This window comes from Panicum virgatum, chromosome 1K (genome assembly GCF_016808335.1).
Source record: "Panicum virgatum strain AP13 chromosome 1K, P.virgatum_v5, whole genome shotgun sequence".
NCBI lineage: Eukaryota > Viridiplantae > Streptophyta > Magnoliopsida > Poales > Poaceae > Panicum > Panicum virgatum.
Genome location: NC_053136.1, coordinates 15724022 through 15795087, shown reverse-complemented (window position 1 = coordinate 15795087; position 71066 = coordinate 15724022). Strand labels below are relative to the sequence as shown.

General features: G+C 43.0%; 5 protein-coding genes, 2 long non-coding RNA genes and 1 pseudogene across 11 annotated transcripts; 2 read left to right on the top strand and 6 right to left on the bottom strand.

Moving 5' to 3' along the window:
* Positions 1-12770: 12770 nt before the first annotated feature.
* LOC120697159 lies at positions 12771-15218 on the top strand. Of its 5 annotated transcripts, none has more exons than XR_005684378.1 (5): positions 12771-13278; positions 13343-13615; positions 13740-14122; positions 14536-14655; positions 14847-15218. It is a non-coding gene; the product is annotated as an uncharacterized LOC120697159 (long non-coding RNA). The 5 variants fall into 5 exon arrangements; XR_005684379.1 differs by having other exon boundaries at positions 12772-13278; positions 13377-13615; XR_005684380.1 differs by having other exon boundaries at positions 12773-13278; positions 13407-13615.
* Positions 15219-17744: 2526 nt separating this feature from the next.
* LOC120651561 (GDSL esterase/lipase At3g09930-like) lies at positions 17745-19555 on the bottom strand. Its single transcript, XM_039929085.1, has 4 exons — positions 19417-19555; positions 19084-19302; positions 18351-18914; positions 17745-18221 (listed from the first exon to the last, which is right to left on the bottom strand). The coding sequence occupies exons 1-4, from the start codon at positions 19487-19489 to the stop codon at positions 17986-17988; spliced, it is 1092 nt and encodes a 363-aa protein (XP_039785019.1). The 5' UTR covers positions 19490-19555; the 3' UTR covers positions 17745-17985.
* A 9156-nt stretch (positions 19556-28711) lies between these two features.
* LOC120697150 (zinc finger AN1 domain-containing stress-associated protein 17-like) lies at positions 28712-29588 on the bottom strand. The gene has a single exon (XM_039980281.1). It carries the CDS (start codon positions 29392-29394, stop codon positions 28822-28824), a length of 573 nt encoding a protein of 190 aa, XP_039836215.1. The 5' UTR covers positions 29395-29588; the 3' UTR covers positions 28712-28821.
* Positions 29589-34666: 5078 nt separating this feature from the next.
* On the bottom strand, positions 34667-36545 carry LOC120697140 (cytochrome P450 89A2-like). Its single transcript, XM_039980270.1, has one exon. The coding sequence runs from the start codon at positions 36492-36494 to the stop codon at positions 34935-34937; it is 1560 nt and encodes a 519-aa protein (XP_039836204.1). The 5' UTR covers positions 36495-36545; the 3' UTR covers positions 34667-34934.
* Positions 36546-45092: 8547 nt separating this feature from the next.
* Positions 45093-46491, top strand: LOC120697129 (expansin-A23-like). Its single transcript, XM_039980260.1, has 2 exons — positions 45093-45654; positions 45742-46491. Exons 1-2 carry the CDS (start codon positions 45471-45473, stop codon positions 46371-46373), a joined length of 816 nt encoding a protein of 271 aa, XP_039836194.1. The 5' UTR covers positions 45093-45470; the 3' UTR covers positions 46374-46491.
* A 1178-nt stretch (positions 46492-47669) lies between these two features.
* LOC120697117 lies at positions 47670-54101 on the bottom strand. Its single transcript, XM_039980252.1, has 13 exons — positions 53953-54101; positions 53796-53867; positions 53639-53716; positions 52821-52922; positions 52007-52093; positions 51212-51922; positions 50658-51125; positions 50149-50237; positions 49978-50068; positions 49465-49544; positions 49074-49364; positions 48542-48778; positions 47670-48443 (listed from the first exon to the last, which is right to left on the bottom strand). The coding sequence occupies exons 1-12, from the start codon at positions 54028-54030 to the stop codon at positions 48742-48744; spliced, it is 2184 nt and encodes a 727-aa protein (XP_039836186.1). The 5' UTR covers positions 54031-54101; the 3' UTR covers positions 47670-48443; positions 48542-48741.
* A 6573-nt stretch (positions 54102-60674) lies between these two features.
* On the bottom strand, positions 60675-62083 carry LOC120697111. Its single transcript, XR_005684369.1, has 3 exons — positions 61952-62083; positions 61253-61742; positions 60675-60848 (listed from the first exon to the last, which is right to left on the bottom strand). It is a non-coding gene; the product is annotated as an uncharacterized LOC120697111 (long non-coding RNA).
* A 1763-nt stretch (positions 62084-63846) lies between these two features.
* Positions 63847-64721, bottom strand: LOC120653094 (annotated as a pseudogene).
* Between the last annotated feature and the right edge of the window lie 6345 nt (positions 64722-71066).

Sequence of the window (71066 nt, the reverse complement as noted above, 5' to 3'; positions counted from 1 at the left end):
GTGCATTGTGGAACGATCTCAAGCAGCGCTATTAATAGCAGAAAGTTGTAGTTCTACCTGAGGCATCTCATGAGTGGAACTATCTGCGCCTACAGGACTTCAAGACTGTAGATGAATACAACCATGCTGTTCATAGAGTCAGCCAAAAACTCCGGTTTTGTGGAAAGGAGCCTACTGAGGCAGAAAAAATTGAGAAGACATTGTCAATAATGCTTCCATCTAAAAGAATCCTTACACTCTCATACCGTGAGAAGAACTTCACAGATTATGCCTTACTGATTCAGACATTGCGTCAGGCAGAAAAGAACCATGAGATAACCATCTAGAACTCTTAGCAACGCCCTATGGGAACTGTGCCTCTGTCTGAGGTACATGCGAACATTAAGCAATCTGGTCAGAATGGGAAAACCCAGTCTGGAGGTTCATCTAGCAAAGGCAAGTGCAAGAGAACCCGCAAGCCACGTGGCAAATTCCAGACAGGAAAAGGCATCTCTAAGCCAAAATATGATAAAAAACAACAAAACCTCTTGCTGCCAGTGTAGTTGTTACAATCATGTGGCAAAGAAGTGTCGGACCCCGAAACATCTGGTGGATCTCTACATGAAGTCCGCGGATCGTGCACAAGATGATCAAAAGTTTGAAGCACACTTCACCTCCCTCGAGATGGAGACGGGCACTTCGGACCAAGTTCCACATGGAACTGGACCAAGCAACGCCACGACTTCACCAACCACTGAGGATAAACCTCTGAACGTCGATGACATGATCATGGATAACTCCACGGATGTGTTTGGAGATCTCATTTAGACTCCTCACAACTTAGTCATTTCTCACTTAAGTACTCGTTTGCATGCAATATTGTAATTTGAACATAATTTTGCTATTTGCTTTGCTGAATTGTACTTAAGTACTCGTTTGATTAATATCATCAATATGTTCTATATTTTTCATGAGTTGTTATTTAAATTCTGAATTATATAGACTTTTACGGGAGTCAATCTAATGGACGAAGAGATGTGCCTAGTGGATAGCTAAACCACTAACACTATACTTAGGGAAGTGAGATCTTTCCAAACTCTTGCAAAGAGGGAAGGAATAGTATGTTCTAATCATCGCTTTACGCGATGCTATGTGAGTAGGACCTAAAAAGGCCACTATCACACTTCCAATGGGTACACAAATAAATATTGTGGAGGCATTATCGTATCCCGATTCAACACGTACCCTACTAAGCTATAGTGATATCCGGGAAAATGAAATTCATGTGGAAACATATGAAGAAAATAAAGAAGAGTTTCTTCTTTTACAACTTTCCTCTCTCCCATCTGGATTGTACTAAACTTACATTTAACCTGTAATACTTGTTGCATACAAAATAATTCTCTCTTGATTACATCAAGATTTGGCATGACTGCCTGGTCATTCTATCCAGATGACAAGAATTATAATCAATTTCGTTGGCCACATCATCAATCCCTCAAAATCATCAGATTTGTTGTGCATCATGTGCATAATAAGGGAATTAACTTAAGGACCTCTTATATTAAATTCAAAAATGAGCATCACAATTTCTTGATCACATTCAAGAACATTCGTGTGGCTCTATTTAATCATCATGTGGATCAACTAGGTACCTTAAAGAGCATGTTAATGCAACCCATTTGTGTCCCTTAGGGTGATACAATTTGAGCCAAACTCATTGCTCAAATCATTCATTTTGAGCATGTGATCCTGGACACGGGGTCACATCCATGTACATGGAACTATTTGGTCTTTGGGAATAATATTAAGTACCTAACATCCATGATGATCTAGTTGAATCTCCGATTAAGAGAATGGAACTATTTTATGTGATCAAAGACGAATTGAAAATTGCCAACATCTATTGGTAGATGTGGTAGTACACACATACATTTCAAATTTATAAAACTGCAATCATACGGCTCCCTCCGTTTGCAGTGAGTACATGGATATTTGATAATCAAATATTTCCCATGAACATGTCATTTATGTCTTGCACATACTGATATCACTATCTCAGCATACACCTATGGGCAAGGGAATCTCGGAGGTATAAGTATCCGTCACCCATAACATACCTCGGATTATCCCAATGGGATTTTATAGCCCGTATGTTGATCCTATTGAGGAGTATTCTAGGCATTAGGGGGAGAGTACCACACAAAGAATGCTAGGAATCAGGAGTGAATGTCACATCTTGATATTCTCCCTCAATTTGTACAAGAAAAATCTGGACTACTAGTTCAGAACCATTTGCAATCTTTTGCAAATAATCTTCCAAATATATTTACCAATAGTGTTATCTATTTCTCAGTCTTATTGTGCCAAAAAGAGTCAAGATACCATTTTCAAAACCACTCAACTCCCAATAAGAGGGGGAGAAGTATGGCCACAAGAAAGAATGAGGATTGACACCTTATGGATATTCACTATTTAAAGCCTACGGATGTTTACCATCCAAAAAGATCAGCACTGTGTACACATATTTCAAGCGTTGAGTCATTGGAACGCCCTAACTCTGTCATTATGGGAAGTGACATGGAGTTGAAGGGTTAATATTTTCACAAGCAATATTGGTTATACCAAACCAATCATACAAAGTCTACAATGTCGACATTTCTCCATCTTAAATTGCATTGGTTATACCAAACCAATCATACAAAGTCTACAATGTTGACATTTCTACATGTCTTACTCTCATAATTCTTTCTTTATAGAAGCATGGTGGTGAAATAGCAAGAGCTTGTAGCATATGGTTTCACATAGAAGCTTAGCTAACATACCCTCGGTATGTGTGAAAATTGTGTTCCTACAATCAATTACTGGCAGATATTTAAAATTTGATGGATTCATATGTAGGGATATGGGGACGCAAAACAAAATTTTTTTACCCCATAACCAGAAACTACTGCTGTTATAGATCACGAGATTACCACTAGACGCGCGGATGCGGAAGTTCTGTCGCGCGTCGATGTAGTCGAACATATAGAAGCCAGCAGTGCAGTTGCGAGAACCTCCTCACGTGCGGCTCGTCCTTGTGCAGCAGATGCGGCACCTCCAAGGTATCCACACGTACGGGAAGAAGTGTCGCGATCCGGACTGCTAGGTCCGCGAGGGCGACCTAGGGCTTGGCGCATAGGAAGGGCGGCTACTGGTCACGCGCGGTACTTTTCACGTGTGATTACTGTTTATATAGTGAAACAGCTAGGTTTTTTAGGCGCCCCTCCTCTGTTTATATAGCCCCTTAGGTGGGCTGCCTTGGGCCCCACCTTGGGTGCCCTCTTTTGGGCCTAAATGGCCCATTAGTGCATCTAAGCCCAGTCTAATTCGGATCTCATCCTTATCATGCTTCTTTCCCTTAAGTGTGTGACCCTATGGGCTCACATGCGAATAGACATGGCCCGGGTACTCTTACTCGTCCCAATAGTAGACAGCGGCCTCTAGCAAGACATGTCAACTCCTATACGCACGCAAAGATCATATCAGACGAGCCGTCACAATGTCATATACATGTTGTTCCTTTTGCCTCACGATATTTGGTCTAGCTCCAAGCCAACCGCTCTTTCTCGATCCTGTGATTCGGAATCCTTGGTTAACTCATAACCCCAGCATGACCATGCATTTCCTGATCCGAATCACTCAAGGGGCCCAGAGATATCTCTCTCTTGTAGAGAGGGGCAAATATCATCTTGACCAACTATGTCTCACAACATGCTTCTTGACAGACCCGAAAGCCACCTTTATGACTACCCTGTTACGGTGTAGCGTTTGATGGCTCCTAAGTAAGTCGGTTCACATCTTGAGTACATACGACGATCTCTGGTCTTTGGACACAGCGTACATATTGTGTAATGAGAAATCATCATCTCTCGTGTTGGGTCAGTTCAGACTCATGTCCCACATGAGCCCACATTATTAGTTTGACATTTACGTGTCCATGACTTGTGAAACATAGTCATCAACTAATACATGTGCTAGTCTAATATCCATGTGTGTCCTCACATGAACTCCAACTAGGAACAGCTTTAGAATAACCATACAAGTAAAGAGTCTCATAGACAATTCACATAATTGTCAATCAATACAAGTTGCCTTTCATGGATATTCAAGGAACACTTCATTAATCATGAATAAAAGGAAATATGATCATCTCTATGATTGCCTCTAGGGCATATTTCCAACAGTCTCCCACTTGCACTAGAGTCAATCTAGAATGTATCTTAGACCCATTGCTCTTGTGTGCGCCTCATGCTTGGACTGCGGGAGTGGCTTTGTCAACGGATCTGAGACATTTAAATCTGTATGTATTTTGCATATCTTAATTTGACCACGTTCGATGAACTCTCGAATGAGATGAAATCGCCGCATAACGTGTTTGCTCTTCTGGTGATTCCGAGACTCCTTTGCTTGCGCAATAGCCCCACTGTTGTCACAGTAAAGGTCCAGCAGACTAGACGCATTTGGAAACACACCAAGCTCAATAAGGAACTTTCTTATCCAAACACCTTCCTTCGCAGCTTCCGAAGCTGCGATGTACTTGGCTTCCGTTGTAGAATCGGCCACGGTCTCCTACTTGGAACTCTTCCAGCTTACAGCACCACCATTCATTGTGAACACATAACCTGATTGAGACTTTGAATCGTCTTTGTCGGTTTGGAAACTAGCATCAGTGTAACCCGTTACAACGAGCTCCTCCTCACCTCCATAGACAAGAAACACATCCTTAGTTCTTCTCAAGTACTTAAGAATGTTTTTCACAGCTGTCTAGTGACCTTCACCTGGATCAGACTGGTATCTGCTCGTAACACTTAGAGCATAAGAAACATCTGGGTGTGTACTTATCATTGCATACATAATATATCCAATTGCTGAGGCATATGCAACTTTGCTCATGCGCTCTCGCTCATCAGTCGTCGTAGGACACTGAGTCTTGCTAAGATGTATGCCATGTGACATAGGCAAGAACCCTTTCTTTGCCTCTTCCATGTTGAACCGCTTCAACACTTTGTCAATGTAAGTATCTTGGCTTAATCCTATAAGCCTCTTTGATCTATCTCTATAGATCTTGATGCCCAGTATGTATGCTACTTCTCCTAAATCCCTCATCGAAAAACTATTTTTCAGTGAAGTCTTTACAGACTCAAGCATAGGAATATTATTTCCAATCAGCAGTATGTCATCTACATACAAGATTAGAAATGCAACAGAGCTCCCACTTTTCTTCTTGTAAACACAAGCTTCTTCTTCATTTTTAATGAAGCCAAACCCTTGGACTACTTCATCAAAATGAATATTCCAACTCCAAGATGCTTGCTTTAATCCATAAATGGATTTTTGAAGCTTGCATATCTTTCTAGCATTGGTCGGATCGACAAAACCCTCGGGCTGCATCATATACACGTCATCGGTTAGATTTCCATTGAGGAAAGCTGTTTTAACATTCATCTGCCATATTTCATAATGGAAATATGCAGCAATAGCTAGAATAATCCGAACAGATTTAAGCATCGCTACGGGCGAGAAAGTCTCGTCGTAGTCAACTCCTTGAACTTGTCGAAAATCTTTTGCGACAAGTCGAGCTTTATAGATGTGAATATTTCCATCCATATCTTTCTTCTTCTTATAGACCCATTTGCACTCTATGGTTCTCACACCATCAGGCGGGTCTATCAAGTTCCAAACTTGATTTTCCTTCATGGATTCTATTTCGGATTTCATGGCATCTTGCCATCTCTCGGAGTCAAGGTCTGTCATCACCTCTGCATATGTCGCAGGCTCATCATTGTATAACAATAATAATTCCCGTGTTGCGCGGAGCCTTGCTGACCTTCGTGGTTGCGGAGGTGCTTCTGTTTCCATAGGCATCTCAACTTGTTCAGCTACATTAGCGTCACTTGTAGAGTCTTATCCTATTGGCTCATCTCGAACTTCTTCGAGTTGCACCGTTCTTCCACTTTTCTCTCCTTTGAGAAACTCTTTCTCTAGGAAAACTCCGTTCCGAGCGACAAACACTTTGCCCTCAGATCGATTGTAGAAGTAATACCCTAAGGTCTCCTTTGGGTATCCCACGAATATGCACTTATCCAATTTGGGTGCAAGCTTGTCAGACTGGAGTCATTTGACAAATGCTTCACAGCCCCAAATTTTAGAAAAGACAAACTGGGAGACTTGCCAGTCCATATTTCATATGGTGTCTTGTCTACGGATTTTGACGGCACCCTGTTCAGTGTGAAAGCTACTATTTCTAGAGCGTAACCCCAAAACGATAACGGTAGGTCTGACTGGCTCATCATTGATCGAACCATGTCCAACATAGTTCGATTACGTCGCTCAGACACACCGTTTCTCTAAGGTGTTCTAGGCGGCATAAGTTGTGGAACAATTCCGCAACTCTTTAGATGATTGCTAAACTCGTGGCTCAGATATTCGCCTCCACGATCAGATCGTAAAGCTTTAATTTTCTTGCCACACTGATTTTCAACTTCACTCTGAAATTCTTTGAACTTTTCAAAAGTTTCAGACTTATGCTTCATCAAGTAGACATAGCCATATCTACTCAAGTCATCAGTGAAAGTTATGAAGTATTGGAATCCACCTCTAGCAATCGAGCTCATTGGTCCACATACATCAGTATGTATGAGTTCCAGCAAGTCCGATGCTTTCTCTGAAAACCTGTGAATGGCGTCTTGGTCATCTTGCCCAGCAAACAAGCTTCGCATGTCTCGTATGATTCAAAATCAAACGAAGTTAGAAGTCCATCCGCATGGAGCTTCTTCATGCATTTCTCGCTTATATGACTGAGACGACAATGCCACATGTAGGTAGGATTCAAATCAGTAAGCCGAGGCCTTTTAGCAATTATATTACAGATAGGTGAATCATCAAGATTTAGAATAAATAGCCCATTCTTAATGGACGCCAGAGCCACAAACATGTTATTCTTAGAGATCACACAACCATTGTTTTCACTCGCAAAAGAATAACCATCCTTCATCAGACATGAAGGAGACACAATGTTTCGACTCAAACTAGGAACAAAATAACAATTACTAAGCTCCAAGACAAATCCTGATGGTAGGTGAAGTTGCATCATCCCGACGGCCACAGCAGCAACTCTTGCATTATTACCGACGCGGAAGTCAACTTCTCCTCTTTCAACTCTTCTACTCTTTGTCATTCCCTGCATCGAATTGCATATATGAGCAACCGATCCGGTATCAAATACCAAGGAATTAACATAAGAGTCAGCGAGAAATATTTCTGTAATATGAACAACAAGCGTACCCGAGGTGGAAGAACGGTTCTTCAACGAGGTGAGGTACAGCTTGCAATTCCTCTTCCAGTATCCTTTCTCGTGACAATGAAAGCACTCATTATCTGCAGCTGGTCCAGGTTTAGCCTTGAGTGCAGGGTTTGGCTTAGGGTTCGCAACCTTAGCCTTGCCCTTCTTCTTCCAAGAAGACCCTTTCTTCTTGAAGGTAGGCTTATTCTGGACAGCCATCATCACATGGCCGCTGCTTGTGCTCTTCTTTATGTCACACTCTGCTGTCTTGAGCATGCCACACAGTTCATTCAAGCCCTTTTCAGCCCCGTGCATATGGTAGTTCGAGATGAAGTTCCCATAGCTCAGCGGTAAAGAAGCGAGAATGAAATCAGTGGCCAACTCTTGGCCAAGTTGGAAGCCCAGCTTCTCCAACCTCTGTGTGTAACCAACCATCTTGATTACATGCGGACCCACTGCAGCGCCTTCTGCCAGCTTGCTCTCGACAAAGGCCTTGGACACATTGAACCTTTCAGTCCTGGCCTGAGTTTGAAACATGTCCTGAAGCGCCACGTTCATATCGTGTGCCTCATGGTTTGTCTCGAACTGCATCTGTATGTCAGGTTCCAAGCAAGCAAGCATAAGGCAGCTTATTTCAAGGTTGTTATCACAAGCCTTTCTGTAAGCTATCTTTTCCTCAGCAGGTGCATCATCAGCAGGCTCTTCTGGTAATGGGGTATCTAGAACATCTTCCTTTTTCTCTGCCTTGAGAACAATTCTCAGGTTGCGGATACAATCCGTATAGTTAGTCCCATTCAGTTTGTCCTTCTCAAGGACCGAACGCAATGAAAAGGATTGGGTGTTATTGCGGACCATGATCTACAACAAAATAATAATGCAAAATACTAAGACAAACATATTCATGATGGAGTAAATCATATTAAACAATTTAATAGAATCTACTCCCACTAAAATCAATATCCCTCCATTGATTCTTAGTGATTCAAGACCCACAACTATCAAGTCGACTAGTGAGCTTTAGCATCACCGCTAGAGGACAAGGTAAATCGGTAAGCAACTCTTTGCTAATCATATCTCATATGACTCTTGTTGTTGGGTGACATCTCATGTCTCGGCGCCCAACCTTTATGCCCCAAGGTCCTTAACTGTTAAGCTAACCTTGTCAAGCTAACCAAACCTTATGCGTGTAAGTATCCGATACGAACCTGTCTAGCCAAGGAAAACTGGTGGCACCCTAATTTCATAGACCCACCACCAATCATACAAGGCATGTGACAGTGCAAGGTTTAGTTGGTAGGGCATGATAGCTCAAAATTTGTGAGGGATCGTTCTACTTCTACTCTGACGCACGTAGTAGTAAAACCTCAAGAACGGCAAGCACATAATTGTGAATCAGTATGACCCTTGTTCTTTTGGTAATCTCCATCTCCATGTACATGTGCACCATCCTTCATGTGATGAAAACTCCAAGAACTAGAACTTGCTATTACACCTAATAGCTAGTAAATAAAATTACATTCACAACTTGGATCATCACAGGTTGGCACGCAGGCCATTACATCAAATGCAATAATTCATATGCCTCCAGCCGAATTGTCATAATCACGACACGTAGGTCATGGAACAATTACACACATGCATCACATACACATAGGGGTCATACCGATCACAAAACCTGCAAAATAGAGTTATGCGATTCCGACGTCTGAACTTAAAATGCCAAAACTCTAACTTCTGGGCCGAATTTCGCAAATCTAAATTTCGCGAAAACAGAATTTCTGTTCTGAACCAAGCCTAACTTTTTCTGTAGATACAAATTGATATAAAATTCGCCTAAATCCGAGTTCGTATGCAAAAGTTATGACTGTTTTACTGTAAAATACGCTTTTGCAACAAAACGGAATTCGCAGTAGATCCAATCTACTGCCCTATGCATCTGGCTTATGCCCTAAGTTTCGATTCAACCAATCATATTGATCTCCAACCGCAGCGACCGGGTTTATGTGCATCACTTAACTCCGATGGCGGAAAACCGACCGGTAGGAGTATGTCGTTGCACAACCTTCGCAGCTAGTTTAAGAAACTGGGTCATATATCGATCTGAAACTACGCATATCTCTATATGCACATATCAGAATCTATAACGAGGCAGCACTGGCTCTGATACCACTGTAGGGATATGGGGACGGAAAACAAAATTTTTTACCCCATAACCAGAAACTACTGCTGTTATAGATCACGAGATTACCACTAGACGCGCGGATGCGGAACTTCTGTCGCGCGTCGATGTAGTCGAACAGATGGAAGCCGGCAGTGCAGTTGCGAGAATCTCCTCACGTGCGGCTCGTCCTTGCGCAGCAGATGCGGCACCTCCAAGGTATCCACACGTACAGGAAGAAGCATCGCGATCTGGACTGCTAGGTCCGCGAGGGCGACATAGGGCTTGGCGCACAGGAAGGGCGGCTACTGTTCACGCGTGGTACTGTTCATGCGCGGCTACTGTAGCGGGGCTACTATTCACATGAATAGTGAACCGCTAGGGTTTTTAGGCGCCCCCTTCTCTGTTTATGTAGCCCCTTAGGTGTGCTGCCTTGGGCCCCACCTTGGGTGCCCCCTTTTGGGCATAAATGGCCCATTAGTTCACCTAAGCCCAGTCTAATTCGGATCTCATCCTTATCAGGCTTCTTTTCCTTAAGTGTGTGACCCTATGGGTTCACATGCGAATAGACATGGTCTGAGTACTCTTACTCGTCCCAATAGTAGACAGCGGCCTCTAGTAAAACGTGTCAACTCCTATACGCACGCAAAGATCATATCAGACGAGCCGTCACAATGTCATATACATATTGTTCCTTTTGCCTCACGATATTTGGTCTAGCTCCAAGCCAACCGCTCTTTCTCAATCCTGTGATTCGGAATCCTTGGTTAACTCTTAACCCCAGCATGGTCATGCATTTCCTGATCCGAATCACTCGAGGGGCCCAGAGATATCTCTCTCTTGTAGAGAGGGGCAAATACCATCTTGACCAACTATGTCTCACAGCATGCTTCTTGACAGACCCGAAAGCCACCTTTATGACTACCCTATTACGGTGCAGCGTTTGATGGCTCCTAAGTAAGTCGGTTCAAATCTTGAGTACATACGACGATCTCTGGTCTTAGGACACAGTGTACATATTGTGTAATGAGAAATCATCATCTCTCGTGTTGGGTCAGTTCAGACTCATGTCCCACATGAGCCCACATTATTAGTTTGACATCTACATGTCCATGACTTGTGAAACATAGTCATCAACTAATACATGTGCTAGTCTAATATCCATGTGTGTCCTCACATGAACTCCAACTAGGAACAGCTTTAGAATAACCATACAAGTAAAGAGTCTCATAGACAATTCACATAATTGTCAATCAATACAAGTTGCCTTTCATGGATATTCAAGGAACACTTCATTAATCATGAATACAAGAAAATATGATCATCTCTATGATTGCCTCTAGGGCATATTTCCAACATCATATACACAATTCAATTAGTTTTGTGTTAGGAATAAAAAATCGCAACATACATCGTGTACAAGCCAAGTCAATGTATGACTTGATATAGTCGGTGTTTATGGTACACTGATTGGTTGAGTTCTTTCCTCAGAAAGTTTTACTCTCAACAACTATCGTTGCTTAGGTGTGATCGCATTAAAAATCCTAAATGGATTTTGTATCATCTCGGATCACACTGCTAATCATGCAATCATTTTATGATGGATCATGAGATGAAGATTTGGGCAACACCAAGTCAGGCTTAAGTCTACAACTTAAGCATTCACAATAGTCTACCAATATCAAATGATATTGGATGATCGTATCCATCAACTCTTATGGTTGTTTATTCCCAAAACATGTATTCTGACCCCAAGATTAAACCCTAGTACCGATAAAGAGCTCATGTATTATGCAAGTTGCAACAGGCCTGATATTGCATTTGCAGATACTTGCAAGCCCAAATAGCACTACTCCAGTAATGTCTTATCAACGGGAGTCAGGGATATCAATGGATATCTATATGGTACTAAAGGCTTTTAACTTGTCATTGGATGAGTTAAACATGATCATAGAGGGATATGAAGATACTGCTCAACTAATCCCCATTAATGCATATCATAGACTGATATTTTTGTGGTACAATTCTCATAGGAGTTGTCATAGACTCTAATGAATATTCCACGTACCATTCTGAAATCGAACATGTGCATGTAAGATTCCATCGAGTGGTTAATTGTGATTTTATCACATCACTAACCTTATCTATCAAGATAAGATCACTTGTATTGCTTGGATGTAAACAGGCTATATGATAGTAATATTACACTATTACTCATAAAGTGGTTTATCCTCATGTATTGTGATACATTCGAGGAACAAACCTCTTGCAAATTAAATATGTGATTACTTCACAAAGTCTCTACCATATTTCACACTTGCAAAGTGTTCATCGAATCGGTATATGTTGACTTTGTAGTTTGCAAGATTCAGGGGAGTCTCTTCGTGATTATAACCTGTTAAGTACCATATTGCACTCTTTTCTTTTTGTGAGTTTTTCCCTCAGGGTTTCTCATATAAAATTTTTAATGAGACAATATCAATACAAGAACATACATGTGGTGTCTCCTATTTTTCCCCACAAGGGTTTTTTAAGGAAGATATCCAAGGTGTATAATGTCATATCCTCTCCTCCACAAGGGGTCGTTTAGAGGGTATCAAAGACATACATTGCTCTCTAAAATCTTATGGATTTGTGATCGAGCAATAGCAATATATGCCATATCATTTTCTCCTAATTTTTTCCAATGGGTTTTGAAGGAGTTTTAGTGGCATATACACATATACATTTCCTCATTTTTCCCACAGAGTTTTGGAGGAACTAGTCTTTTTATTGATCTCGAGATCGGATTCGATCAAAGGGGAGTGTTGGAAATAAAAAGGGTGATCTCACCGGTGATTCAAATAAGATGAAGACTAACTGCTCCCGCGCTCTGCTCATGGTCAAACACTATGTTCATGTCCAGAACGTGGACATCATGCATGGCACGATCCCATGATCGTATAGTGGGGGAGTTTGAGCGGGAAAACGGAAACATATTTGATTGTCATTTGTAGTCTATGAATACCCCCAATGATTAATGGAAAGGCTGCCCATTTACTCTACATACTTGTGTTCTTTGTGTTCATCACATTGCAAATTACACTCACAACAAAAAGAATGAATACTTGTGTTCTTTGTGTTCATCACATTGCAAATTACACTCACAACAAAAAGAATGAAGTGAGTCTACCTCTTCCATGGGTCTGCCTCCCGTGGGTCTGCCTCCACTCCGTGCCCTCTCCGTGCGTCGCTTCCCCACTCGCAAGCTCCGCCCCCTCCCCCCTCCCGCCCACCCCCCACCACCCCCACCCCACGTCTCTCGACGGTTACTCCTCACACGCGCGCCCCTCCTCCGCCGACCCCAGCCCCCGCGCCCCTCCTCCGTCGCCCCGCGCTCGGCGCCGCCGCTCTCGCCCTGGACCCGCGCTCCTCCGGCCCGCCGACCCGCGCGCCCCTCCTTCTCCGGTCCGGCCCGCGCTCTTCTCTCTGCCGGCCAGCGCTCCGCCAGCTCGGCGCCGCGCCCTGGTCCGCGCTCCTCCAGCCCCTGCGCCACCGAGCCGCGCGCCCCTCCTTCTCCGTCGCCACCGCTTCGCCGCTGCTTCATCGCCGCAACGACACGACCGGAGCAGAAAGCGGCAACGGTGGACGATGCTCTTGCACACCCGCCTACGTAGGCGTCACCGCGTCAGGCCGTCAGCGCGGTGCCCCAAGGAGCGGCTCCCGCGGAGGCGACATCCAGGCGGCCAGGCCCCAAGGTAGCGGCCGGGGGCGCTTCCCCAAGAAACAGAGCTGGCATATGCGCGGCACAGGCGGCGGCGGCGGCGGCGTTCGCTAGGTATGGTGTTGTCGCTCATGTGCTCCTTCTTGGATTGAGGATTCAATGTGTTTTCTGTTTCCAGTCTCAATTAGGTGGATTCTCGAGGAGAATCCCAGTGTGCATTACTTCCATTTTTTGGACAGCAGCTTGGAAGGGCGCTGGCAGCACATGTGGATGGTCCACGCCATTGGCTGCCGGCAACAAGGCCAAGCAAGGTGGCCAACTCGACACACTCTAGCTTTACCTACAAGGAATTGCAAGAACGACTGTCTTGCGAGCAATGAAAAGTCATCACACAACCACGTTTCCTGCATTGCTTGCAATGTGTTTGGTAAAATCTGTATACTCTAACTCGGTAAGCCCCCACAGTCATGTCCCATGCAATCTTTTATTTTAATGCTGGAAGGACAAAAAATTCCATCTTTTCCTGATTGCTTGGTTGTAGTAACAAAAATTCCTGTGCTTTTTTGCTGTTGCAGTCACCCAGTGCATCGTTACGGTTTGGAGCTTTGTAACTTTTCTAAAGGTTACATAATTCCTTTTATTTTAGTACGCTAAAATCAATCTATCCATCATATTTGTTTGCCAAACCTAAATATTCTGCCATCAGAACAGGTGTGAGTACGGGCATGTGCTTGTCCATTTGAAGGTGATATTACCTCTTATCTGTCAGCTCTGTTGTGGTGTCAGAAAGCAAAGATTCAACATACTAAGTGATGTGTTCTTGATTCTGAAATTACAGTCTTACATGCAAGTAGCTCTACACATTTTGTTGATCACTGAAGAATCATTCTACACATTTCGTTACAGCAATCTGTAGCTGCAGATGAAGACAAGCGATGATGCTTGTGTGCTGACGCAGGTATTCCTACTTATATGCTTCTCCATTGCAACTAATATTTGAGTGGCATGCTTTATGGTAATATCACAGTTTGACCATTGTACTGCATTGAGAGGTCCTATTTAAATTTTCAGATTACCAGTTCTATCGATTGGTTATATCATCTAAGTAGCACGGGTACTATACTTGAGATACCAATCTGAGACTATAATTCTTATTTCTTTATCAATTATAGATGAATGCAAATTTAGTTGTTTCAATTTGTTGTGATGTTTTCATTCTTTTTAAATGTCTCGTTCTATTGATGGCATATCTTGGCATATGGAGAATGGATCACAATATGTTTCCACATATTATATGCATTGCATGAGTTGAAAACCAACAACCAGCTACTGAAATTGTATCGATCTGAATAAATTTATTTCAAGTCGCAGGCTGCACTTTCCTTTTTGTGGACAAATTGGAGATATAATCTTCAGAGATGAAAAGTAGATCAAGGCATCAAGACCATGAAGAAAGGAAAAATAAGAAAAGGAAAAAAAAGGGGGGCAAAGGTATATGAAAGGATTACAATTTGTCATTTACATTTTTTAAAAGCATTCTATCCTTGTTCTGGAAGGCACGTAGTTCATTTTTGCTGAATAGCTATTAGAACAGCTACAGTATTTGCCATATGCATGCTTCGTAGAACTAGGTTTCACAATAACAAATGAAGTTCTTGTAAAGTTATATGTGAATCTACTAGCTTACAATGTCAATCCCGAAAGAGAGATGTTCAGAGTCATGCGGTGCTTACCCAACAGGAGGCTCTGGAAGCATACTTGGTGGCTCTGTTCAAGGAAACAAAACTGTGCGTCATCCACACCAACTGCCCAAGGGCATTCAGATGTCTAGGTGGATCAACGTGAGAGGGCTTAGGTTCTCAGCTATCCTATCCTAGGATATTAAGGATCCAAATGATGCTATGAAATTAATCTGTATAAATGATGTACTCTCTTGGTCAAATCTTTATTCTCTGGACTGTTTAGACTTTCACGTCCATGGATTCAGTAATATGACATGATTTGCTCTTGTACCGTACCCAAAACAAATCCACTTTGTCAATACCCTTTCAGAAGTTATAAATTTTCCTTTTCATTGCCTAGGAATCTAGGCTTGTTTTTTTGTAACAAATTATCTGCTCTTGTATACCCATATAAAATGTACCAGTTCGAAGAATACCCATATAAAATGTGTTGATCCGTGTATTGTTCTTGGTCAGGAAAAATAGTGTGTTCTGTGAATCGGAAAAACACTTGTACTGAAATAATACTATGGCACTTTAGCTATCAATAGGACCAATGTATATTTTATTTTTCTGCTGTACGATACAATATAAGTGCTATGATGCAATAACATTAATTGAATTTTAGTTTGAAATCTGCATTTATTAACAGTTATTATGGTTGGCATCATATTCATGATTTCTGATTGACCAAATAAATTAGAAAAAAGTTCATTTTTAACCATCCAACTCCTATCTCGGTTTGGTTATGGCCATTGAACTCCAAAACCGGGTATCTTTGGCCACTAAACTATGAAAACCGTTCATTTTTTACCATCCGGCTGTTTTGGTAGTCGGTTTTGCTGACGTGGCTGACACGTGGCAGTGGGGCCCACATGTCAGGCCATTTTCCTCTCTTCCCTCTCTTCGAGCCCCTGCTCGTGGCTCCCGGAGGCGCGGCGTGGCGACCGGAGCCCGGCTCCTCCTGGCGGTGGCCCACTCTCCTCCTCCTATCTCTCGCGGCCATGCGGTGAGCCCGGCGAGGTTGGCGTGTGCGGTAGGAGCGGCGTGGCCGCTGCCGGCCCAAGCTCCTCCACTGGCGTGTTGTGGAGGCGCCTGCTGTCGGCCGCTGCCTGCTGCCCGCGGCAGCGCCCTGCTCCGGAGGTGGGGGAGCAAGCCTCGTCGCCTAACCCCGTCCAGCACACGCGCACATGCGAGCGCCACCGCCGCAACAGTCGCACCCTGCCGCCATTCGTCCAAATTCTCCCAAACCACCTCGCCCTCTTTCAATTACTCGCGCGTGGAGCTTCCTTGTGGCCTCCCTGACCCATCCCGGTTGGCCATGCGCTGAGCCTCTGCCCACCGGCCATCCACCCACCGCGGCCGCCATGGATGAGCCGCCGAGATCGTTGCCGACCACCTGCAGCCCGTGTGCCTGGACGCCAACGGGCGCACATGATGCACCCGGCCTCGCTGAAGCGCCCTAGCCGGCCCTTAGCTTCCCAGCCACCGCCCTCGCCGTCGCCGGTGAGCCCAAGCTCCATGGCCGCCGCACGGCATGTCGTGCGTGGAGGAAGCAAGGAGGAGGCGGTAAAGCCAGCACCAGCGGGAGGGAGCAGGGGAGGGGGCGGCGTGGCCCCATGGCTCGCCGGCGGGAGCGAGCAGGGGAGGGTGCAGCTCGCCAGCGGGAGAGAGCAAGGGGGTCCGGTGGTTGCCGGCGGCGGAGGTAGGAGAAAAGAAAGAGGGAGGAGAAAAGAAAGAGAAGTAGGAGAGAGGATGGTTGACAAGTGGGGCCACTACCATGTGGCGTCCACGTCAGTGAAACCGGCCACCAAAACAGCCCGATGGTAAAAAAAAATGAATGGTTTTCATAGTTGATTGGTTGAAGATACCTGGTTTTAGAGTTTAATGGCCAAAACCAAATCGAGGCAATAGTTGGATGGTCAAAAATTGACTTTTTCCAATAAATTAATAATTGGATATTCGCCCATACTGTCCACGTCTTTTATGTCCTCACAGTCCAGGTAGGGGCATTGGTGAATATTGATGGAAAAAAAATTGGTTGAGTATGGTGGCTATTGTAACACATCTCCAATGATAAGCATGGTGAGTAAGCTATCGCCTGTTGATATTGGTTAACTGATTATGTGTCTATGTCAATAGCAATCTCTATGTTGCATTTTGGTTGAATACTTAATATGGATACCCGCTTGGTTGTTTGATTTGCATCACGATTTGTCTCCATATACTTGTTTTGTTCGCGTTAAAAAGAATTTGACTCCCGTAGCAACGCACGGGTATTTAACTAGTAACAAGGAGAAAAAGGATGTTGAAAGAATCAACAGATAAACGAGTGGACCCTAAAATTTCTGTAGAGGAGGTGAAGAAAATGAAAAGACAGTTTGTGAAGGAGGAGCTGAGTGCAGAAAAGTCAGGCGCTTACGCGTGGGGGCAGTTTATCAGCGACAAAAACAGAGACAGAGGCTCAGGCAGGGCAGCCACCAGATCAAAACAGCACAAAAGTTAGGAGCTGTGTGACCAAACGGATAAAAAATCGAATGCTGAACACCCAGGTGTCAAAGCTTTCCTCACAGAGAGTTCTCAAAATACATGCTAACCGACTAGCTAGCACTAGAAAACCTAAAACCACCTTTTTCCCCCCTAAAAATCCTCTCAATACTTATTTTTTATCAAATTAATTTTAATTACTGATATCTAAGCAACTAACCACTAGGAGTTGTTTCCACTCCCACGAGATTGCTGATATGATTTGAACTAACCCCGCGGAACCCTTCTTGTTGCGGCAAAGGCTAGCTGTTGAGGGAACTAACCCCTACATGCACGGAAGCAAACCGAGATCTCTAGGCTATGCATCATATTGAGAACTCAATAATAACCAATGATTCGATGAACAAGATGTCTATTAATTCATTGCAACCTGATCGATCCATGGATAATCCAACAGATGACGACTCGCCATTGACGGAAGAAACTACCTTGCTAACACATGACAACTAATTGATAATATGCATGGCACGAGCCAGCTATAGTGCCAAACCTTAACCTAGAACAGACGACTCAAAGAGCACCGGAAGAGGCCAACCCATGCCTGCTAGCATAACTAGTAGGTAATGTGGAGGAAATCCTTGATGTCCTTTTCCAGCTGCCCCATGACGGCCTCCCATCCAGCCTGAGTGGGGTGCACGTCGTCCCAGAAGAAGTACTTCTCAGGGTGGGAGCAGACGCTGTACAGGGCGCCTCCGTCCTCGTCCACCTGCCCGCAGTAGCCATTTGGGTCGAAGCTGTAGCAACATGGCTTCAGTTTGTTCTTGATGAACTGCTTTGCCACCTGCGGGACTGCATACACACAAAACATATATGATGTATATCTATGATGCTTGCTCTGTTTACATACAGTTAAGTAATAAGGATAATATATATTTTCATAGATAGATAATGATGCTTAATTGTGATTGCAGCACGTACTATCCTGGGGATCAGATGGATCGACGATGTTGGTGAAAGCCCGGTGGAGGTTGAGAAGGTAGACATTTTCGCTGCTCAAAGCATTCAGCTTCTCCGCGAGGTCGCTGTTGTGGAACAATGCGGCCAGGTTGCCGCGGCCCATGCATTCGGTGTAGTTGGACGGCCTGGTTTGCCATGGCGTGCAGGCCATCGGGTGCAGGGTGTTGACGAGGACCCTAGTCACACCTAGCTTCCGCAGCCGCTCCACGCCCCTGGCGATCTCACCTGTCACGTTCCCGATGAAGTCGAGGATCTCGCTCTCGCCGCTCATGTTGGCGACGCGCGCGTAGTCGTTGCCGGAGATGGCCACCAGCGCGACGGACTCCTTGAGCTGCCATTTCCCGATGTCCCCACCGTCGAGCATCTTTTTGAAGGAGTCGATCTGCTGGGCTAGGGTCGGCGCCTTGCGCGGCACCTCGAACACGCCGGCACCGCCCACGGCGAAGTTCACGCCGAACTTGTCCCCGTTGTTCTCTTTCGTATCCCTGTAGGTCTCGGGGGCCACGGTGCGCCCCAGAATCTTTGCTGCAACACCATGCATGACGAATTCAGTCATAAATACATTCACTAGTTATTAGGAATTACGAATGACCGCCGACGGTCCAAATGCAAGTGATCGGGATAGATCTTACTATCAACAATATCATAACAATATAATTAATTAATGTAGTTTGAACTTATATATTATAATTACCGATGAAATCCGATTGAACAAAGCCGTTGGAGAAGCGCCCGGTTGGATCCTGGAGAAGCCCATGGGAGCTGCCGTAGGGTTTGTACCACTGACGGGTAACTTGGCTCAAATTTGCCTTGGGGAAGTTCCCGGTGTCGGCGAAGGAGTCGCCAAACACGAACAGCCCATTGTACCAGTGGAAGCTGCCCGAGGTCCGAGCAGACTCAACGTGCGAGGCAGCTGATAAGGACCCGTGCGCCCATGCGTGCGTGCAAAAGCAAATGACGTTAGGAACCAGATGATAAACGATGAACAAATACTACATAGATGAAAAACGCGGCAGGCATGCATCACCATTTAGGATGACGATGAGGCAGATCGTAGATGAAAGGAGCTGGATGGCAGCAGGGAGCCTGATGATGGCCATCGTACGACTAAGCTAGTGGCGACGACGGCGTGGGCAGAGATGTGGCAGAGAGGGAGGGCGACGGCGGCGTGGAGCTCGGGAGAAGGCGGCTGCGGGGCTGCGGGGATATATAGGTGGCCGGCTCTGCCTTGTTAGTTTGGATAAGCTTGGGCTGCCTGCGTGTGTTTCTGTTTCTGTTTTGTTTTTTTGAGAGCTAGCATTTCTGTTTTGATTTTGATCAGAGCCTGACGCGCGCGTAGAGTTCGCGATCAACTCCGTGATCGTCTCCTGAAAAATAGCACATATCCTGGCCTGCTCACGCGAGGCTGGGTGACGGACTCACGCCGCCGCTGCGCAGGTCTGCCAAGGTGCTGGGTGGCAAGCCGTCGACCTAAGAGATTGCTCACATGTTTAGATGTGATCGGCCGTCGATATTAATTAATTTCTTATTGAAATAGGTCACGTATATGATGAATGATGTTGGAACGTATCGTACTTAGGGGTGGTAATGGGCCATGGCCCTAATGGCCTCTTCACAGCCCAATAAAGCCCTTAAAATTTTTAGTTCAAAAATACATATGTTTAGAGCCCGGTCTTTTTAGGACCCGATCCTTAGATTTTCTAGTTCAAAATGTTGGGCCCTTTACCACCCCTAATCGTACTATCTTTTGCTCTTAAGAAATAAGAGATCGGCTTTTTGTTGTTGAGTGGATTGTGCATTATGTTGCTGCGAAAAGGTTGCCCCCTTTTGTAATTGATTTTTGTTACAATGAGAATCGTTTCACACTCTATAATTCAACTATATATATATATATATATATATATATATATATATATATATATCAAACGGATTGGTCTTGCAAGTTGCAACAAGCGACATGTATTGGGCATTGTAAAATCAAAATTTCGTATACAACAAGTAGTACAACAGCTCTATGTTCGGAGGACATTTAATAAATAAGTAATCATATTATTCTCTCTACACAAGTGATAAGCATGTCAAATTATTATATTATTAGAGAAAAAGTCATGTCGTAACAGAAACCTTCTGATTATTGAACTAGTTAGTATTCATTTAGCTATGGCACTTCCTATGTTTGGTTCGAGCATCTCCAAAAGGCTAGCTAAATCCCACTCTTCATATTGTCATTTATCTATCCATTTTGGCAGTCTTCAATCTCCATATGTCCCAACATCCTTTCCTGTCACCGCTGCCCATCCCCGCTACCTGTCCCCGCCATCCCTTGCCCGTCCGCCGCCCCTTCCCGCTATCCTTTCCCGCCATCACTCCTTGCTGCCCTCCGGTGGAGGCGGCCCCCGGCAGTGCGGCGAGCGAGCTGGCGCGTGCAGCAATGGAGCAGCTCAGGTTGGGCTGCACGCGGGCCTGCTCGGAGCTTCCAGCTGTGGTAAAGAACGGCCCTCCATTTACGGGAAGTTGGCGATCTTGGGGAGGATCGGATTGTTGGGTTGATCATGTCGGTGATGATGTCGGCATTAAGATAATGACAGCTAAGTGATAATTATGTCGGCGATGATGTCGGCATTAAGATAATGACAGCTAAGTGATAAGCTGTCAGTAAGTAAGTCCAAATTAGACTTTTGCCTTTGATTGGAAGGCTCTAGGCAACCCCACAAGGTGCTGTCCCCCTGTGGTGCTGTGCTTATAAATATGAGGGATGAGATGCCTCTAAAGGGGCTAACCCAAGAGAGCTAATGAACTTCTCCCCAAAATCCTAGCTGCCCAATTCCAGCACAACACAGAAACCACAGGAAGGGCACTCCACCCTTTTCTCTGTACCCTAAACATGAGCAGAAAAAGCACAGAGGAAGAACAAAGGTGATGGATGAGCAGAAGACCAAGGTATAAGCCTAATTCTATATCTATGTGTGGTTCTAGTCTTGAGCTAGATGATCCTGCACATCTAACAATGGCACCAGAGCCACCTAGCCTCAAGATTGAACCCACTCAAGTGTTAATTTCATGAAAAATAATCAGTTCGTGTTAAAATAAGGTGTTCTTGCCCTTAGTTTATGTTCTGTGCAAGTTATTCATGTCCAATATTATGAGTTATTCATGTTGTTCATCACAATTAAGCTAAGATTATGTCTCTGTTAGCCCTAAATCCCTAAGTTCTTTGGTCTAATCATTCCCAAATGGCTCTAGGGTTTCGGATTGAACAAGAACAAGTGGGAAATTAGATGAATTAAGTAAACCCTAAGCCCATTTGCCAAAAATCCCCAAATTCTGAAACCCTAGCTACAGCAAAATCTAAGAAAATCCCCAAGTCTCTTGAATCCTAAGCCTAACCCTAAGCTAAAGAAGGGCGGCAGACATACCTTAGGGCCGCCATGGCTGTCGTCGACTACAGCAACACCATGGTTGCCACCTCTGAGCGGGTACACGCTTTGGGGCTTGGTCCACGAGCAGTCCCCTCGTCCGCCACCGCAACGGTTTGACGCCGGCTCCCCTCCTGCACGCTGCCGTTAGGGGCTCCGCCGGGCATGGCGGCCGCCGCCGCCGTGGGCCTTCACGCGTGCGCGCAGCGCCATAGGGCACAGTCGAGCGGCGCTCGACAGGGCTGCGCGCCTGCAAAGGCGGCACGCAGCTCCGGCAAGTGGACCTCGGCGGCGCCATGGCCTCCCTCTACCACGGCTGGCACTCCGCGTCGCCATCGCCCGCTCGTTCGCCAGCCGCCCTGGTCGGGAGAGGAAAGAGAAAGGGGAAAAGAAATGAAGCTAGGGTTTCGTAGGGGCCGGCCGACCGGCGGTTTTGATCCCTGATGCACGTGTCCCACGCCGTTCGATCGTGATCCAGTGGCTCATGGGTGTTGGCTGCCGCCACAGGCCTAGCAGGCCGGTACGGGAGCGCCACTTCCTCAGCCCAGGCCCAGGTTTTTGGGCCTGGAGCCCAAGTGGGCAGGCGGTGCGGCCAAATGGGACAGGCCGGAATCGGCCCAGGTCGGAAAAGAGCCTTTGGGCCTAATTTCTTTGATGTTTTTCCTGAAAAATTATAAAATAAGTATCGGGCTGCATAGTGATGGGCCAAATGAATTGATGAGCTAAGATAATGCTATTTTTAGATTATAAATAGTATGTCACTTTTAAGTATTATGATTATGATTGTTATTTTATGTTTAAATATCTTTTATCATGCCTTAGCAAATGATGATAAGAATAATGAATGCATTTATTATGTAATGAAATTTCCTTTTTTTCCCACTTTATGGAATTGATTATTATGCCCAACATTAATGTGATAATATTATGCAAAATTAAGTTTTGTTTTCATTAAGTATTATTTTATGAAATTATTTTAATGAAGTTATGAGTTCTTTGCCCACTAAGAATATTAGGGTCATAAACTAATATAATTCATAGTTTGAGATCAAATATTATTATTTTGGGCAATAAAATTAAGTCTTGAGCTATTCGTGCTTATTCTCCATAATGAGAAATTATGTCCCTTTTATTTATAATAAATATAGCCCAAAAATAAACCAATTAATATTAGTTGCCCAAAATAAAAGTATTATTTAAATAATGCCTTTTATGATAAATGTTTCTTCCATAAGTTAATATTGATGATTGATTCATTCCTAAGAAAATAAGTGTGGCCTCTTATGATTTAGCTAGTTTCAAATTATGTTTTGGATTATAATAAAGTATTGGGCATTAACCTAATGTTGACTTTTTCAATCAAGGATTGTCCTTAATAAAGAATTTTCATCCATAAGCCATGAATATTAAAAGATTATTTCATTAAGCATGTCTCAAAATGAATAAGTGTGGCATGTATTTGTCATTTCTGGCCAAAGCTGATTGATAAATACTTGTCCACAAAATTTTATTGTTCTTGTCCATTTCTGGCCAAAGCTGATGTGGACTAGTTCAATAAAAGAAGCACATAGAGACATGTTATTTCAATGAAGTGTGGCTTATATTTGTCATTCTGGTCAAAGATGATTGATGAATATTTGACCACAAAAAATTTGCTGCTCTTGTCCATTTCTGGCCAAAGCTGATATGAGCTAGATCAGTAAAAGAAGACGAAAGTCAAATAAAGTGTGACTTGTATTTGTTATTCTGGCCAAAGGTGATTAATGAATACTTGTTCACAAAATTTTATTGTTCCTATCTACTTCTGGCCAAAGCTGATGTGGATTGGATCAATAAAAGAAGTTAATGTTCTGGGAAAATCTTAATGCATGAATGGCTTATGGATCCTTTCTTATATAAGGCCACAAGAATAATTGATGTATTATAATTTACAAAAAATAATTGATGTATTATTGGGGAATTATGCTAAAAGCAAAAGGTTTGAGTAACCATAAGAGAATATTAACAACTAATGTTTACGCTTCCGCAAATAAATGCCTCTGATTAAAGTGTTCTTGAGATTTGATAAATATTATGATTATATATGTGACTTATGGCTATATTATGACCAAAGTTTTTTTATAGCCATGTGCCATTATTTAATTCCCAGATCAATTAAATATTCAAGTCTCAAGCATGATCAAAATTGATTATATTGATATAACATTCCCTGAATATTAATATTTGCATAAGAAATTTTATGCCTATAATAATAAGATGAAGAATAATTAATATTTATTTTTATGTTAAGCTCTACTTTGTTTCTGCCCAAAGGTGATGCAAGGTAGTAGAATGATTAAATATTGTCAAAATTTTCAATTAAAGTATCCTATTGATGATATTTTGAATTTAGCCATAATTTTCTTGGCTGTTTTAAGTACCCTCAATAAGAAATAGACTAAATACATAAGAATACATTGTTCATGAGGTCATTAATTATGATTGCATGGATAAACGCAATAAGCTCCTATTAGAGAAGCCTTGAGCAATCTAAAGAAATCTATCTTATGATCAATGTCAGTAAAGATCTGGGGAGCAAATCCATTGATACAATTATGTTGTAATTTCTCTGGCAATAATGAAAAAGTAATTCTCAAAGCCTAAAGATCATAAGAATAAAGCTAAGAAATAAAGGGTCATTGGAACCTTTTGAGTTCATTTTATCATATTGCCAATCATAAAGCATTATGATTGAGGCTCAAATAAATTTATGCTCATAAACAATTATGAGTACGATGATATTTTGGCCACATGAATATGAAAGTTTTAAGATAAAGCCCTCAAGTGTTAAAAGTGGATAGGAGGTTAATGTTAAGCTATTGGAAATCTTCTCCATTAGTATAAAGTTTTCGCATCCTTCATCCCAATAATGAGAAATATTTGTTATGAAAGTTCATCAAAATACGACTCTATCGTTTAGTCCATATTTCGAGGGGGAGAGTTGAACTTCCCACTAAGAATAAAAGAAGGAAATACTTTATCAGGTATGTCTATATTTCATTTCTTTAAGTAATTCCTTTACATAATTAGATTATGAAAGATATTAAAATTTAAGACACTTATGTATATGTGGGGATTTTGTATTTAGTATCTTGATTTTGTTAATTAGCTTCCATTATGTTTTAGAAGGAATATAGTTACTAATATTGTTTAGAATATTTCATTGAATCTAAAGTTTTAGTTGATGCAATTAAGGGTTATTAAGAATGAGTGTTTGTTTTAAGACAAAAGTATAATTAGATTTATTTTTAATGCTAATGGCCTACGTTAGCCATCTTTTTATGATATGCCTTACATAATTGTCTCCCAACTAAAAGATAAGTTTTTTTAGAATCCTTTCCATCTAATGGAATGAAAATTTGTAAGTTCCTAATATTTATATTGAGCTTCCTCTAAAAAGACAATGCCTAAATATGACTATGGAAGGCACAATCTTATGCTCATTGGAAGATGTTCATGTAAAATAAGAAATTAATTATTATGATAAGGTATATTAAAGAAAATAAATTCTTATTATTGTACATTACATTGAGGGTATAAGCATTTAGAATAATGAAATAAAGTTCAATAAGAAATTTGGATTAGTCAACGTCTTGTTGACAATAAGCAATAGGAATATTGTATATTATAAGGAATGAGTTTTATCCTCAGGGAATTAAGTTTATTCTTGGTGATGTTCCTTATGTTCTTTGAGTATTAAGATTCACCAAGATTGGTCCAGAAAATTGGAGTATTAAATATTACCCCCAAAATTATGATTGCTCCCATTAAGGGCAATAAGTTTTCTTATGTTGTGGCAGACATAAGTGATGTATATACCTAAAGTTATGATATGCCTTTAAAATTTTGAAGACCGGGATATCTGGCAAACATAAGTCTAGGACTGGACCCCTGGAAAATTGTTCAAAACATATTGCTTTGTCGGCATAAGCGTTAAAGTAATTTGTGTGCCATAAATATGGCACTAAGGGATTACATGCTCACTTTTAAGAAAGTCTGGTAACCATCAAGTTATGAGAGGTTCAGACAATAATATTTCTTAGCAAAGGTGCATTAATGTCCACAAAAGTTGCACCTTTGTGGGAGAGCCATATTGTGGAATGGTTTCACCCAACTCCAGACATCATTAAAGATGAATATTAAGTTGTGGCATGTTTAATCCTAGAAGTTTAGATATGGATTTATGTCTCTAATCCATATTATTTTAAGAGAATAAAGAATTTCTTAAGAAATTTATCCCAAAACTTATTATGCAAAGAGTGCAGTTCTATTCGAGTAATGTGTCAAAAGGTATTGTCAGGCCCAAGACATTGTGAAAGATTGATTCCAGAATCAAACATTGTATGTTTCAAGGTCTTAATGATGTATTAAGATTTTAAGTTTTAGTGCTCAACAAATAAGTATTAAGGACATAAGTGTTGAGAATTATGTATTTAATTTTGGTGCTTAGTATATAAGTGTTAAGATATAAGCATTAAGATGTAAGTGCTAAGCATCATATCATAGTTTAAGAGGTCTGCCTCTACAATTTTGCCGGCATAAAGATTAAATGGCAGCCTATTATTCAGGGACAAAATTATGATTCTGGAAATATATTTGATTTTCAATTTTGAAGTGCGCACATAAAGTTCATAAGAATATATATATATGTATATGAAAAACAAACTGCACTATGGTACAATAAAGATACCATCTCTCCATAAGCCTAAGAGGATTCATTTTGATTTTGAACGGGAACCATGGTCATTTAGTCCTGTTATACTTAATTGACTGCAGTGATTGATTGGTCTGGTGTACCGTCTTTTGAGAAATGAATCCATAAGTTTTGTATAACGATAAAGAGTAAGTTTTGGAGCTCCTAAGTTAAAAAAGTTCATTCGATATGAGGTGGCAGACTATAGTAACTGGGTTCAATGGTATGTATAATTGACCGTTGTAATCTTTTTGTCTTGGTATGTCATTTTGTTAAGAAATGAACTTATAAGTTTAGCCTTATGATCAAGGGGGAGAATGTTGGGTTGATCATGTCGACGATGATGTCGGCATTAAGATAATGACAGCTAAGTGATAATCATGTCGGCGATGATGTCGGCATTAAGATGATGACAGCCAAGTGATAAGCTGTCAGTAAGCAAGTTCAAATTGGACTTTTGTCTTTGATTGGAAGGCTCTAGGCAACCCCACAAGGTGTTGTCCCCCTGTGGTGCTGTGCTTATAAATATGAGGGAGGAGATGCCTCTAAAGGGGCTAACCTAAGAGAGCTAATGAACTTCTCCCCAAAATTCTAGCTGCCCAATTCCAGCACAACACAGAAACCATAGGAAGGGCACTCCACCCTTTTTTCTGTACCCTAAACATGAGCAGAAAAAGCACAGAGGAAGAACAAAGGTGATGGATGAGCAGAAGACCAAGGTATAAGCCTAATTCTATATCTATGTGTGGTTCTAATCTTGAGCTAGATGATCCTGCACATCTAACACGGATTGCTGGCATCCATGCTCCTCATCTGCCGTCGTGCTACCGCATCATCGTGCCGCGCCAGCGAGCGTGGATGGGGAAGGCTGGCAGTGCAATGGTTGATTTCGCGCAGGGATGGACAGGCAACTTGGCGAGGACTACATGGACAACACGGGATGGGCATGGACGCCAAGGTTCGACGCTGGGGCCGGGCAGCCTACGCGAGGGCTCGGGGCGGCGGCTACAGGGCACCGGAGCGGTGGCTTGAGGGCTCAGGGCCAGTATCGGCGTGGGAACGGGAGGGCGGGTGGGAGAGATACCGAGCGGAGCGGAGCCAAGCGAGGGGCACGGGATGGCGAGGTGGGTATTGAGCATAGCAATATGAGAGTTTGTTGGATGGTGATTTCTCCTCTTTTTCCTTTTTTTACCTGTCCAACCAAGTTTAGCTAGTCTCTTGAAGATGCTCTAAGTTTTTTTCTTTGCCTAACTGCAATTTTTGTAACCATTAGTTTCTCATATACGTATTTGTTGTCATTAACATGTAGTTTGCCGTGTGCTAGATGCACGCGGCAAAGGCCAATATACACACGGCAAAGCCTTTACCGTGTGTAGGCCCCTTTTTGGGCCCGTGCGGGCCGTGTGACCGCACAGGGCCCCAAAATACTGTGTATACATTAAGTATAATTACGTAGATATTTTGATTTAATTTATTATTGATCTAATTTGTGACAAAACGTGACCCAAATTGCTCCTAGAAGATGAATCGTTGTAGGTGCATTGCTTACCGCTTCCTTTCGCACGACATATCACACTTGTTGGCTCCCATCGCTTGGTATTCGCGATCTTGCACTAAGCCACTAAAACCCCAGTCTATTATTTTGCACAGGGTCTCTGAATTTGCTGGTACGGGTCTGGCCGTGTGTTGTACACGGCAAAGGAAACACGACAAACAGGCATCAAGTTACCCACACTTGCACACGGGTAGAAAAATACTTTCATACCCGTACGGTTCTATCTCATACTTATTGCAACATCTCATAAAAATTCGTATGCTGCCAAAATTTGAGTTCTCATCTAGTGATTTTGAAAATTGTATGGCATATCAGCAATTTTGCTTACTTGGCGAGGTCATTATGAAGATAGATAATATAAAGTTTTATCATATACGAGAGAAGTTTTATCACGTAAAACCCACCCGCAGTCGTCGGCGCAGCGAAAGAAGCTGGACGGGCTGTACGAGTGCATCCTGTACGACGTCGACCCGAAGAAAGAGTTTACTCTGTTCAATTCCGTCCCCAGAGCCCATCCAGATGTGAACAATGCTACTTTGTCGTTTGCTCTCTTTGTTGGAACACAAAATTGAGCGATTTTTGAACTCAGAGTTTGAGTTAATACACAAGGAGACATTTACACAACATCACACACGAAGCTCACAATTACATGGAAGACTTTACATCCAGCGAACAGTTACATGAAAAACTTCACTTGGAAATTTGCAATGAAGGAACCCTGGCTTTGTACTAAGTTGTAAGTTGTAACACGCCACAGCTACACCAAAGCCGTTGCCAACAGATCTTGAAGCTCCGGACGGACACCGCCAGCGGCCGCCGGCCGCCTTCCTTCTCCCGCAGCGCGTCGCGGCCGCCGCACCGCCCCACGGCGAGGGCCCCCTTTGCGCAGGCATGGTCCCGCGGGAACCGGTGCCTCAGGCACACCTCCAGGCCGCACCCCTTGCAGCGGATCCTGTTGGAGAAGGTGAGCGCCTCCCTGCACCGGCGCACGGGGCACGCCGGCTTGCGCTTCCTCGCCGGGTCGCAGCGGCCCGACCGCGCGTGCTCGTCCAGGATCTCCCGCTCGGCCTGCCCCGGCGCCGCCCGCTCGATGGAGTCGCCGCAGTCCGGGCAGACGACGACGGTGCGGCCCTGGTCGTCGGCGGCCTTGGCGCAGCCGTGGCCCCGGTACGTGCGGTGCGCCGCGCAGAAGAACCCGCCGCACCCGTCGCACTCGAAGGGGAGGAAGTCCAGCTGGTTGCAGTCGGCCTCGTCGCAGTGCGCGCCCAGCTCCGGGAACAACTCCGTGCCCCGCCGCGCCATCGCCGTCGTCCTCTCTTGTCCCTCTCTCTCTCGCGCTGATGGGTAATGTGTTGCGTCGGAGGGGATCGGGTGCTGGATTTATAGGTTGCCGTGGACGTTTGTTTCGGACTCGAAGTGGATTCGCTTGCGAGTTGCCAGTGCCACAAAGAGGAATCGGACGTTTGTGTCGGACTTGGAGTGGATCCGTCTTCCGTGAGGCGCTGGTTACGCATGGTAGAAGGGACTATTGTTTTTCGTAATTCCTAACCATGATCGAGTAATAATTCCTCAAAAAGAAAATGACAATTGAGTAATTTCTATTTCCCTGGCCAGTCGCTTTTTGTCACTCCCCGTGTGTTGGGTTCTGCTTCGGATGCTGGTAGTTGATGTTGGTCCTGGTCGACGATGATTTTGGATCCGCTAAAGGGGCTACACATTTTTTTTCGCTAAAGGAGCTATGCAATCCCCCCCCCCCCGAAATACAGTACAAACGCATGCACACTCACCTTTATGAATACACGCACGCAACTCTACCCCGATGACTCGAACAATTTTTTATATGGTCCTTGAATCCTTATAAACTATTGATTAGCTAGTTAATTAATAATAGTCTTCCCATGAAAGGAAGGCGTCTCCCTTATTATCTAGCTAAAGATTAGCTAACAAGCGGTTGGGTGTGTTTGGATCCACCAACTAATTGCTAATTATTAACATTAATAGACCCATGTGTTGGGAAATTTAATAGAAATGATTGGGGGTAAAATGATATTTTGACTTTTTTAGCTGTGATTAGTTGGGTTCAACCAGCTAATGAGATGATACTATTTCAATTAACTGAAATAGGATTAGCATATTCCAAACAGACCTATTAAATGCGAAATTCTTAGTTGGCACTCATGCGTTGGGACCCGTAGCAACGATCACCTCATATTAGTCTAGCTTCTTTACTCCACTTTCCCTTTTTGTTGTCTGTGCGTTGCTGTCCACGCGCCATCCCTTCCGTGCCGCTTTTACTTTCCCCATGCTGGTTACCGATTCTAATTCTCCCCTCCCCCATCCACCCACTGCCTTCATTTTCCCGAAATTTCTGCCAGCCCCAAAATCTGCCACGCCGCTGCACCGCCATCTCCATCAATGATTCTTTCTCGCCGAGTGAGAGCGACGCCAGGAGCCAGGAGGGGATCTACGCACGTCGATCTCGTCGCCCGGCGTCAGTGCTTCGTTCTCGCCGAGGGAAGGCATGGCGGGAGCAGCCCCAAATCTGCTAGAGCGAGGTCGCGCAGCGATTCGTTCTCGCCAAGGGGAAGGTGCGCCCGGAGCAAAGGAGGGATCCACATGCGCGTCGATCTCGCCGGCGATTCGGGGTCATCCTCGCCGGAGGGATAGGAGCACCGTGAGCAACGGCGGGATCCACTAGAGAAGGGACGGGCAGGGAGATCCCGCGCCCGGCGGTTACCGCGCCGGCGGTTCCCTCGCCGTCCAGGAGGTCAATTATCTTAGTTGGCAAGGGTGCATTTTTTTATAAGTTTGGGATGCCCCCGTTGAGCTACGGTTTGCACACATATTTCAGATTTTCAATAAACCAAGCTCTTTTTGTGTATTGAGTCAAAATGCTCTAAATATATGTTTTCCAAGTGTATGGACTTATAGTTTATATATTTATGATTTTAAAGTTAGATATGTAAATAGGTATCTAACCAATATGTATGAAGTTTCTTATTTAGCCTCATATAAAATTTAGTTAAAAGTTTCTAACATGTCCTTATAAAGTTTTGACCACGGAGCACAAATTTTGAAATGTGCTACTACAAATTTCCTACAATTGTGAATTTAAAGTTTGAAACTACAATGTTTTGGATCCGGATGTATAAAGTTTATAATGTGATAGTAGAAATTTACAATAAGTTAGTAGAAAGTTCGGAATTTCAGACTCAACTACAAAGTTTTTTTGGATCCTTTTTTTAGATATTTGAAACATGTTAATAGAAACTCTTGAAAATTATTAAACTGCAACTTTTGGAGTTAGTTTTGTAAAATATTTTTAACCACTGTTCTTCAAAGTTTAAGAATTCAAAGTGCAAAGTTACCAAATTTTAAATGTAAAGTTTTCAAATGATGTGAAAAGTTGGATTTGTCAAAAGTTTTTAAATATATCATTTGAAACTTTTTTATATCGAATCTCAAATATTTTTAAAAAGTTTTTCAATATATAGAGTACAAAGTTTGTAACATGCTAGCACAAAATTCTTTGATGTAGAATTCTAAAGCTTTTGGATTGCAAAGTTTTGAATCTAGGTGTACAAAGTTTATAATCCTCCTGTAGAAAGTTCATTAAATTTAGATTCAAGGTGTGGATATACGAAGTGTTTTGGATCTTTTCTGTATCATAATGCTTGAAGATTTTTCATTCGGGGCTTTTTTTTGGCCCAAATTTAGTGTGCTAAGTTCTTGAATTTAGTGTGGAAAGGTTTGGAATTACAAAGTTGTGGACTCTAGCGTATAAAGTTTGAAAACTTGTTAGCACAGAGTTTTTGAAAACATGATGACAGGGGGGATTCTAGTCCCCCCATGAATTCATAAATTCACTTAAGTTCTTTATTTCAGTGTATTGAGTCAAAATGCTATGAATATTTGTTTTTCGAAGTCTATGGTCTTATAGTATATATATTCATGATTTTAAAGTTACATATGTAAATGGGTATGAGGATATCCAATCAATATATATATGGAGTTTCTTATTTGAGAACGTATCAGGTGCAAACCAACCTCTCCGTGCAAACTATGGAAACTTCAATCTGAATCATTGGATCAACATCCAAGGGGTATGAGAGATTGAATAATTTTACAATCTGGACCCGCCCTTGGATTGGGTAACCACACTTTTGCAAATCCCCCCTTCCACCTCTCTGCGCCCCTCCCATTGGATGTTGATCTGATGGTCCAGATTGAAGTTTTCATAGTTTGCACGGAGAGGTTAGTTTGCACCTGATATGTTCCCTTCTTATTTACCCCTCAGATAAAATTTAGTAAAAAGTTTCTAACATGTCCTTCTAAAGTTTTGACCATGGAGCACAAAGTTTGAAATGTGCTACTGCAAATTTCCTACAGCTGTGACTGTAAAGTTTGGAACTACAAAGTTTTGGTTCCTGGGTGTATAAATTTTATAATGTGATAATAGAAATTTACAATATGATAGTTAGGGGTGGTAATGGGCCATGACCCTAGTGGCCTCTTCACAGCTCAACAAGGCTCTTAAATTATTTAGTTCAAAATTGTATAAGATTAGAGCCCGACCATTTTAGGGCCCGGCCCTTAGATTTTATAGTTCAAAATCTTGGGCCTTTTACCACCCCTAATGATAGTAGAAAGTTTATTATTTTGAACTCAAAGTTATGAATTACAAAGTTTTTAGACTTTTTTCAAAATATTTTGAAACAATGTAATAGAAACTCTTGAAAATTATTAAACTGCAATATTTGGAGTTAGTTTTGTAAAATATTTTTAAGTAGTGTTTTCAAAGTTCCATAATTCAAAGTGCAAGTTACCAAATTTTGAATGTAAAGTTTTCAGATGATCTTGAAAGTTGGACTTGTCCAAAGATTTTAAATATACCATTTGAAACTTTTTTATATCAAATCTCAAATATTTTTATAAAGTTTTTCAATATACAAAGTACAAAGTTTGTAACATGTTAGCACAAATTTTTTGGATGCAAGAGTCTAAAGTTTTTGGATTAGAAAGTTTTGAAGGTGTACAAAGTTTATAATTTACCTGTAGAAAGTTCATTAAATTTAGATCCAAGGGTGGATATACGAAGCTTTTGGATCTTTTCCTAGCATAATATTTGAACCTTTTTTCATTCTAGGCTTTTTATTCCCCTATTTTAGTGTGCAAAGTTCTTGAATTTAGTGTGAAAAGTTCTGGAACTAAAAAGTTCAAGACTCCAGCGTATAAAGTTTGACAACATGTTAGCACAAAGTTTTTGAATTTTTATAGTGCAAGAGTTTGAACTAAAGTTTTGTATTTGGGAGTACAAATTTCTATGTCTACGAATACAAAGTTTGTTATATGCTGCTAGTAAGTTTCAGATATAGTACAATAGGCGTTGGAATTTTTTCTGCCTTTTTTTTTCCTGCACACAGCTGCGATAGTGGTATATTTGTTACGAAACTCATGTAAAGCACCGATGGTGGCAAGCAACACCTCTTCAAACCAGTGAGTATACTTTTCTCTTACCCATCTCTATTTTTTTTCATGGTTCATGAGTAGTCAAAATATATTTATTTATTCAAATATCATAGTTTCATATTCTAAAATTTTGGTACAATAACAATTTATTAGTGTGCTAGTATAGTGTTTATAGTTTCAGATTTTAAAGTTTTTGGGGGTAAACAAAAAATTATTATGTCCTAGTACAAATATCATAGTGTGCTAGTACAAAGTTCATAGTTTTTGGCTTTCAAAGTTTTTATTACTATGGTACTACAAAGTTTATAGTTTCATATTTGAAAGTTTTTCTTGGAGCTGCAAACTTTTTATTGCTGTGGTACTACATATTTCAAAGTTTTTGGGAAGCTAATAAAATTTATTCATATGATAGTAATAAGTTTATGGCTTCAGGTTCAAAAGTTTTCAAACTAATAAGAAACTATTACTGTAGTACAAAGTTTATAGCTTCATACTTCAAAGTTCTTTTTTAGAATTACAAACCAAGTTGCATTTTCTTTTTCCTTTATATTCCTACTGACCAAGTACGACACATTTGTGGAGATAAAAAAATATACTAAACATGCATGTAAGTTTATATGTGGATATTTTTAGCTCACTTTTTAAAACATATTTTAACTGTTGAACGGTTATAAGAAAAGACGTTGGATGAATAATATAAACGCGATGTTTATTCTATGTTGGAGAACAACGTCCCATAAATTTTCTTTTTTATTATTTTTTATCTTTTTGTACGCCTAAACATGAGATGTTGGAGTTTTGTTATATATTTTTTATCAAATATTTCATTTTTTTGTATCTATTTTCTCAATCTTCTTTTCGCTTAGTTTTACATGCATATGGATGTGAAACCCCCCGCCCATTCACTCACCCACACACCCGTTGTCCCGAAAAAAAAAAGAAGAATGAGTAGAAGGCAGAGTATAGCACGAACTAACAAGTCAAATGCTTATTCGCTACTACTACTACTTTGTTGTCCTGGCGCACGATCGCCAAATATACTGATACTTGGCCTTATAGTCTAGCTAACATGAATGTTGGGCGATGCAAACAAACCATAGCAATGTAAAGTCCCCGAGACACGCTGTGACCATAAATTCAACTCCGTAGCAGTGTATACTAAATAGTTACTAATTGATGCCTTATTGTACACACATACACACTAGTTGAGCTAGCTTCAGGTTGCTACGACCACTAGTACACACCCAAAAGAACAAGAGAAAGTTAATTCGTCACCCTAATCGTTGGGTATACATAACATAATGGCACGACATGATAGGCAAAGAATCCCAATATTCCACTACCATGCTAGAGAGAAGAGTGAACTCGATCGATCAAGCAGCTGCAACGCCGGGCGGCACGGCCCTGGCCCTGAGCGGCCGCTTCATGACCACGGTGAACTCAAGCTTCTCGGTGAGGTCCACCTCCTCGCCGTCGTCGGCCTCGCGCCACTCGAACTCCCTCACGAGGTTGGCCACGAAGTACTCGAGGTGCAGCAGCGCGAGCGCCATGCCGGGGCAGACCCTCCGCCCCGCGCCGAAGGGCATCATCTTGATCTCCTTGCTCCCCGTCAGGTCCACATCCTCCCCTTCCCCGCCGGGCAGGAACCGCTCCGGCCGGAACTCCGACGGCGCGTCCCACACCTCCTCGTCGAGGCCCATGTCCCCCACCGCGAAGTTCACCGGCGCGCCGGCGGGCACGCGGTACCCGTCCAGCGTCGTGTCCTCGTGCGCGGCGTGCGGGAGCACGTAGTGCCCCGGCGGGTGGCGCCGGAGCCCCTCCAGCACCACCGCCTTGAGGTACGGCATCGCCTGCAGGTCGTCCTCCCGCACCTCGCCGTCGGCGCCGACGACGCCGTTCACCTCGTCCCGCAGCCTGTCCTGCATCGCTCGGTTCTTGACCAAGTTCGCCAGGATCCACTGCAGCGTGGTGGCCGTGGTGTCGGTGCCGGCGCTGAGGAACTCAGAGCAGAGGCTCACGATCTCGCCGTCGGTGAGCGCCCTGCTCCCGCCGTCCTCGGGGATGGTCAGCTTCACCATGGAGTCGACGTAGCAGTCGTCCCCGCCGGCGCCGGCGTCCCTCCTCGCCTGGATCAGCGGGACGAAGAGCTCCTCCTGCCGCCGCCGCAGCGAGACGAGCTTCTCCCACCGCCGCCGGAATACGACCTTGGTGACCGTCGGGAGGAAGGAGAAGACCTGGAAGCTGAGGAAGCTGCCGAGGAGCTCCCGCTGCGTGGCCTCGATGTCCCTCACGCGGGCGTCCCCGAGGCGGTCGCCGAAGCACATGTACACGAGGAGGCAGAACATGGCGTACTGGAAGGGCTCCATCACGGCGACGGGGCGCTCCCCGCCGCGGCCGCCTTCGACGCGGACGCGGGAGACGAGGACGTCGAGCACCCACCGCCGCGCCGGGGAGAAGGCCCGCAGCCGCGCCGGGTTGAGCACGCCGGCGGCGAGGTTCCGCCGCAGCGCGCGCCACGTGGCGCCGTAGGGGGAGGAGCTCACGTTGCGGCCGCCGCTGGTGAGCACGGCGCCGGAGGTCGTCGGCGGCGGGCGGGAGGCGAACACCGCGCCGCGCTGCACGAGCGCGCGGTGCGCCGCGCCGCGCGCCGCCACGAAGATGGTGGGGCGCGCCTTGCCGAGCGGCGCGAAGGTGAAGACCGGGCCGTGCTCCCGCGCGATGCGGCGGAGCACGGGCTCCAGGTCGAAGTCGCGGCGGGCGAGGAAGCGCAGCGGGCCGACCACCGGCGGCGACGCGGGGCCGGGAGGGAGAGGAGGGACGGATGCATCGGCTGCCGAGTGGACGGCCTTGCCTGGGCTGCGGGTTCGCCGCAGCAGGAGCGAGCAGAGGAGGCAGAAGAGCGTGGTGAGGGAGTAGAAGAGCCAGTCCTCCATGGCCGGCGGTGGTGACGATGTGGTCGTGGCCGTGGCCGTGCTCGCCGGGGATTATTCTGGCGGGATTGTTGCTAATTTATATGGCCGTTATCTGGGAATGTTTAATTAGGTGCCGGTGGGAAGTGGGTGGCCGGGAATGGAAGCTACCAATCTGATGATTTTTTTTTCCTGGCAGCCGGTGGTGAGTGTTGAAATCATGGGGTCATTCTGATTGCCGTTTACGTCTTGAGTAGAACTGAGTGGAAAGTGTGGAGTTTTGCTCCATGCTAATACTGTAAGGGGTAACCTCCTGGAAGAGAGCTACCTGTTTTTTTGTTAGGTACTTCACGAAAACCACCTGAATCTTACCTGCTGGTCCATATTGGAGACCTCGAATCACATGTTTCCTGTTAATGCTCATGCAACAAGCTGCACCACGCCACCACCCTGAAGATTGGTACTGTCTCAAGTCACCGCAGATATATCAGTGGACAACCTTAGGTTCAACAATCTGCATCCCTAGCACTACTTAACTGCTTTTGATTTTAGGGCTAATTAGTGTTTTTTAGGATACTTTATATAACTAGTTAGGTTGGCGCGCTACGTGCGCCTATCTAAAAAAATATTGACCTAAAATATTAATAGAAAGATATTATTCGCTACTATGTTTGAAACAACATCGTATTGAGTTAAATCTAAAAATTACAGTAAAACGGCATAGTAGTTTAGAGTCTGAGAGCGTGCCAATCTCAAGCATTTTAGTATAGAGGTACAGACAATTTTTCCTTAGGAATTTTTTTTTGTGTCAGTAGGTATAGTTTGATTACTTTAGTAGGAAAAAAAGATTAGAAATGAATGAACAGTTCAAGTATATTTTGTGAGTTTACGGAGGGAAACCCAAAACCAAAAAGCAGTAGAACTACCACGTGTGAATGTAGTATACAAAGTTTAGTTATTATTTATTATATGTAAGAAGTAGTTAAATATATTTTGTATTGTCAAATAATGGAAGGAAAATAATTTTTTTAAGATAAAAATGCTCGCTTAATAGAATCGTGGGCCCCACGTGGGTCCCGCCTGAATAGCGCGTGGGCCCCACGTGGGTCCCGCCTGAATAGCGCGTGGGCCCCACGTGGGTCCCGCCTAAATAGTATGTGGGACCCGCATAAACAGTGCGTGGGTCCCACGTGGGGCCACGATTCACGGAAACGCTCCGATTCTTGGAGCTTTAGTATAGTACTAGGCAGGTTGGCGCGCTTTGCGCGCCTGTAGCAAAAGATTTGATGTAAAATAATAATAAAAATATATTATCGTATATTACAGTTAAAGCAATATCGTGCTGATATATTTTGGCAACGTGTTGATGTATTGAATGAAGTGTGATAGGTATAGTTGATAGATTGTCATATAATTATATTTTGCGAGTTTATGAAGTGGAATTAAAATCCAATAAGTAGTAGGGGCTAGCACGTGTAGACGTAGTGTATGAAATATGGTTATTGTTTTCATGTAAATAAATAATTAAATATATTTTGTGGGTGGATTCCAATTGAATATTATGTGGGTAACACCTAAATAACACACAGGGCCCATCCCTGTATAAATAGTACATAGAAGAATTTATTTTGTGTATATTAGTAGATATAATTGATGGATTAGCTTACACTAATTATTAATTTTGGTAGAAAAAATGATAGGGTTAGAAATGAATGTATGATTCAATTATATTTTGCGAGTTCACAAAGTGAAAATGAAATCCAATATATTATAGAGGTAAATGTAGTATATAATTTTTTTTCATAAAAAACTAAACATTTAAACACATGGGGCCACTTTTTAATTTTTTTATTTTTAATTTCGAATTATATTTTTTTATCACGAACAGTACCTGTTGGGGCCCACATGAATAGTACATTTTTATTATGAACAGTACCCCGGCCCCACATGAACAGTACTTTTTATTATTTTTTAAATGATGAACAGTACCCCCGGGCCCACGTGGGGCCGCGACGCATGAGCGCGCGCCAATTCCTGGGGCGTTAGTATAGTACTCAACTAGTCAGGTTGGCGCGCGTAGCGCGCCTGTACCAAAAACGTGGATCTAAAATATTAATAGAAAGATATTATCCGTTACTATGTTCGAAGCAATATCGTATCGATGTATTGAGTTAGATATAAAAATTACAGTAAAGCGGGCATAGTAGTTTTGTGTCTGAGAGCGCGCAAATCTTAAGCATTGTAGTATAGAGGTACAAGTAATTTTTCCTTAGGAATATTTTTTTTTGGTGTCAGTAGGTATAGTTTAATTACTTTAGTAGGAAAAAAAGTTAGATTAGAAATGAATGAACAGTTTAATTATATTTTGTGGGTTTTCGGAGGGAAATCGAAGCCCAATAAGTAGTACAACTACCACATGTAAATGTAGTATACAAAATTTAGTTATTATTTTTTGTATGTAGGAAGTAGTTAAATATATTTTGTATTGTCAAATAATGGAAGGAAAATATTTTTTAAGATAAAAAAACTAACTTAATAGAATCGTGGGCCCCACGTGGGTCCCGCCTGAATAGTACATGGGTCCCGCGCGGGTCCCGCCTGAATAGTACGTGGGTCCCACATGGGTCCCGCCTGAATAGTACGCGGGCCCACGTGAATAGTGTGGGACCCGCGTGAACAGTGCACGTGCCCCCCGTGGGCCCGCAAACAGTAGCAGGGCCCCTGAGAGCGCGCCAATTCTTGGCACTTTAGTATAGGTACTCAACTAGTTTGGTAGGCGCGCTATGCGCGCCCATATAGGAAATTGCTAACTCGAAGTAATATTTTTTTTACTGTTCTCGAAAGAGGATCATATGGTGTTTTAAATTACATAAAAAATATATTACGGTGAAATACGAAATTAATTTTTTTATAAAAATGTATATTTTTTATTTTACAATAGACTTGTAGTGTGTAACGATAGGTATTATTGTCTTTTATGGATATCATGGACTTATGAGATCGTATAGTACAGATAAGATACTATGATATAATTTTTTTAAGTTTGGTTTAGTACAATCAGTTAGTTAGATGGTAAATATTTTTAACGATCTAAAATTCTCAATTGATGTAAAATTAACACATAGGCTACCCCTTTATATGCTGGATCGTTCATATAAATAAATGTTGTTAGAACTTTAGTCTCAAGTGTATATTAGATAACTGGTGCTATAAATATTAGGAAGTCTCAAGTGTATATTAGATAACAGGTGTTTTAAATATTAGAAAGCAAATATTGGGAAGTTTTTTCTTTAAAAAAACAGAAGGTAGATTTATACTGGAAAGGGTAAAAAAACCCTCACGAACAGTACTGAACAGTGACGTGTGTGGCCCACTTGTGAACCATCTAAAATAGTGCATGTGGGGCCACTTGTGAACAGTACATATGCCCGCTGTGAATAGTGCTGTGTGGGCCCCCGTGGGGCCAGAACTCACGGCGTTGCGCCGATTCTTGGCCCCTTAGTATATGTACTCAAAGTATAGTATATATTAATTGGTTGAGTATGTATGAGAGCACCTCAAGGCTCAAAGACTTAATGTACACTAAGAAACATACCAACAAACATGAATCAGAAAGAGATAAGAGACAGTTAGCAGTACCTATAATGGTTCGTCTTCCTAGCATGGTAGTGAAAATAAGGTCCCGTTAGAGATGGGGGTTCCATTGTTTCACTACATGTGTGATGAATCGACCTGTAAAATGTGGTGAATGGAGATTTATCCTAGGTTCAGGTGATAAGAAAACAAGTGAAACGATACCGAACTCATGACCTCTTTAGGTCCCCAAAAATTTCCTTCGGTGCCCATCGTATCGAATCTTTGGACACATGCATAGAGCATTAAATACAGTTGAAAAAATAACTAATTATACAGTATAATCGTTTCATATGAGATGAATCTTTTAAGTTTAATTAGTCCATAATTGGACATTAATTGTTAAATAATAACGAAATGTGCTACAGTATCAAAGCCCAAACTTTTTCGCGAACTAAACACAGCCTCACTAGGAAAATCGATGATCTTTGCAAACGAAAGTACTTTTAAGCATGGTTTATAGTAGCTCATTAATTTCTAAGGATGAAATGTTTCAATGACTTTTTATGAGATTGAACTTTTGCTGCGATTCTAGGTGTCAGAATTGTTTAGGCTTGCTGTTCATGCATTTGTTCCTTTCACTACACGACAACACCAAATTAGCGACGGATATCACTCGGTAAAGATGCAGCATTGCTGATGAACCATCTATTGGTAAATCTTGCTGACTTCCAGTCAGTCGGTGATTCTTGTTTTGCAGATGAGCCATCAGTCGGTAAAGATATCTGTGTTTACCGTTTAACGGTTATTCGGTGATTATATTTGCTACGTTGAACCATCAGTCGGTAAATGTGACCTAGACTTTCTTAGTTACTTTATTGTTTCTTAAATTTTTAAAAATCCTAATTTAATTATTAATTATAATTTTCCCCACATCATTTTGCATGAAAAATTAATATTATCTTGACTTAGTACGCCTGTTCATAAAAATAATTTACTTATGATTTTTATGCAATAATAAACCTTTTTTATAATCTAAATGTATTTCTACCTATTTATCGGAATTACCTCAAAAATAATATGCATGTATTGTAAAAAAAATTCTTTCAATTACAAATAAACATATATTTTGCACTTTAGTTTTCTAAATCACTTTATTCTTTTTGAAAATAAAATATCCAAATTTTCTTGAATACCACAAAAATTTGATTGGGGACCAAAATACATTCTTATAAAATTCCTAGAAAAGTTTCACTAAGAAAATCAAATTGAGGAATTGGTTTGCCTTACTTAGCGAGAACAAGTTTATAGTCAATTATTATCTTCTATTTAACAGTCAATCGTTATTCTAGGGTTGTGTAGTGTGTACAATAGAACATCTTCTAATATCGATTCTTCTAATATCGATGTTAGTTCTGTAGCGTGGGAGAGATAACTGAAGAACGCAAAACTAAATCACAAGATCATAGAAAACGAGAACGACATCAAGGCACGATATTTTTTAATGACATTCTCGGGGCCTGACTATGGGCCGGCACTCCTGCCCATAAACAGCAGTTACACTTGTCCAAGGGATTTTTTAAGGATTTGTATGGATATTTTATCGAGTTCTAAAAGTCAAATCAAGATATACCCGGTTCTCACTGGGAGCTGGTCATCAACAGCAAGCGGATTGAGATCCGCCGACCCAGACGATTAGAATGCAAGTGTGGCTTGTGCGTGTCTGCGCGCGCGGGTGCATTTCTACTATCTTGCGTACTGCACGTACCGTAATATATCCATGCATGGCACGGCCGCCGTGCGCATGCGCACGCCAGCGCCTGCGCCGGCCGGCCTTCTGCCCTCCCCGGCCGCGCGCCTAAGCTTCTCCGTTATTCCACGGCTTCGACCTGTTTATTTATTTTATTTTATTCAATCCTCAAGTTACCAATGCAAAGCGGTCGTGATTACGGCGAAGCGAAGGCTACATATATATACATGCATCCATCCAACAGCCATCGGCAGCTCTTAGTTCATCAGCACATCCAAGTACACATACATCCACACACACAAACGGCCGGGCATCCGTTGTGCCCGCCCCCGGGCCCAGAGTCACATGCGATGTGCTGCGCCATGGAGGACGGAACTGTGCTTCGTCCATCCGAACTCTCTGGATAAACTGAGGAAGAAGATAACGATTTGTTTTTTGGGCCTTTGAGTAGTTGGGCCGGCCTCATCCCGTCACACCGTCTGAAGACTGAAGTTTGACGGACCCACATGCTTGCTTGAATATCGGATTATACAAGATGGATTTGGATTAAGTGGAGTTGGGTTGAGTTGGATTGGATGTTGGAGATTAATTATTAGGATTGAGTTGGATGGATACTTATTTTAGTTGAATTTCGATTGGATTCCTCTATTTCGATGTTGGATGTCAGTCCAATCCCAGGAGTACCATCACCCGATGCCCAAACTCTCAAGTTCACAAACGTGGTGCCGGCCGGATGGACCTTCGGCTTGACATTCGCAAGCAATTTATTTGCAGTTCAAGCCCTGAATGATCAGCACTGCGATCGCTGGACGCCCTCTCTCCCTCTCCCTAGAATTCAATTCATCGCATTTGCGGCAACAACAACCTGCAGAGTCATCCGTTGTTGAATTGGTCTACAGCTCATCGTGCTAGCTGAGTATAATATATATGATCCGACTGACGCACTACATGTATATAGACAAGATTGAACGCCGGTTCTATTTTAATTCATTCTGAAAGTCTGAATGTAAATATCTGTGTTCATGAATTCATTACCTTTGTGCCAATGAATGTTACCGTTTTTCAAGATGTACGGGTTTTTTTTTTTTGGGAGGGCCATATGTACCGTTGGAAACTTGTCAAGTTTTATCAGGCGCTTCCAGTTTAACTCTTCGCTACATTGCCGTCCATGGGCCGGCCAGGCCCACCACGAAGCGCTGGCTGTTAGCCCATCCTCCATGTCAGCATGAAGTCTGGCAGCATTTCCTTTCACAAGTTGAGAGGAAGGATTTCTCAAAAAAAAAGTTGAGAGGAAGGAGATCAGCAGGAGGCATTTTTCTTTTCTTTTTTTATTAAAAAAGGCTATATGGCTTATTGTTGGTTTTGAGTTTGACAGCCCGCGTTGGACCTGCCCCAAGAGAGCTGTGAACTGAGAGAAAAATGATATTCCAATACGTATAGGAAAATCCCCAGCCATATTCAGCGTATCTATCCCTACAATCAATTAGATTGTCCCAAGAGTCTCATATTCTACGAGCCCAAGTTATGCTAGTGAAAAGTTTCTTACACTAGCAGTTCCGATTTGACCTTTCCGATCAGTTCCTTTTCAAACTACGTCACTTGTTTTCATACAACAATTCCTTCTCAAAGAGAGAGTAATATCCATTTTAAAATATTCCTAACAGATTCCTTAGTTCGGATATTCCTAACAGATTCCTTAGTTCGGACTACTGAAATGACACTCATATTATTATCAACCCGAGTGCAATCTTTTTCTGTCGGTGAGGATTGCACTAGAGCACCTTCTACTTCTAATAGAGAAGAATAATTCTGATTGTCTAAAATAAAAAATTGAAACAACTGAAACCCTTTTCTCACCAAGATAAGCCCACCGTACCTCTCACGGATGCCCCCAACGAAAAGGAGGAGATTGGTTTCGTCAATATTTTCCATCAAAATCCTAATATTTTTTACACTAGCAATTTCTTATACCCACTTTTTGTACCTGCGTATTACTTTTCTTTAGCACGCACTTTACTTTCCTTTGCACGCACATTCACTCATAATTCATATCATTATTTGTTTTGGAAGGATAATAATTAATATCATTATTTGTGGAAGAATAATTGATATCATTATTTATGGAGGAAAAGAAAGACGTGTATCATTTTTTGAACGAAAATAAATGACATCGTTGCTTGATATATAAAAGAAAAATTATAAAAGTGCCAGGCATGTACATCTCCACTAATGCCTAAAACAAGCAAAGCCTATTAGGAGAACCTGTGCAACATGGCGGACCTAGGGCCCGACGATCCTGGGCATGCGCAGGCGCCCTGGCTAGACCTGTTGCCGCTGTTACAATGGCAGCTAGGCGTTCAAACTTGACCCGCTGTGGTTGAAGGGCACTCGTGCCACTACCTGAAAACAGGGCATTCCTCGGTGGACATTAGTACCGGTCACATTTAAAACTAGTAATAATGAAGCTCAGGAGCTATTTTAGTATTGGGTCCAAATTTAAAAGTCTCGTGAGCTATTTTAATACCAGACCAAGACACCGACTAGTACTAAATGTCACAATTTAGTACCAGTTAGTGTTTTGGTTTGGTACTAAAGTGGTGCGGCCATTTAGTACTGACCAAGAGGTACCGGGCACCCAACCGGTACTAACCAGGGGGTTTGACCAATAATGTGCAGTTCTCTAGCTGTGTGCTGAACGTGGAAAGAGATCGCCCAAACTCTAATCTATCTCTAGGTCTGCCGGCCACACTATGCTACGCCTTGACACTTGTGACAGGAATCAATCATTGGCCTAACTTGGTCAATTTTAACCAGTCTAAAATCCTTCAACCCTTTTCAAAAGCACATGAATCAAGCACTTCAATTAGTAACTTGAATAAAATTTTACAAATGATCATTCGATGTGTGATATTGATCAAAGACAATAATATAAAATGGCCGCTTTACAAATTTGATCTTCGATTGGTCAGCACGAGCCATTTACCTGCCGTGCGCTGTGCGCGAGGGCAAAACTCGTTCTATGTGTAGGACATGACAGGTTGGTAAGCTCAAAGTTCTGTGAGCGAGCATAGCACCATGCATCCAATGTCAAAAAAGAAAAACGTCATTTCGATCAGCTGGCTTAATTAGTTGTAACTCTAAGCTTCCTGAGATGTTGATGTTGCTGTCCAGGTGCAGGATCAGTCGTACGAGCCAAGGAACACACGACATCCTGATCAGTTTATTGAACTAGGGAGTTCCGTGAGTTTGCTTGGAATTACGAAGCAAAGCAAAGATCGACGGAATAAGCGTGTCTGCGGGTACATACGTCTTTGCTGTTTGGATTACCCCTTAAGCCATGCGTGGCGCGAGCGGCGGATGACGGCCGTGCACATGTGCTCGACCGCTTCCTTCAGCTAGATGCATGCCTCTCCAGATTCCCTTTGTTCATAAAACTAATTAATCCCCCAGCCGCCAATCATATCGATCGCAAGGCAAAGAAACCCCAGGAATGGTAGCCTATATATGCGTCCAATTCACCCCGCAATCATCAGAACCACACACGGAGAGATCTAGCTAGACGCTCTAGCAGTATCATTCAAAGCAAACATTTTCAGATCGGTCAGGCTTTGGATCCATCACCTCCTGCAAATTTAGGACGCCCCCTGCTATAGCTTGCAAATCGATCGACTGCTGGAATGGCAGCAGCAGCTAGAGCCTTCGCAGTCGCGCTGCTCGCACTCGGCTGGGCGCTGGCAGTCGCCGCGGACAACGTCACGACCAGCAGCTCGTCGTCGTCTCCGGCGCCGGCGCCGCCGCCGGCCGTGTGGCAGAGGGGGCACGCCACGTTCTACGGCGGAGCGGATGCCTCCGGGACCATGGGTAACTACCTAGCCCGATTCTGCTAGCTTCATCTAGCTTTCGATTCTACATTTCTGCAGATCGCTGATGGCCATCGCGCGCATGCAGGTGGCGCGTGCGGGTACGGCAACCTCTACTCGCAGGGCTACGGGTCGCGCACGGCGGCGCTGAGCACGGTGCTCTTCCAGGACGGCGCCTCCTGCGGGCAGTGCTACAAGATCGCGTGCGACCGCAAGGCGGACCCGACGTGGTGCCGGCCGGGCGTGACGGTGACCGTCACCGCCACCAACTTCTGCCCGCCCAACTGGGAGCTCCCCGACGGCGGGTGGTGCAACGCGGCGCGGCCGCACTTCGACATGGCGCAGCCGGCGTGGGAGAAGATCGGCGCCGACACCCGCGCCGGCATCATCCCCGTCGTCTACCAGCGGGTGCCCTGCGCGAGGAGGGGCGGGGTCAGGTTCACCATCAACGGCCACGACTACTTCAACCTGGTGCTCGTCACCAACGTCGCGGCGGCGGGCTCCATCAGGTCCATGGACGTCAGGAGCTCCGACGACGGCGAGTGGCAGCCGATGGCGCGGAACTGGGGCGCCAACTGGCACTCCCTGGCGTACCTCAACGGGAAGAGGCTCTCGTTCAGGGTGACCATCACGGATGGGCAAACCCTCGAGTTCACCAACGTGGTGCCGCCTGGGTGGACGTTCGGCGTCACATTTGCAAGCAACTTGCAGTTCAAATGAGAACTGCTTCATTGGGATTTACCGCGATTATTGATGATCTGAGGGCTGCAATCAGATCCATATAATAAGTTGTTCTCATGTTGTTCACTACTTGCACATGAGATGACATTGGCAGCGTGCTGTGTGTGTGTGTGTGTGTGTGTACACACACACAACAATTGCAGAGTTCTATTCTAGTAACTCTGGTTTTTTATTTTTTATTGTATATGTATATATTTATGAAATTCTAATGTATATATAAAGATGTCTGTATATACACTTATTGTGAGTCAAAGGGGAAGTCTTTATGAAATTTAACACCATCAAATAGTCTAATTCAGAAATTTGAAAGTGTTTTTTTAAAAAATAAATTTAATTCTCCATCAAAAATAAATTTGACTACCAAGAAAGTTGGAATGACTTAAAATTTGGAACGGAGGGAGTAGCAGTGTAGCACCTCTCCCTTCATGTCTTAAATAATCTTTCATCTTTCCTCTCCTTAAAGAAAAAAGACGGTATGTTTGCCATCGATCTATCTAGTAGGGTTACTAAAGGGCACAATTATCCTAATCTTGCCAACATCTGCTGATGCAAGCGTTGCAGTTTTTCCATGATCCACTGGATTCCTTCATCGTTGTACTGATCAACAATCTGATTTATTTGAACTCCACAAGTTTAATTACTTGAGAAGCTATTCAAGCCAGTCAATCATTACACGCTGACGGGCGCCGTTGATGTTGCGGTCCAGGTGCAGAACCACTCCAACTTAATATGAAAGTATGAAACTAACACAGGACATCCCCTAATTTCTTGGTCAGAATGAAGATAGAGTACCCTGGAGTCCTGGACATAACAGGCATAGAAATTCGTTTCATTTTTCGCCTCCGAAAGTCAAGCGCAACGCATCAACAATCCTCTGCAGAAGGGGATACATTTTCCGTTCTGGATTACGCCGTAAGCCATGCACAGTGCGGCGGATGACGGCCATGCACATGTCCCTGGCTCGCTTCGTCCTTCATCACCTGGCTAGCTGCCTCCTCCCTTTGTTCAAACATTTTTTATTTTTTAATCCTCCAGCCGCCAGTCCATTGCAAGGTTAAGGTTGCAATGGTAGCCTATATACACACACATCCGAATCAGTACTTGCACAATCATCAGAACCACCTACCCAGATTACATACACAAGGATAAACACTTGGACATGGCGCAACTTGACTGGCAGCTTCTTGTTGAAGCCAACAACAAATATCAGCTTGTGTCAAATAAAGGCATCTCCAGCAAACCATCTTGCTGGTATTGCAGCCTTGGAACAAACAATACGAAACCTCATATTGCCATTAGTCAAAGAGCCACAAATCTCATTATTCAAATAACTATTCAGATATTTGTTTACTTAATGTTGCAGACAGTTAGATAATGCAAGCATGTAGGAGATGCCCATAAGATTGCCCCCTGTTTTGGGGGAACAATCTGTCTTGCATAGGGTGAAACAATGTCTTGAAAAGCCTGTCAAACATAAATTGGAAATCTATGAACTTGTACAGGCAAATGCTTTTTTGTTGTTGCGAAAAGGCAATGTATACGATATCATAATATCAGTGGTTGTATGCCCAGTGATTGTGCATATTAGACTGTTGATTTGCTCCACTATATGTGCAACCCCACTGAATCTCCAATTTTCAATTAGGTAATACGCTAAATAATGTCTTTCATGGTCTGCAATTGTCCAACTTCCTCCAGATGATATGCTACCAGTCCCCTCAGATGATACGCCACCAGCTTCCCCCAGGTAAACCATGCTCATTCTCTCATTATATCCAGGTGACTTCAGAACATTTCCCTTCAGTTTATAAATTATAAATTTATAATAATCAAGAGTTAAGCAATCCAAATGTGCATACAGCATGTGGATCTTATGATGTATCACTCCTTTTACTTGCCTATTTTTAAGACTTCACAGTGAGAAAATTGTGGTCTCCTGAAGTCATGGGTCTTCTACCTCATGCAACCATGCATCTCTCTTGTGTCCATCTTTCTGCGTAAATCATTCTGCACCTTGAAAGATAGACCAAAACATGTCCACACGTCGACCTAAGTAAGGACACAAGTCAAAAGGATTAATGTACAACGGCAAGAAGGCAAGTGCCACCAAGTTATGGTGCTGCTTAATGTGTAATGAAAAATTGTACCTCAGCAATTTCTGAAATGCTCCATGTCCAAGTGCTAGATTTTCAGATCATGGATGGGAAGATGCATTTACACTTCCCCTTTACCAAATATATAAATCGAACCGAACCAAATCATGACTTAAGAACTATCTGATTATTACCAAAAGGCCACTCTTCAACCTTAAAAATAGTAGAGGCCCTCACTGCATGCAACTCAAATTTCATCCCTGCTCACACAGCTGCTCAAACCTGGCCAGGCTGCAAATGAAAGACATATGTATCATTCATATGAGCAAAACCTAATTTGAACACGACTCTTATGTCCTAGCAACTAATCATGGTGCAAGAAAATGCCTGCAGGCAAGAATGCCATTAACAAGATTAGGTCCTAATGAGAGTTGGAAGGCTAAAAGTAACAATTCAATTATTAGTTTAGCAAATGCCACTGAGTTAATGTGACAAAAGGAATTGAAGAGGCAAAAGCAGCAGGAGAATAAGGTATCAAACAGCACAAACAGAAAAAAAAAGAAGAAGCCATGACCATATAACAAACCTTCTAAGGAGAGGCATCGGATTGTAAGGGAACAAACCCTTCTTTTGCAAATCTTCCACTGTTCTCTTTAATGAATAAAGACATACTTTAGCATCGAGGAAAAGCTTCTGTGAATTCTTGGCTTCTTTATCACAACCAGAACCATTCTTATACTCTTTACTTGAGCTGGCTCTGGCACTATTTATATCCCTGGAGGTCCTCTGCCTTTTACAGTCAAGTTTTTCTATTTTTGTCAAGTAAACAGAATCATCTACAAAAGCATACCAAGACTGGGAAACCAAGCGTAGGCACCTGTGTTGTATAAGTGTGTAAGATAGGTCAAAACTCACAATTCAGAAGACACTTTGTTCCGTCTGAAGATAAGAAAAAAAAATGTAAGATAGCTACCAACCTTAAGAGATACTGAGCACAATGCACACCAACATATTTAGATTTGAGGTAGTCAACTAGTACCATGTGATCATAGTGCAGCTGCAGAATAATTTTAGTGAAGAAAAAATTAATATTATGCTCAAATAGGCATTATGAAGTGAAATAGGAGAGTTAATTTGAAAAATTATTCAAATTAAATGAAGAAAAATGAACCATAGGTTGAGCAAACTAATGAGTCCTAATGTGCTGAATTTTGTTTGGTATGTCCCATAACAAATGTGAATCTTATCCAGGTCCTCTTGATCATGATTACATCTCTAATTAATTAACTTCCTCGTTATCCTGTGGGCTATGGTACCATAACCCAAGAGGTAAATAAATACACATGGATCGTATCCCCTGCCCAGGACTATTTTATATCAATGGCCCATACTATTCACTTGTACCATGAGATGAACATGAACTGAATGTTAAGATGCTATCTTGCAGAAATCATTGTACAAAAGCAATAGATGGATGAGGATTGACTCACCAGCAAAAGCAATAGATGGAAAACATGAATTGGGTCAAAAATGCTTGAGAACAGTTTTGCACCAATCAGTTCAGTAGTTTTCATGTTGTCTCTGCAAGTATGGGCAAAAAAGGTCACAACTTACAGAAGCATCTTCAGGAAAGCTGTAACAAACAATATTTTTCTACTTACATTTTCAGGAAAATGAGTGGAGCATCTAAAAGCTGGAAAATGAGTGGAGCATCTAAAAGCTGTAAGAGAATACTGAATAGCATGTCATCCTGAAATATGAATGAACATTGAACATATTACCAAGACTGTTCAGAATCATAAAGCCAGTGGCAGGCCTTCTTTAGAGTAGGGAATGAAGTATGAACTAGTTAATATTTGATAAATAGCGAGAAAAAAGCAGATAACTGTCTCCAGCATTTTCTAACTCAGTTTGACAGATAGAGAGAATAGAGGAGATAGGTTGTGTTAGTTAGCAGCTAGCATCAAGGGTGATTGGGCGTGATGTTTCACTGAGTGATGCCGTACGTATAATGGCTAGTGAAGACAAACTGAAGTAGAAATATACAAGTGATGCGAATCTAAATAATCCAAGAAAGATAATAAATTAAAAGGCTCCAAAGTTAACTTGTGTTTCCCAAGAACAATAACAAATTTCTTTAGCAAATCATCATTGGGGCATAGATGCATACCTCCTCCATATACAATTCCAGAAAGGATAAGGCAAAATCTGTTGATGATTTTGAATCAAAACTCATGTCTAAGTAACACCTCTGAAACCAGTCTGAAATTTCTGATAAGCCAACACAACTGCAGTGATCACTGCAGCCTTGCACTTTGTGGCCCAAGAAACAATCATTCCTCTTGCATGAACATTTAACTGTGCCATCATTTCTGTTGTAAGACAAACATATGCAAGAACTAAGGAACAAATAAATAGCTTGCCTTTGCAAGTGCCGAGTCGACTTATCCTGATTCTCAACTAAACCTACCATGTTCAACAAAAAAGGAGATCCTTCTAAACAACTATCTAGTTTAGCAATATGTTGCGAGATAGGTTCATGAATAAGGTCATGAAAGTACTGCCGAAGTAATTTCAGACAACAAACAATACGTGAGCAATCTTGCTGCATGTAAGGCTTTAGCCGCATCATTACCATCTGCATTAAAAAGTGAAACAAGTGTTCAAGACACCAGAGTAACTAGCAATAAGTGATGCAGAAAAGCTCTGAATGTCTGAACTTACCAGAATTTTGTGCTTTAAGTACTGATAAATGCTTTGGGGGCCATCGTGTTGCTCCTGTAAGGAAGCTGCTATCTTGGGAACTATATCCACGAGTTTCACATACATATCTTGTCCATCTGTACCTTCCAGGTAACTTTGCTCAAGTAACGAACAGAGTAGCTGGAGAAGACTGCCTGTCAGGATTCCGGACTGTATTGAATCATTACAGAAGCCAAATCCGCTATCCTTAACACAGTTTGCGAGTTCTCCGGTATGTAATTGATGGAAAGTAACCCAAGGCATGTTCTGAATATGACGAACAGATAGACAAATGAAGTTATCCTTCAATTCACTGTCACTGTGTTTAAGGAACTTTAAGATAGCATGTAACACTTGAAAGAGACTGGGCATTATTTGCCCACTGATATTGAGACCACACTGGTCAAGTACTGTCACGAAGCTTGTGATGCTGGTGCTTGAACAAGTAATCTTGTGGCTGTTGGAGTCAGTTGTAGAAGATAAAGCATTATGAGCCTGTTTGCTTTGGGAGATGGAATGCTTGCTTGGTCCAGGCAGCACTCCCAGGTGTCCGATTTTGGACACCTGCAGCTCGCGGCACTGCCTGGCTGGAGCTGCATCAGCCAGGGTTGCATCCAAACACCTATGAACACATTTTGATGCTGTGTATATAGCTATCCAGATGAGCTCAATAAACTGAATCCAAATAGATCCCTAGGAATACAACAGGAGGCATGGAATAAGCAGGTGTCTAAACTGAGTGCACCAAAAGAAGAGAAGAAAATATGAGAAGCATACAAACTTAATTAGGGCACTGGATATGGAAATCAGGATATTGCCAGCAGAGTGTTTAGCATAGTCACTGCAGAAACCAAGGACTCTAACCTGAAAAGGATGGCATAACATGAAAGTTTCAGTAACCTACTAGCCATGCTGGTGCTCTAAATGTACATGCAACTCAAATAAGACAATGCTAGCTAATGATTATAACTGAAATGTGCAGTGCGAAAGATTCATATAGAACACCAAAGAAAACACTTATACCAGGACAACACTATAGAAATGGAACTCTTAACACAGTGCCTCACAAGCTATCCATGCGTGGCATGAAAAGCACTACGAACAAACACAATCATAGCATTTAATACTCGACTGCTACATCAAGGAATAAATTGACTAAAACAAACCAAAGGGTATGAAATGTAAGAAAATAGTCTAATGCTGGCTCAGATTTGAATGTAATACTGAAGTAGTAAATAACGGTTAGGTACAATGGAGACTAATTCTGAAAAACAACAGAACATTATGCCCCTTGAATGAGGTACTAGAACACAATGTCCTGCATATTGCTGAGCAAGTTAGCCAAGGGTGGTGGTCACTTTGCTTCCTTATTACTTTACTGGTATTACATAATTACATATTAACAGAAAGAAGCTGCATACCTTCAAGCCAAAACTCAAAACAGATGTTGCTCACTAACAGGCAGACATCTCTGTATGCCTACATAAGTAGGACGGCATAAAAGAGAGAAGGGCCATATGATGGTCCTACCAACTGATATTTCATGAAAACAGGGTGCACAAAGCAAGGAAACCAGCATATGGTTTTTTACCAATATGGAGACTGAATTTTCCAGGCAGCTAAATCCATCGTATGGCTGCTGTCCAGGTGGTAAACAGCAACTGTGGCCTTCTCCAGAACATGAAGCAATTTTCTAAATGAAAGCAAAAACATGAATATCTCATCATATCAACATACAGTGTGCACAGTTCTGAGTGTGCACAAAGACAACATTTGAGTAGACGAACAAGTTAGCAGAAATTATTTGCTTGTAGATGGATGTTTGTTGAATCAAGTTTTCCGGTCAGTAGCTACAAAGTACTGTGAAATTAGATTCACTCAATCATACTGCTTTAGAAATGGAATCTGCCCAACACCTCCAGCTCACGTGGACTGAGATTGAAAGGTTATAGAAGCATCAAACATAGGATTTAAGATGGAAATTGGATTCGGCGTATTATTTGCTCCGAAGGGAATAATCAAACAGAATTATGATTTCATCAAACCAAAGTCAATCATGGGCTAACTGATTTCTTGTAAAAAACTGTTTTCCATTCTGTAAGCCTAAGCCATCATGCACTGCCGTAGTGCTCACAATTCCAAACCAATGAATTTTGCAGATTGGTCAAAATACTCGTCGACTGTCAGATCCCAGCAGTTCCATGAGAACGTTACACAACAGAGTGAAGTGGTTACAGTACCACTTGTGAAACAGATACAGTAATAGTTCAACAAACCATGAGCAGACACAATTTACAAATTTATCAATGTAAATCACACATCATAACTACATCGGCCATGTAAAACTAACAGGAATTACAGAAGATTGACAATCGAACGAAAACACATCTATTGAATTCAAAGAAATACCTGATCGAATTCACACCACTGCTGCTGTTGCTGCTCCTCCTCCTCTTCCTGGTTCCATCCTCGAATCGCCTTGTTTACCTGAAACGATGCCAGAATAAACCATCAGGCCGCCGCCCCCCGGAAACGCAATTTAACACAACAGGACGGCTGGGGTTACCCTGGAGAGCGCAAGGAGGAGGCGCCGCTCGTCCTCCCGCGTGAGGTGCCGCGGCGGCGATGTTTCGGCTTCCTGCGGTGCAAGGGACGGGAGGTCAGTCAGATAGAGGCGTGGAGCGGCGACCAGCTGCAGTATACCGGGCTGCTTGCTTGCTTACGAGGTGGGGGAGGAGGGAGGCGGCGACGAGGTCGCAGAGGCGGGCGAGCTGCCGCTCCTGCTTCTCCGGCGGCGGCATCTGCTGATTTTACTGGAATTGAGAGGTCGCCTTGAGAAATAGATTACGGACACGGGAGACCCGCCTTCGGCTCCCAAAAGCGTTCGTCCACTTTTACGTATTTCCACATTTCTAAATACGCTTAATATAGTTATAAACAAATTAAAATAAAAAAAAACTATAATGAACCAGGAATGTGAAAGGTATGGATGCCGTATGGAAAAATGCCATCTGTTATACGTATAAAGTTAAATGAACTGAGTAACTCAGGTTTCTCAACTCACATCTCTACAACTGTTTAATATAGATGGTTATCGGATTTTTTATCCAAATTTTTTTTGAAAAAAAAGATAGATGTCTCCTCGCATACCCACGTTTCACGGTCCACTTCTACCACCACACGTCGCCACATCATCCAAGAAGCGAGCGCACGAGCACTAAGGTCTCCTCCAACGGCTGTCGAATAAGCCAACTCTTAAATTGTTTAATCGATGAATAGTTTTCAAATGGAAAGACAGTCGCGCCACCGCGCGCTTAGCTTGCTCAACTCTCGAGCAGCTTTCTCTCTGGCGCATGGATTCCAACCAACTGTGAAGCACTGTGTCGTTTCTCTCTCCCTCCCGCATGAGGCAGCAATTGTCTCAACCGTTGGAGGAGGCCTAAGCACGCACCAGAATGCAGCAACCCGAGACTGGAAGATTGAAAAGAGCATTTCAGGCTCCGTACACTCAGATCACGGTGGACTAGACAAGGAATGGCCAGGCATGCAACCTCCTTGGCATCCTGCGAAAACTTCGTTCTTGTCCCGGCACTCGCGGTAGAAGTTATCATGTCCGTTCATCATGTATCGGGATTTGTGTTTCGTTGTTTATTATGAATGTATATGCTTGTATTTGCATTTTTTTCTTTCCGCGTATTTAGCCTGCGCCCTGGTGAGAAAGTTTAGCAGAGCCTGGGCGCTCTATACTATGGTAGCGCCCAAGTGGGTTTCGTGCCATTTTTTATTTGTATACTGTACATAACGTGTGGTTCTGGTCTGTACTTTGGTAGCGCCCGAGTGGGTTCCGTGCCATTTTTTATTTGTATCCTGTACATAACCTGTGGTTGTGGTTAACTTTGTGTGATATGTGGTTCTTGTTTTTTAGGAGAAATTATTTTTTTTAATACCAGACGCTGAACGTTGGGAAGGTCGACGGTCACAGAGTACAAGCTGATACGTGTAGTGACCATTAACAGGTACAACGGAGTACATGGTGTGGTTTTCATTTTTTATATAGTAATAACGGGTGTTCTTTTGTTCTTTTTTTCCACCTCATACAATTTCATTCCGGTGGAGTGGGGGGGGGGGGAGGGGGGGGCGGATGCTCTGCTGCTGTTGCGATGTGCAGGAAGATGGTAGTCGAGCGTGATGAAAAGTGGGTTCCCTAGTTCGCTCCCAATCCCTCGCGTCGAGTTGGACCATCTTCCTTTGCTCCAACCGGAAGGTCTGCAGGAGGTGGATCCGTGACTCCTTCGTCGCCCAACTCAAGCGACGATGAAGCAGCATCTGCATTGACCATCACCAACCGATGCTCACCAAAGTCAGTATTCTCGCTTGTTTCCAACCTTAGTGAGTTCAAAAAGCAAATTGTTAGGGATATGGGATTTGGGGGGATTCTGGACATCCCTTGCATCAGCAAGCTTAACCTGAAGCTTTCCGCTTGGTTGCTGAGTAAGTTGGACAGCGAGGACAGTTGTCTGGTTTTCGGTCCATCCAGGAGCATCTATGTGCATGAGGATGATGTCGGAATAGTTCATGGTATTCCTAACGGCGACATTGATGTATCAACCACATCGGTGACCGACGAACAATTAGAATTGCTGAGGTCTAGCATTGGTTTAGTTAGTTCAGATACTAGGAGTATTAAGGGGATTGAATATATTCTTGAGAAGCATCTGGATGACAAATCCTCAAGCCAGGAGATAGATGGTTTCAAAGTTGCCTTTATTGTTTTCGTTATCGGCCATCTTCTTGCACCTTATGTGAAGCACGATCAGGTGCATTTAGATTTTTGGGGTGCTTTGAAGAATCCTGCATCGTTGGAAAGATATAATTGGTGCCGTTATGTGTATGGGCATGTGCTCGAGGCTGCTCAGAAAGTTAGTTCTGAAATAATTAATAAGGGTCGAGTTACGTCACTTTCTGGTTGCCATTATTTCCTGCAGGTCATAAATCTGAACTTTTGATGAACTTCTTCTTTTTATGATTGTGTTAGTCTGGATCATTACGAAGTATTCAATTTTTTTTGTCAGATCATATTTCTCAATAACGTTGATCTCAATAGGCTGAATAAGCCCCACAAGGTTGTTCCTCGTCTTAAAGTTTTTTATCAATAATCTCTCAAGGTGATGGCCGTGATGTGTGCTAGCAGAGGGGAACATGACTTTGCAAGTTTTATTGGTGTACGTGATTAATTTTGTTTCATGCATGTCCTTTTTTTTGTCAAAGTTTGTGAAGTTTTCCGGTGCTGTTTTATTTAAGTGTGTTTGCTTGTGGCTCTATTATTAATCTTTGCCAGATAAGATCAGCTGAATCTTCTGTGTACATGAGGCACATTTTTCAGTCACCGCATATTGCACGCTCTGCTTCTTCAACTCAGCCCCGTGGCATGGCTCCATTGTTACGAAAGATGCCACACAGTAGTGTGGAGCCAACTGTACCTTTAAGTCCTAATACGTTCCAGTTCAAAAGTCCAGCTGATTTTTCGTCCTATATAAACCAAAGGCATCCAGGGCTGGTATGTTGTGCTGCCAAAGCTTATATTTTTCACTATCTCCCTTTTTCCCATTAGTCAGGTTCATATGTTGTAGAAATTTTTCCTGCAGGTAAGAACATATTTTATTGATTACATAAAGAACCATAATGCCCTTATGATGAAGGAGATATCTAACATGCGCTCGTCAATTATGAGATGCAACGCACAAATTGTTGATTGGTTGGTGGAATATGTTGGACCAGTGCAGATGCAATTGGTACATAAGAAGCCTAGCGCAGCAGCTTAGGTAACTCCTAGCCCTCATTCTAGCATAGTGTCATGCGATAGAGCGCACGGTACGTCTCTTTTTATTATACAATAATTTAGTTTGTGATATTTTTGACAATGACTTGATCTATCCAACAAATTTGTTGTGTGTTATGTTTATTTCCATATGAATGGAGTTCCTGGTACAGAAACAAAAATGGCTTCAATGCCATGCAAAAGGCCTACCTCCCCGGCGTATGTAACACCAGCTAAAATGTTGAGAAGATCTGTAGGTAATAGTACTGGTTTGTAGTGATGAAGCAGTTCTGTTGCTATGTTAGCTTTTTTGTTTTTTGATTTTTTTAAATTATATGGTACTCCACATCATCCCTTTACTTGAGGATTTGTACTATAGACATTGGTGTTCAACCTCCATCATTTGAGCTTGGTATTGATGGTTCTCCAGCCGGTGCTCCCGAAATTACTCCTCAGCACAAAATTTTTCCTTTACAACCAGTGCTGTCTCCAATGGCATGCAGTTCAGGAATTGTTACAGATGGACAACCATCTCGTGGTATTGTTCAAGTATATCATATATGTTTCTTGATTTTTATTTTTTGATTTAAATTTTACTTCGCAGCCTCACAATTTTCTTACTGCCCTGCAGACATTTGTTTTCAACCTCCATCTTTCGATCTTGGTATTGATGGTTCTCCAACCACTGCTCCTAATTCTAGCATATTGTCGTGCGATAGAGCGCATGGTACTTCTCTTTTTAGCCTTCAATCAATGAGTTGGTGATATTTTTTATAATGGCTTGACCTCCCCCTCCAAACGTGCTGTGTGTTATGTTTATTTCCATATGAATGTACTTGCTGGTGCAGAAAAAAATGGCTTCAATGCCCTGCAAAAGTCCTTCCTCTCTGGCGTATGTACCAGCAGCTAAAATGTTGAAAAGACACGATGGTAATAGTACTCGGTTGTACTGATGAAGCAGTTTTGTGTGGTAGCATTACTTTCTTGATAATTACTTTTGTGACCTAGGTGGTAGTTCACATCATCCCTTTTATTATATTTTGTAATGCAGACATAACTGTTCAACCTCCATCATTTGATCTTGGTATTGGTGGTTCTCCAGCTGTTGCTCCCGAAGTTACTCCTCAGCACAAAATTGGTTCTCTCCAACCATTGATGTCTCCAATGGCATGCAGTTTAACAGCTCGACAACCATCTTGTGGTATTGGTCAAGTACTTCATGTTTGTTTCTTGATATTTATTTTCTGAATTATATGGTACTTCGGAGCCTCACTATTTTTTACTGCCCTACAGACATTGGTGTTCAACCTCCATCAATCGATATTGCTATTGATGGTTCTCTAACCACTGGTCCGGAAGTAACTCCTCAGCACAAAATTACTCCCTTCCAACCAGTTACCTCTCCATTGCCATACAGTTCAAGAAGTGTTACAGCTGGACAATCATCTTGTGGTATTTGCCCAAGTATACCATGTTTGTTACTTGTTCTTTATTTTGTTAGTGAGATGCTACTTCGCAGCATCACAATTTTTGTACTGTCCAGCAGATTTTGGTGTTCAACCTCCATCATTTGATCTCGGAATTGCTGGGTCTCCAGCGGGTGTTTCCGAGGCAACTCCTGTGTACAAAATTGTTCCTTACCAACCACCGAAGTCTCCATTGGAATGCGGCTCAAGAGGTGTTATTTCTAGACCACCATCTTGTGGTATTGCCCAAGTATCTCCTACTGATGCAAGTAGACACCTTGCTCCATGTATTGTCCTTGATATCATACATGTTACTGAGGAGGGTATTGACCCCACGGGTAAGGTGCTATATGGACAGTGGATATCTCATCCTTTTGAGAAAATTGTTGCACCAGCCTCCGTGGCGTATGCTCTTAGTTGGAGTTCAGAACTGCGGCATTCTAGACACGATTCAGATGTAGTCAATGCACTCATAGCATGTTGCAATGAGTTGTCCGAAACGACTGTGCGACGGTACGCTATTGTTTTACTTGGCTTACGAGTTATCGGCAATGATTTTTCAAATGTTCTGTTTAACCCATTTTCATCCTTTCTTTGTATTAGTTATTTTTTTACAACGATTGGGTCATCCATCCACTCCCACGCTACTTGGTTCTGACTGGATCAGAACTTATTAACACATTTGTTAAAGGGAAGGAAGCTGATTCAGATACTATTGAGGCTGCTCTTCGGCGTTTCCGGCAGCTAGATGCCACCACTCAATCTGGTAATCCACGCGTACGTTGGCGTCACTTCATCGAATCCGATTTTGCGGTAATAGCTTGATGGTCTCATTATGTATATGTGGTAATAGTTAATCGTCTTTACATTCTGAATTTCAGCTCTCCAATTTAGTTGATACTTTTCTCATGTTGCTAGATGAACTGTCTCGCTGGCTACAGCCCTGAACGCATTTTATCTGTATTAAATCAGTTTACTGATGTTGATTACTGCATTCCAAGTTGTCAAATGGTATGGCAGACACTTCTGGCATGTTTATTATTGTGTTACAACATTCTTACAACTATGGAGCTTGGTTTTTTTAGTCTGCGCCTAGTATGGGACTCACTTTTGCCCTCTCCCACCCTGTACAATGACGTGCAAATTGTAGTACCTATCTTGGTTGATAATATTTGGTGTGCGTACATGTTCGACACGCATGGTGCAAACGTCTATGTGCTTGATCCGGCACATGCTTCATCCCGGTACCAGGTGCATGTTGAGATCCACAAAATGCTGCACGATGCATTATCCAATTGCTTGGGCCGTTTCTTCGAAGGATGGTCGCTCAAACCAAATTTTCATTGGGCTCTCCACTACCCTGAACTCAGTCCCGGCGATGTAACAAAGTATGTGTTACCAGCAGTTGTTTCGTCTTTATTGATTTTGGACAAGGTCACTGAAATGTTCGGTTATCTGTTGTTGTTTTTTGGTCTTAGAGATGATTCCGGCATTGTGATGCTACATTATGTGCGTACTTTCAATGGTGATCATCTGGAGGAGCCACTAAACAAGGTTACACATATATTTTTGTTTTTTCATTTTCCCTGTTGGGTGTGTTGTAGAATTTTTAAATAGGTGGGGGGGGGAGCTTAATGACGTGTTGCTGATTTTTGGGTCGGGGTGCACTGAACTTTTGATGGCTATGCAGGATCACCTATCAACCACCAGGCTCTCTATTTTGCTCGACATTCTGATGCTGGATGGCAACGAAGCGACGCTACCTGAATCAGTACTCCAGATCATCCGCAGGGGATAGATTCTGGTAGGAGGGACAAGTTGAAGGGTATTTGGTATTTTGGGTTTTAGTTTAACTTAGTTATTATGAAAGTCTTCTAGGGATCAGAGAGAGGAGCATGTGTATTTTTGAACTGGTAATGCTGTCAGTTTACCCCTCAGCACTAACGCGGGAGGGCAGTTCATTTCTGTAAATGATCCAGACACGAGAATACTCGTGGTACATACTAATGACGCTTTCCCGTTCGCAAGTATTTTCTGTCTGCCACATTTAAGTGAAAGCATAGTTTTGGTAGTTGCTACCGTGTTCTTATTCACCCAAGAGCACTTAAGTGTAAAACATACGCCAACTGGCAGTTAATGAATAGATGAAACCGATACGCAATGTGACTTCTGGTAGCATACATATAACCATAATATTTCAGAGTTGGATGCCCACACACTAATACACATAGGCATATATGCGTTTTGCCTTTTCGAGTGCTGCCATGCATCATTACATTGACTAGTTTATGCATCACATACCAAGTTCTAGTACTACATAGGACTCTTAGAACACCTAAGGATGGATGTAGACATCCGAATTCTTAAAACAAATTTGATATTTTAAAATAGATATGCTTAAAATTTTACGCTAATCTTTTTTTATATTATCAAGCATATTATTACACATAATAATAAAATTTTGAATAGATTTTTTATGTATTATTTGCTCCCTACAATTAAAAAGGTGAAAAAAGATTCGAATCCGTATCCGATCCGTATTCGAATTTTTATATCTATTATTTGAGAATATATATGATAAATTTGAGGTTTAGTTTTTATGAATCTTTACAAGATCAATGTTAAATACAAGGCTATGAATTTACATAGTAAATTCTATATCTTATTTGTCCATAATCGAAGAAAAATGACCAAAAATCTGACATTCGAATAAACATCCGAATCCATCCTTAAGAACACCTACGGCACCATCACATGGATCCATTAAAAAACATACTGCTAACACTACGAAATTTTTTTCATCACCACACAAAACGGGATGAAAACATGATAAAGGCACTAGGCTATCTGCTCTAGTTCATGAAGTAGGCAGTCAACGCCAGGAGCAGAGCAATAAGGAGCACCAGTAGGACCATCATGTCCGGTTCCGCTGCTCCAGGGGGTCAGCTTGAAGATCTGCATCTCTGCTAATGGTTCTAGAGCCGCATGTCCTTGCACATCTGCCTCCGCGGCCGCCAGGAGGAGTTGTGTGCCCAGCGCTGCTTCATGGCCCCAACCAGCATCGGATCCAGTTGATCCTGCTTTCCCGAAGTAGGAATGGTACGCCGCAAGTGCTTGCTCTTCTAATGGGTAGCTGCGGAATGAGCAGCCGCGGAAACCGCAAATCGCAAACTCTGGGTGTCCTACCTCGGAACACCACGTACCATGCCATCCCCTTCCTACTTGAAACCTGGCAATGAACAGAGAAATTTCAAGGAACGCAACTGTTTATCTGCAGCAAAAAATCCTAGATCTGCAGAAGGAACAGATTCGAACTGTTTTTGACAGGCAAATGAAACTGCGAATCAAAACAAGGCTTGGCCAGCATTTGCGTTAGCTCAGAAGGCACACACAAGCAAATCAGGAAACTGGATCGCCACAGGCATCGCCTGAACCTACCTGGTTTCTTGGAGTCATCTTCCACATTTTTTGGGAGATGCTGGATAGGAGCTACAGTCAGCCTGCACAAGTGGATGGGGGGTGGGTTGTGTCGTTTGGCCTGCGCAGTGAGTTGCATTTATTGCCATCTCTGGACCCTTCTCGCGGGGTTCCTTGTCCAGGTCGTGGAAGACATGTGGGAGGGGGGGGTCCTCCAAGATGGTGTGTACATACTCAAGCTTGCTCATAGCAACAATAGTAATATAATTAGTACATAAGCGCCAGGGAAATTATATATTTAGCATCCGTGAAATGATAGGAACGTTTCCTTGCATGAACTTTCACAGTCTTAACATTTCGCACACATACTTATTTTTTCTACCATAACTAAGCATAGTGATGGAGTGCACAAGTGTTCCATTACATCTCATAGTTAACGGTTTCAAGCTTGGATTCAAACTGCAGTATCAATTGCTCAGTTCATCTCCTAGCAGGTACTGTGGCTTCCATGCTTTGTTGGTTTCCATTCGCATCAAGTTGTAGAATATAGTCATCCTTGTGTTTTTTGCTTTCCGCTGCCATCCAAAAAGTTTGCATTAGCGGAGAACAATCTTCTTCTGATAAAAATAGCAATTATCTGCTCTCGTACCTCATCGATCACAAATGTTAGTTTCTCACCATCAAACCATTTTACGTAATGAGCAACATAGAACGCTGAATCTTCACTGCACTCAAAAGTACATTCACAGATGAGTGCATCTCTTGTAATAGCTAACATGGTACATGAATAAGTCAAGAAGAAACCATACTTTATGATACTTACTTTAACGCTGGCTGATGCGCAAAGTTGTAAAATACCATCTTGTATCCGCGTCTGTTACCATCCAGCCCACTGAATAGTTCACACATGCATTCAAATAGCTTCTTATGCAAAGTTGCAATTGTCCCAGAGTGCACTGAACCCTGAGCTTCTCTTGCCTTTTGGCACATCACCGGGTCCAGTATGTGTATTCTTTTCTTCTCTAGATCCCAAGCATATAAGGTCTAGTGCCCGCTCAAAGCACACGGTACCATGATCTGTACAAGAAAAACCTGGTTCATTTGAATAATGGTCCCAAATAAAGTTATGGGACATCACCATGTGGATTGGCGAGAACTGTGACTCACTAGTCGGCAATGCTCTGCGTTGCTCCGAAGATGATGCCCTAGGAACAACTCTTTAATCTTAGAGAAAATTCCTTCTAAGGCCCTAGAGAAAAGATCACTTCCTTGTGTGGCCCTGGAAAAATAAAACTTCCTTGTATGGCCTTCACTTTATTCTCTATCCCTTCTATGACCTTCCCGTCACCTCCCGTTAGAAAATTCCGTTAATATTACACGGAGCCCCGCCGGCTATCTGCTCCACATCCCCCCACCCCCTGCGATGCAAGTACTGGCACCGTCAGCTGCACTGCGCCCCGTGGACCTGCTGGAGGAGCCGCCGACGCTGCCGGTGAAGGCAGTGACGCCCTCCACCCGTCCCGCCGCGCACGCCATGGATCCCTCGCGCTGCAGGCCCCCACGTCGTCCGCCGCCCGGCGCCCTATTGACCTGCCGCTGGAGGCGTCGGCACCGCCGCCAATGAAGGCAACGACGCAAGCGGCCCCGCCATGCCATGAGGGTCCACCCGACCTCGCGGAAGCGCACCATGGCCGTGCAGCGCTGCGCGGCCGCCACGGGCACGCTCGGTGAGAAGAAGTTGGGCCGCCTGCTGCACATCTTCGCCAAGGTGCTGGAGCTCCCGTTCGTGGCCGACGCGGACGTCTCTGTCGGGGAGGACGCGGCCGCGCTGCGGTTTGTCACCGCCGCCGTCGACGGGTTCTCCCACCCCGCCGCGGCCGCGACCACCTCCCCCGCCATGTGCGTGTAGACACACCGCGGATGCGCCCGCTCTCCCGTTCCGCGCGCGCCTCGGCGGCATTAGCGAGAAAGAACTCCGCCAGCCTCGCCGCGATGACCCTCACCTCCAGGCCGCTCCCGCCGCCGCCACGCATCACGCGCACCAGTGACGCGGCTGCAGCGGGCGCATCCGCGGCGAGGCCGGCGGCCACCCGCTTCTTATTCGCGTCGTCGATGCCGTCCGAGGCCACGATCGCGGCGAGCAGTCGAGCACCCTCGTGGCCGCCTCCACGCCCTCGACGCTGGCCTCCTCCTCACCTCTCCTCCGGAGCACCGACACGACCGTCTCGACGTCGCGGCCGGCGCCCAAAAGCGCGTTCTTTTCGAAGTTGTCGACGTCGTCGTCAGAGAGATACGTCGCCAGCTCACGGAGGGCCGGGGAGGGGTCGGTGCCGGAGGCCGCCACTTGCCGGACGAGGCTGGCGGGGTGGATGTCCGCACCGAGGAAGCCGCCGCGAAGGCTCCTCTAGTGGTGGTGGGTGAGCAGGTGGTGGCCGAGGCGGCCCAGTGGGCGATGAGGCTGCGGAGGGTGAGGTTGGGGATGAGGTCGGTGGACGGGAGCGGGAGCATGGTGGCCGGGCAGGTGGTGTTGCCGGAGTCGAGCCAGCGCTGGATATGGAGGCGCGGTCGTAGGTGACGCCGATGCAGAGGCTGACGGGCGAGCGCATGACGTCGAGCGAGATGGGGCAGCGGAAGAAGCTGGGGATCTTGACCTCCAGCCCTCCGTGCTGCGGCGGCAGCCTCATGGCCGTCTCCTTCCAGACCATGGGACGTCTCCGTCTAATGCTGACAGAATTGCCTAACGGGAGTTGACGGAAGGCCACGGAAGGCCATAGAAGGGATAGAAAATAAAGTGAAGGCCATACAAGGAAGTTTTATTTTTCAGGGCCACACAAGGAAGTGCTCTTTTCTCTAGGGCCTTAAAAGGAATTTTCTCTTAATCTTATCACTGTGAATGCCATCGTTTTTTGCTAACACAAAATCCTGTTGATGTGTACTAGCACAGTGTGAGATAAAATATTCTGTGATTCTCTGTGGGTTGCATTACTACTAAAATAAAGAAGGTGTGCTTACTGTGAAGCTGGGTGGTAATAGGTGCTGCCACTGGCTTTCATCACAGCCACAATCTTTGTACATCAAAGGGTCTTTTTCCTGGAGTAATCTTATTATTGCATCAACTGTTTCTGTGGTAATTGGTACCTCTCCGACAAATGCCTTCCAAAGTTGCTGCCCCGTCAAGGTTAGTGGCCATGGATCATCATGGTTAAACCATATTCTGTGAACATTTTGTCGACAAATTCATCTTGCTGAGATTCAATACAAGAAAGCTCCAAAAAATGCCCTTACACACTAAATGATTAATACTCACCTATTGAGTGCTGAAGAATCTTCTGCTACAAAATTCTTGTACACCTTCTCTATAACAGATATACTTTTTGTTCTTGGAATCAAGTTAAGATCAAATGGCGATGGAGGTACATGCCTCTCAACAACATGACGTTTGATCGGCGTTGCTCCTTTCACGGACACTGGAATAATGGCCCCTTGCCCCACAATTTTCTCTGTACCTTCAACAGACATCCTATCTGGCACAGTCTGTATCTTCCGCGTCGTAACCTTTTTTATTACTCTCCTTTTCACCGGCGAATTACTATCTGGACTGCCCTTCCTTTTGCTCATTGTAGGGTTGCTTAAACCCTTTTTAATTCTTGTACAACCTACGAATAATGCGTTCTAGTATAACTTGTTGTCTACAAATTATGAATTAAAATGTTGTTCACCAGTTTTTCTCAAATTTACTTGGGCTATTTGGGTCCACAGTATTCTAATTTTTCTGCCAAGAGTTGTCTCCTTCGTTCAGCCACAACGAAATTGGGCTTCCAGTTCCTATGCCGGTAAAAAAAATTACTCCCTGCCTGCAGGTTTATCAGATTGTTATGCTCCCAACAACTAATGCAGACACGTACCACTTGGCCCTGGAGTGACATCGAACATCGACTGTTGCTGGTATCTCACTAATAGGGAAAACATTATTTCAATAACAAAGTTCAATATGTGTGGAAAGAGCCAAATCAGCTTAATTATTCAGCGGTTAATGGGTGCTACCTTGTTCTTCTGATGTCCATTGCTTCTCGCCTCCTGGTGTACCCTGTAACTGTTCAGCCTCGCTTGCTGCATTAACGCGCATCTCTTGCTTACGGTCAGACCCACCAGACTCATCTCCCTGATTCCCTGTAGAAATCACAAACCTCACATATTACTACTGGACCACTACACTTCGTGGGACAGTTCTTTTTAAGTACAACAGTATAATGACATGCCTTCCTCAAATTTTCTGCTGCTCTTGTTCAGTTCGCAATCAGATGGGGTTGCTTGGCTCGCTGCAACATGTACACCCATCCTAGCTCTATTAGCTTCACTCAGCGGTGGAGTGAAATCTTCCTGCTCCACCTCTGTATTGATAGGTACCTCGCACTTATCTGAACCGAGTCCAGAAGAGTTTTTGCCAACATGTGGCCCTGCACAAAATAAAAATAATTGAGGGGATAGAAAAACTACATCTTATCAGCGATTTTACGAGGAAATTATTCTTTACCTGATGGCTTTCTGCTCAGGCCGCCATCAGCTCTGTGCACATTTGCATAAGATTGGATACACTGTACCAAGTTTATTTTCAGACCTGCTACAACACTTTCCATATCTCCAAACAAACCAGATATCCGCTGCCAATGAGCCCACGGTGGAGCCGCATGTGGCCGGTGGATTTTGAGCCAATGATTGGGATATACTACTTTAGTTCTCAAATTAGTCCATGAATCCAAACAACTCTAGGGGCAAAACTTTAGAGGACTAATTTAAGGACTAAATTTTATTTGATTCTCAAATTAGTCCAAAGTCTAAAGATCCAAACAGGACCTAGATCTCGTGCTCACGCACTAGAGATTGATGTTGATGCAGTACTTCTTTGTTTGCTAGTTGCTGGCCCGTTGCAGTGCTACTACAGATTGCTGATGTTGTAGTGCTGCTCCTGCTTTGCACTTGTGCATCATACAGTGTTGCTTATAGTTTGTGACTGCCAGCTTGTAGTGAGTGGTGGTATCTTTATCTTTATGTCTTTAGAAGATCAGTTTTAATGGAGGTTTCATAAGAATTTCATATGCATTAAATTCTATGTCACATCAGCAAATTTAGTGATATGATAAGGTCATTATAAGGAGAGAGGAGTAAAAGTTCCATGTGATGAGAGAGAAGTTTCATCCGAATAACACTTATCCGGCTCAGTTACCAAGAGACTGACCTGATATATATTATTTGTGTAATGTATTCAATTTTGTGTGTATATCCTAGCTCAAATTCCGGTTCCCATCCTACTTTCATGGTATTCCTACCTGCATTTGTCTGTTTCCATAAACATGTATATCCCAGTTCCCATTCCGCTCCCGACTATCTCTTTCGCGCTCCTAAAAAATATGGTAACAGAAAAGGGAGAGGAATTTTCCCGTCCATTCATGTCCATTCTCAACTCTATATAGATATGAATAATATGTCAAGAATATCTAAAGTAATAGTTACCGTGGTGAACAAATTGGCATTATATATATATATATATATATATATATATATATATTGTCTATTCCACACACGGGGTGTTGAATACTATTCAACACTCCAGCGGCGCCGGGCGCACTCCGACGAGTAAAATCACATTGCGCTAATTACTGCCACCACCACCGATTCCATATTAATCAATACCATTGAAAAGATACACCCCGTAATAATTCGGAATAAATTTCACAGTCTTTGAAGCAGCTTTTTACGGTGCCATAACACTGTTCCAATCCACTAGCTTTTTACACCCGATCTAATTTTCACGCAAGCAACGGAAAGTGCGCACCCCATTATCTACAGTATACTACCCTTTTAATACTAGTAAAACAAATTAATGATAGCGGATTGAGCCACTCCATAGCACCATCTTCGGGAGTTAAAGCCAATACATTATCCTGCCATTAATACGCTGCCAATCCCACTAACGCATCTACGTGATTTTTTGCTTTGCAATCACCGCATTCACTTTCACGCATTGATACTGCCAAACGACACGATGCCTTCTTAAATACCCCTACTACGCACTCCGTCTCCTCAGGCCTAATGGGACGCCCACACGAAGACAGCTTCGCCCGCAAGCAGCGGTTAGGGCAGTCCCAATCCAAACTCTATCATGGAGTCTAAGCCTTTTATTTATTGTGTTTTGCAGATGTGGCAGTATATTTATAGAAGAGAGAGGGAGAGAAATCAAGACTCCAAGTCTTATTTAGACTCCAAATCTTCACGCAAATCAAGAATGAATGTGGGAGAGACAAGTGTGCCATATAAACCAAAGTAACACACTTTGCATTATGAAGTATAGTTTCTTGTGATAGAGTCTTTGAGGCTTAGACTCTATGAGTGGAGTCTGCATTGGAACTGCCCTTACGCACTGCTGCAGCCTCCGGTCGATCCACACCAGCGGCGGCATCAATAGCATCCTACGCGAATCAGCCAATCAGGTACCAACACCACGGTTCATCTTTGAAATTTTATAAATTAAATTCGCGTCTCGTCAGATTTTGATCACTCCCGTCCTGTGCGTCAGGAATCAATGATGCAGGATGCATCACATCATCAACCTACGCCGGGTTTTGCCAGACATGATGTCGCCACCGCACCGGCTCCAGAGGACGCCGACGTTCAAGTGACACCTCCGGCAACACTAACCGCCGCTGAAATGGCCACCCCGGAGGAGGGGCAGACACACACACACGTAAGCTTCGCGTACCCAATTGTTTCGTAATCTATACCTGCGCCGTGACTTACAATTTTTATTATAGTACAATGTCCAGCGATTTTTTACTGCTCCAAACACCTAATTCCATCAAATATTCCTTTTATTAAATCACGCACCAATTTTTTTCAATCACTCGGCAAGAAACATTTTATTTACGGCATCTCCAACACATCACTACTCGAAGCACCAGCATTAGGCATGGATAATTACCACAACCATAGAGTATAAATACTAGCATTACCCAGCGAGCAATAATGTAGACATTATTTGTCAGATGCCACTTATATTATTTATTCCCCACGTCATTTTTTACTGCAATATTAAAATGCCATGAATGACGTACATCTGCACCACCCACCAACATCTTACGGCACTACTTTTTGTGAACTTAAAACAAACTCACGCTATCAGCAATAAAGATCAATAATTACAAACGTTACCCATTTTGAATTTACCACCAGCAATAAGAACTTTTTTGATAAATCATTTTACTTCTTTCCATGAATTCCTTCAATCATTTTGGATGGCCCATTTCTTACGCATCCGGTTAAATAATTTAATCATTTACTGCACAACCCTTTTTCCTCGAATTCGTATGACAATATACTACACCCGTTACCACAAAATACTGCACAACCCTTTTTACTCTAATTCGTATGACATTATACTACACCCGTTACAACAAAATACTGCACATCCCTTTTTACTCGAATTCGTATGACAAAATACTACACCCGTTAACACAAAATACTGCACAACCATTTTTACTTGAGATTCGTGTGACATTATACTACACCCGTTACAACAAAATACTGCACATCCTTTTTTACTCGAATTCGTATGACAAAATACTACACCCATTAACACAAAACACTGCACATCCCTTTTTACTCGAATTCGTGTGACAATATACTACAACAAAATACGTCTCAAACTTTAATGTAATCACATTTTTTTTAATCCTGCCCTACATCACTAGTGCAATAACCACCAGTTACTCCCTACCGTGTCAGCAAGTTCCGAATTCTGTACTTAGTCCGACCATAGTGCATTTCATTACAACATCGTCGCATTTTAACCTACACAATTTATTGCCAAACAACCTAGTTTTTCACTCCATCCGTTCTAAATTATAAGTCATTCTAAGAATCTTGGAGAGTCAAACTATCTCAAAGTTTGACCAAAATAATAGAGAGAAATATAAAGATTTATGACATCAAATAGGTGCACTATAAAAATATAGCTAACAAAGAATATAATGATACTTAATTGGTATCATAAATATTATTATTTTGTCATATAAATTTGGTTAAACTTGAAAAACTTTGACTCTCCAAAATTCTTGGAATGACTTATAATTTGGAACAGAGGGAGTACTTGTTCTGTATGTGTTCCCCAGCTACTGACTACCCAGTCCGCTTCACTTTTATTCGCAGGGGCCAAACGTGCCGGAGGAGCTGGTCCCAAAGGTTGGCATGTTTTTTGACTCTGAGGAGGAGGCTTACGAGCTTTTCAGGAAATACGCAGAGAAGGCTGGATTCCCAATCATGTGGGATAGGGCAAAGGCACTGTGCATGACATATCCTGTTCAATGTCAGGTCATTGGCCCTACTTCAAGCCTGGCCAGCAACGAGTCCGTAACAAGTTTAGCAAGAAGACTGGGTGCAAGGTTCACATGAAGCTTAAGGACGTTGAAACAGATGGTGAGGAGTACTCTGGAAAGGTTATGATCGAGCAAGTATGCACGGAACATAACCACCCGCTCGCAAAAAACACCGAGGGTGGTAAAGCAGATGCGCTGCCACAAAAACAAAGATAAGGAAGTATTGGAATACGTTGACCATCTCCATGATAGCAATGTGCCATCCCAGTGTGTTCGAACCATCATCTCCGATATGTACTGCGGAGAACCACATTGTGTTTTACGGCTAACTGCAATCGCTTCATGCAAGTATTATCTTCCCTTCACTGCGCTAGGACCATCGAATCACTACTCTTTACTTCCGTGCGCTCTAATTTATACTCCAGTGGTATACGTGCAAGGCGGCCCATAATACACACATGTCTCCAACAAAAGAGTACCTATAACCTAGGTTTCTTACTTTCACATCTTCAAATTTATACTCCATCAGCACAATTACATCATATTCAGAAAGCAATTAATCGCTCATAGAGCCCTTTTTCCAACGTCATTCAAGGGGTTCTCAAATCACACATGAAAGGGAAAACAATAATTTTATACCCTTCATTTTGCGTGCATGCAAGATTGTGTCCCATAAACACGCTTCCTCGGTTCATCCCCTCTCAAAGGCTGCTGGTCGTAGTATTACTCCAACAGTGCAACTCCCACCTGACCCCCTTTCTTTCGAT

Bases quoted from the DNA above. Each gene is read 5' to 3' on its own strand.
- LOC120697150 (XM_039980281.1), bottom strand. From the start codon at position 29,394: ATGGCGCGGCGGGGCACGGAGTTGTTCCCGGAGCTGGGCGCGCACTGC.
- LOC120697140 (XM_039980270.1), bottom strand. From the start codon at position 36,494: ATGGAGGACTGGCTCTTCTACTCCCTCACCACGCTCTTCTGCCTCCTC.
- LOC120697129 (XM_039980260.1), top strand. From the start codon at position 45,471: ATGGCAGCAGCAGCTAGAGCCTTCGCAGTCGCGCTGCTCGCACTCGGC. The intron at 45,655-45,741 runs GTAACTACCTAG...GCGCGCATGCAG, and splicing joins GGATGCCTCCGGGACCATGG to GTGGCGCGTGCGGGTACGGC.
- LOC120697117 (XM_039980252.1), bottom strand. From the start codon at position 54,030: ATGCCGCCGCCGGAGAAGCAGGAGCGGCAGCTCGCCCGCCTCTGCGAC. The intron at 51,923-52,006 runs GTATGCTTCTCA...TTGTATTCCTAG, and splicing joins CCAGTGCCCTAATTAAGTTT to GGATCTATTTGGATTCAGTT. The intron at 50,069-50,148 runs GTAAGTAGAAAA...CCATACTTGCAG, and splicing joins CCACTCATTTTCCTGAAAAT to AGACAACATGAAAACTACTG.
- LOC120651561 (XM_039929085.1), bottom strand. From the start codon at position 19,489: ATGGCCATCATCAGGCTCCCTGCTGCCATCCAGCTCCTTTCATCTACG. The intron at 19,303-19,416 runs GTGATGCATGCC...GGTCCTTATCAG, and splicing joins CCTCATCGTCATCCTAAATG to CTGCCTCGCACGTTGAGTCT. The intron at 18,222-18,350 runs GTACGTGCTGCA...GTGTGTATGCAG, and splicing joins TCCATCTGATCCCCAGGATA to TCCCGCAGGTGGCAAAGCAG.